The sequence below is a fragment of the Falco cherrug genome, chromosome 4 (genome assembly GCF_023634085.1).
Source record: "Falco cherrug isolate bFalChe1 chromosome 4, bFalChe1.pri, whole genome shotgun sequence".
NCBI lineage: Eukaryota > Metazoa > Chordata > Aves > Falconiformes > Falconidae > Falco > Falco cherrug.
In genome coordinates, this window is record NC_073700.1 from 98,636,727 (window position 1) to 98,694,319 (window position 57,593).

General features: G+C 46.7%; 2 protein-coding genes and 2 non-coding genes across 4 annotated transcripts; 1 reads left to right on the forward strand and 3 right to left on the reverse strand.

Moving 5' to 3' along the window:
* Nucleotides 1-638: 638 nt before the first annotated feature.
* On the forward strand, nucleotides 639-35,427 carry TMC2 (transmembrane channel like 2). Its single transcript, XM_005435641.3, has 20 exons — nucleotides 639-878; nucleotides 1,191-1,238; nucleotides 3,223-3,556; nucleotides 4,314-4,466; nucleotides 6,641-6,731; nucleotides 7,647-7,728; nucleotides 8,021-8,127; nucleotides 9,852-9,950; nucleotides 13,730-13,872; nucleotides 15,380-15,527; nucleotides 15,973-16,161; nucleotides 17,671-17,850; nucleotides 18,674-18,826; nucleotides 20,189-20,317; nucleotides 23,306-23,373; nucleotides 24,267-24,506; nucleotides 26,261-26,386; nucleotides 31,397-31,475; nucleotides 33,634-33,754; nucleotides 34,864-35,427. The coding sequence occupies exons 1-20, from the start codon at nucleotides 833-835 to the stop codon at nucleotides 35,115-35,117; spliced, it is 2,790 nt and encodes a 929-aa protein (XP_005435698.1). The 5' UTR covers nucleotides 639-832; the 3' UTR covers nucleotides 35,118-35,427.
* Nucleotides 35,428-50,171: 14,744 nt separating this feature from the next.
* RPSA (ribosomal protein SA) lies at nucleotides 50,172-55,972 on the reverse strand. The gene is made up of 7 exons (XM_055707350.1): nucleotides 55,838-55,972; nucleotides 55,392-55,559; nucleotides 53,419-53,537; nucleotides 51,900-52,145; nucleotides 50,802-50,930; nucleotides 50,398-50,566; nucleotides 50,172-50,313 (listed from the first exon to the last, which is right to left on the reverse strand). Exons 2-7 carry the CDS (start codon nucleotides 55,522-55,524, stop codon nucleotides 50,219-50,221), a joined length of 891 nt encoding a protein of 296 aa, XP_055563325.1. The 5' UTR covers nucleotides 55,525-55,559; nucleotides 55,838-55,972; the 3' UTR covers nucleotides 50,172-50,218.
* On the reverse strand, nucleotides 51,571-51,729 carry LOC114014923 (small nucleolar RNA SNORA62/SNORA6 family). Its single transcript, XR_003558623.2, has one exon. It is a non-coding gene; the product is annotated as a small nucleolar RNA SNORA62/SNORA6 family (small nucleolar RNA).
* Nucleotides 52,640-52,799, reverse strand: LOC114014924 (small nucleolar RNA SNORA62/SNORA6 family). The gene has a single exon (XR_003558624.1). It is a non-coding gene; the product is annotated as a small nucleolar RNA SNORA62/SNORA6 family (small nucleolar RNA).
* Nucleotides 55,973-57,593: the final 1,621 nt, after the last annotated feature.

Consider the following 57,593-nt stretch of genomic DNA (forward strand, 5'->3'; position numbering starts at 1 on the left):
CACCGGAGATTGCTCAGACAAACCTATTCTTGGCCTACTGAAAGACTGCAAGTTGCAGTGTGCAATCCAATACTTTGTGGTACTAAAGGACCTTCCGAATGAGGGTCTCACATTAATTAATTAAGCCTCAGAGCACCTAGAAGGAAAATCTATCCTATTTTACCAGTAAGTGCAATGAGTATGCAAAGGTCACACAGAACAGAGGAGCAAAGGAAAGAGAGATCCCAGTGTCTTGACTCCTTGCTGCATCTATTAGCTTAGGAGTCCCCTACAAAGGACAGTTATGGAGGACAAAAAGCGACCCACAGCTGTGTCCCAAGGGGCACCAACTGAGAGGTTTAATAAGGCGCAGGAGAATGAGTAACAGGGTTACACAGATTGACGCAGGTCAGTAAAGAATATGGCATTAAGAAAATTGATCCTTTCAAAACCTCCAGCCACATGCTTATGTCAGAACCAGACGTGACTTGTGTCTGTGTTTCATACGATACCACCAAGTATCCACCAAAGGGCTTTCCTTCATGTTTAAATAATGAAATGCAATGTAATGCCGACAGGTGCTTTTTTCACGGGGAGAAGGGAGCAAAAGGGAAAGTGTTTGGGTGGGCTGAGGCAGAGCCCGAGCCTTCCCTGCCTCTCCCACCCCTCTCTGCCCTCCCCTGTCCACATGGCTCACAAGCAAGAGGTCACCGGCAGCTGGATGTACCCATCTGTCTGCAATGCCAAGGAGACAAGCACATGGGCACTGGAAGAGAGAGTAACCTGTGTATGACTGGGGCGTGCATGTGCAGCATAGCAGCTACAGTGTCTGTGCAAAAGACGGGAGGCTGTCATGGGGAAGAAAAAGAAATGTGCTTTACAGGTCATCATGGAAGATGGTTGGTATCACTATGAGATCCTTCCAGTTTGGATGCTGCCAAATACTTGACAAAATGTCTTGGACTTCCCAAGCACACCATTTTGCATCTCTCAAGGATCATGCAATTTCAGTTTGCTCGTGCAGGGAAATTTTGTCCGTCTGCCAAACTAAAGTAAATAGTAAGAGCATCGCTGTAGGAAAAGAATATAATGTATGATCAATAAGTGATGTTCTGCCAAGCTCAGCTGGCACTTAAGGGCTAGCTGTGTAAAGCATCACATGTGTAAATCCCAGCAACAAATGCAATTACTCTTTGTTCTTTGTCTTGCAGCTGGAATAGAGATTGATGGACAAGTCGAAAGTGACGCAGAGAGTGAAGGTAATGTAGAGATTAAAAAATGTGGTCTTGTTTGAAATACAAGAGGTGATGCCTTTTCTTTTTTCTCTCTGGCTTGTGACTTGCTCTGCAACAGGAACCGTTTCCTGAGATACTCTTAAGCAAACGGATTTTTCCCTTGAGGTTTGACTTACAATAGTGATATATAAACAACCATTCTTAAGCAGTCTGTCCCCTTTCATCCACGCTTCAAGAGTAGGAGGCTGTCAGAGCCCACGTCCCTTGGCACTCATCTCTAGTAAACCGGGCACTGCAGTAAAACACCACCCTATGTGGGGCTGAGACCGCTTTGGACCATGCCGAGGTCCTGCTTGCCCTCGCTGTAATGCTTAGACCATAACACACTGATGCCTTGACTAATCATGGCCATGAGAAGATAAAAATGAAAATTGATTGGAGGCAGACTGATGGCTTTGAGGAAAATCAGGAAGAACCAGTGACGGGATTAAAAACAGCTTTAACCCTGTATGCATAATAAACAAGAGAATTAACTGGGAGTAGAATTGTAACACTAAATAAATAAAGATAAGATCATATGATATGAATGTAGATGCTACTGCAAAAATTATGCACAACTGTGTCTGTATGATCCATCAAATGTGAAAAAGTAATTAGAAAATGACAGGGATTTTTTTTGTAAATCATATCCACCTTTTCCATGCAGGCAAACAAGGCAATAAGATAAAAGTAACAAATGAATGCTCCACATTTAACCTAACATTTGATAGCTTGCAAACGAAAACCATGATAGCTAGCTGCCCAAAATGAACATTTTCCCAAAGAGGGTAGGCGGTACTTTGACCTAGATCACTAACTGAAATTCAGCTGAGTAGGACCATTAAATAGTAACTGAAACCTACCTAATGCCTCCTGAGAAATGAGTTGAAAGCTCCTTCTCATTCCCAGTGACAAGTGTGACAACCACCACCCACTATTTTTTTACCACTAGCAAGCAAAAACTATTTGCTTGTTACTGATTTCTAACTTTTCACCAAAAGAAAAATACAGATACTCAAATTCTTTTTCTTCTATTTTCCTCACCTTTTAGGCTGCTCATTTTTCACTCTGGATCCCATTCTAGTAAAATGTCCTTCTTCCATTGCAATTTTTCCAACCCTGGGGGAAAAAAATCAATGCCAAAGTTATACATTTTTTGTTTGAACACTTTATTTTCATCAGCCACAAATTTTGGATAATTGGAAGCCGAAAGACTCTGGAAAACTTACTTTCGATTTTAATGTACTTAGTCATAAATGGGATGGAGACGCTTGGGGTTTTTTGAATGTTTTTTTCCCCTTTCCATAATATTCTGCAACTAAATCACGCTTCATTTCAATCCTTCAAACTGGAAGCAGTTCTGACTTCTGAACAAAAGATTTTTTTGGATTGCAATGCCAGTAAGAATGAAACATGAATCAGAGACTATCTGGGTTTTGTCTCCTCTGCATACAGACTTTACCATATAAAAGAAAAATCGGAGAAACAAAACCGGGTGCTGCCTAAGCTGTACCTTTTCTCTATATACATAAAGGACCTCCATTCCCAGCCTTGAAAATGAAACATCTTTCAAGGACATTGCACCAACAAGTAAACTACATGCTGTATAACTAACTGCAATTTCTGTTTCCATTGCTCTGGTGTGGTTACAGGTTGGCAAGGTATCTGTCTGTGCTCTGTGATGGATAGACTTCTGCATTTGTAACTAATTTCCAGTTTTCTTATGGTCACATAGAGGTCACTGATGTGCTAAAACGAGGCATACTATATTAAATTGGAGTTGCAGAACTGAAGAGTTGGATGTGATTCTTGGACAGGGCATAACACAAAGCCCCTCCAGGTTAACAAACATCTGCTCAGTGACATCGCTAGGGTTTGTATCAGGCATCCTGGCTGCCTGCACTTCTCTGATGAATCCTTATTTTGCTGCCATGGATTTCCCAAAGTACTTGTTTTTTATCCCTTACAGAAGATGAAGTAAAGGACAAGACACCTAAGAAACGGCCCCTCAGGAAAACTGGCAGAGCAAGCAGACTTGAAAGGAAAAAGCAAGAGAATGACAAAGAAGAAGATGAGAGCAAAGAGGAAGACAGTTGTAGTGAACAAAACAGAGCCTCTAGGAGAAAAAACTACGAAAGAAATAATAGTGACGGAAAAAAGGTGGGAGAGAAAGGAATTCAGCCAAGAGAGACAGGCAAAAAGGCTCCTACCAAAGATCAAAAGGAGTCAGCAAACAAAGTAAAGAAAACAAACAAGAAAGGAAAGGGGGGGGAGAACAAACAGAAGACAGACAGGAAAAACAGGTAATTAAACAATCCCTGAGTGTGGTGCCTTATGTCAGACTGGCAGGGGTAGCAGATGTGCCAGTGGTGTATGAGTCAGAACTACAAAACCAATAGACTGTGAATAAACTATTGCTCTCCCAAAAGAGATACAACAGTGGGAAACAGTAGTGTAAAATGCCACACAACCAAACTGCTTCCAAAGTCTTCTGTCATTACCTTTTCTCAACCAGGATCAGATCCGTGCACGCAGTGGAGTCCTAAAACCTACAGCCAGGGGCAGAGAAGCACTCTTAAACAAGACGGCTTGAGCGACTTAGATCTGGGCACATTTGTTTAGTTGGTCTATGGAAACATTTAGGTTAATATGGATCTCTTATGTTTTCAAGTCTCTTCCTCTTCCAAATCTTGCTTGTCCCAGCCCCCTGCTTCTCTCCATATCTTCCATTTCCTTCTGAAGGTGTGAAAAACATTTCTCCAGAGCCAGCTGTACCCCTAAGCGATGCTACTGTAGCTGAAGCATGGTCCAAAGCACAGTGCTGGGCAAGTTATGGTGGAGTGCAATTGCCTCTTCATTATCCTGGCTGGAAGCAGCCTTGCCCTGAGTGCAAAGGGGCCGTGCTGGCATCACACCAAGCCGGGGGGTAGTGAGGCACTATGCTCACATCAGTGTGGGATCCCTGGGGCCCACCAGCACTGTGCCCACCCCAAGCAAGACCTTCCCTCTAACTCTTGCCAGTTTTTCTATTTTGTGCCCTTCATTTTGTGTCTCTCCCAGTACTTCTTCTGCTTCTTCCAACTCATCTGACGAGGAGTCGCTGTCAGAGGAAGAGCTTGCAATGCTGATGGAGCAGGTGGAGCAAAAGAAAAAACTGATTTCCACCATGAGAAACAAGCCCTGGAGAATGGTGAAGAAGCTCTCGGTGCTCAGGTAACCCATGACACCAGGAACCCACACCCCTGGGTCATCTCCGATGGCCGGATGCGCACTACCTTTCCTAGAAATTGCATGTCTGCTGCTGCTACTGTAACACCCCAGTCCCATCATAAGTGACCGGCAGAGCCTGGTCAGCCTGTCTGGGTTTAAATTATCAGAGTTAAAATGAGGAATTTGATTTTCAGCCTCTGTAACCAAAGAACGGACAAAGTGCAAATCTGTTCAACTGATATCCATGGCCAGGTCATCCTACCCTTGTATTTAAAACCAAATGACTCGCTACTGTCAGGCTACTTGTTAAAGCAAACTCTGTGCCTGGTTTGCTTATTAATGCCCATTGTCAAACAGAAATCAGAGCAGCAAAGTGCCATGTTACTTCGCACTCCTGACATGGGGCTGCTTGGAAAAAATGCTGTATTATTTGCAGAGGTTTATGGAGCAAAGATAATACTGCCACCCAGCCCATGCTGAATGTGGGAAGAACTCAGGCGGCTGCAGAGACCCCTTAGTGCAGAGCAACGGGGGCAGCAGGGCAGGGCAGACCAAGGAAATCAAAATCCACAGGTCAGCAGGGAATGGCTCATAACAAACTATTCCCATGTTGAAGCAATGATTCAGATCCTGGCTCTATTGGTTAAAAATCCCCTGAAACTCCCTTCTACCAGGAAAGCTTTCAAAATAGCATTGCAAGGCATGTACAGCCCCTGGGGGAGGTGTGACGCCCCTCTCCATGTTTGCCAAGGAGCTGCTCAGAGTTGCAGTGACCAGGCTGTGAAGGCCTGTGTGTTTCATCTTCTCTCTTTTACACCTTGAAGGCCAAGACCTGCTCCATTGTCCATTAAAATCAGGAGCCTTGAACACTGCCAATTATTTCTAAAAAAGTCTGGGTAAAGATCTACACAGGGAAACTGTATTAGAGCAGCTTTTCTATCTCACAGGCATGCTACGAACCTGAGCTCATTACAAATAAAATCTTATGACCCTAAAAGTCCAAAGTTCTGCAAGAAAAGAAAAGGGAGGAAACAACAAAAAAAAAAGCAAAGCAGTATTATTTCTGACATATTTTCCCTTTGGTGTAGGATCCTGGCTAAAATTCTGCCTAGGATCATGTTTTATAACATACCTCCACCCTTTAATCTTATTCCTGAACCATGGCAAACATTACCACCTGCTAATGAACCTAAACAAAATTGTTGCATTCTTGTTCAGGGGTCTCCGGAAAGGCTCCAAGTGCTGTACATTCATTAGTTAATCTGGCTGCACAAGCTCAGCCCTGAGAGAAGAAATGATTAGCCCCACCGAGCAGATGAGAAATGTGAAACACAAAGAGAGTGAATAGTATGTTCAGGACTTAGAAATCTCACTTCAGGTTTGCAAATAAACTCACAGGTGATTTTCCCACAGTTACAGGCTGAACTAGCCAACTATTTCTACCAAGTCAAGTCCATCTTTCCCACAGGTTTAGGATTGCAAAAGACTTCCCAACTCCTGAAATTTCATCTTTTCTCACAATGTATTAGCAACACCAATATACAATGAAATTTTATTCACAAACTCAACATACTCTAACAGCATCTACCTAGGTTCTTTTCTCTGTATTCCATTAGAAATTCTATTCTAAAACTAATTTGAATTTGCGGCTTGATTGTACTCCTGCCTAGCGTACACTCCTTTCTCTGGCACTGAGATTATCCTGTTGGGCCAATTGCACATCTCTGATATTTATCCTAGGAGGTGTTCATGGAGGGAAATTCTGCATCCTTTTGGAGTTTGCTTCACTAGACAATGTCATTTCTCCTTGGCCGATGCACTAGGAGAGAGAAATTATAGCAGGCATGCTGGGGTGGGAGGGCTCTGGAGTGAGAGGAACAGGCGGGGTCTTGGTCACATCCAGGAAGAAGTGTGGAACAAGTTGTGGGGCACATCTCTGCATGAACATGAGTGCTTGGGGACCTGTTACTAGCCCCAGGTGGGCACATAAGCTCTACATGGCACAGCAACACCACCAGCAGACAGTACCCAGAACCCCAGGTGCAGCACAGGGTGTGGAGAGAGACCAAGCCCCCACTTCCACACGAGCACAGCTGCTTTCCCACTGGTGCAGGCAGAGGTGAAAAAGCTAGACCTCTTTGCTGTTTCAATAACCTGCTTGTTTATTTTCCAATTAGGGAGGCACAAGCTTTTGTAGAGAAGTTTGAAGGAGCTCTGGGAAAAGGGAAGGGCAAGAAGTTGTACGCATATAAGATGATGATGGCAAAGGTAAGTGCTACAAAGATGCCAGGGGAAAGCTCGGGTGCCTGGTTATGTATTCAGCACATCTTTGGTAGAGTTTATTAACCTGTATTTGGCAAAAGAGACACCAGGAAATCAGAATAAAACTTCCTGTCCACATTCCAAAAAATACTAGCCAGCTTCAAACCTATGAATATTACAGAAAGAACAGGAGAAAATTCCCCCCTCCTGCCTTGAATCTTACTGTGACCATCCCTGAAGCAAGGGAGGGTTTGCAGGAGCAGGGAAAACCACGTCTTTCTGGTTGCAACCTCCAAAACCTTGATCAGCGAGACAAGGTACCCCTCAAGGGGAGAGGGGCCATGCTGAACCTTTGCACTGCCCCATGGACTCCTGTGAAATGTCATCTTTCCCAGTAATGAGGAGATAACAGGGAGAATGATGACTGCGTTTAAGACTGAAGTTGGTAGCCAAGTTGCATGTTGTCATGGAGATTATATTGAGAAGTGAAAAAGGGAGCCAGGCCTGAGAGGATGAAATCAATGGGAAATTAGGCACCGATTTGATGAGGAAGGATTCAAGCTCAGTATTTTATCAAAGCCTTTTTTTGTTTTAAATAGAGTTGGTTACACATCAATTCTTTCAATCCAGAGTTAGGTCTGAATTTTCCACCCTTATATAATACGGTAAACCCCTAGCACAACTGCACCTTTCCAAAAGCCTGGGAAGGTTAAAACTCAGATAATAAAGGTGAACAATTTGGGGAGGAGGGATTTTGGATTGGAGGCAGTTTCTGAAACAGTCCAAAAGATCAGACCAGAGTTTCTGCTTGGGACTTTACACCCCCGCGTAGCAATGCCACGAAGCCCTGGTGTTAGAAACTGTGCAGGTGAAACAATCTTTTTGCACCTCTCTGCTCACTGCCATGTTGTCTTGTTTCAGAAATGGGTGAAGTTTAAGAGGGACTTTGACAATTTTAAAACCCAGTGCATACCCTGGGAGATGAAGATAAAAGAAGTGGAGAGTAAGTGGAAGTTGCTGTACAGTGGCAGCTGTTTTATAAGACAGCTTTGCCTTCATCCAAAAAACGCTCCAGCCCCCTGGTCCCCAGTCCCCACTCACCCCTGGCACCGGAGCCAAACGAGGAGCACGCACGGTGGGCAGCTCTGGGCTTTGCTGTCTACATCAGCGGTGGGGACTCTTGGGAAGCTCTGGGGCAACACGCTGGGAAGTCCTGAGGGTAAAGGGGTGCAGATCTTGCTGGGAACAGTTTAACCTTTCTAAACTCCTAACGATGAAGTGTCTTCTGGTTTAAGGTCACTTTGGCTCCTCAGTCGCTTCCTACTTCATATTTCTGCGGTGGATGTATGGAGTGAATCTTGTCCTTTTTGGGTTAATATTTGGACTAGTTATAATTCCAGAGGTAAATGCTTAATTCTCCTTTCTGTAATATCTCACCCGTTGCTTTACATGGACATGGAATTCATAGCACAAACAGTGCTTTAGAAAAATGAAATGTATAAGGACAATAATTTACAAAGAACAACTTACAAGACTGTTACTGACACAGGAGCAAAAGTCAGATTGAAATCAGGATACCTAAAATGCTATCAAAGCTCCTGCCAACCCAGCAGCTAAAACAGGAGTTCAAAAAGCTAATTTAAGGCTAGTTTTACATTTTGACTGAAGTGAAAAACATGGCCTATGAATCCTAGGTACAAGCTCAGGTCCGTAAAAGCCATAAGAGAAAGGGTGTGCTCAGCAGGTGATTAAGGACTCCCTGCTCCTGAGCCCTCTGAGGGGCACAGCCCCCCAGGAGAAGCTGTGGAGGGAAAGAACGATTTCCGAGCACTTTGCCAACTAACATTTGTTTGGGAAATATCTCTTTTCTGTACCGCTAATTCCGATGATTCACAAGGAACAGTTTTATTTTTAGTTTTTCTATTTCTCGCTGTTCTTGGAGAATGGAAAGGATCTCATAGCCAACTTTATATGAATGTTTATTGAAGAATTTTTTAATGTAGCCATTACAGCCCCAGCTAAATTACTCAGTGCAGTCTTTAAAGGCTGTGCAATCTGCAGACAGTGGCATCTGTTCTGTTCAATGCAGATTTTTATGGAGCAAAAATGCAGCACAGAGTCTCTCCTGAGGACTATGCTTTTGTTCTCCTTAATGTGGTTGCTCATACTATGGAAAGTGAAAGCTCTGTTTCCTCCCAGGGTGAAGAGACATAACCATTAGCACTGAACAATACAAATGTATTTTGTATGGAACTATGCATATGGTAGAAGACTAAACAGCTTTCGTCTTTAAAGTATGCATACTGTTACTCATTGCCTACTGAGCTGTTACAATATGGAGAATAGCGAGGCAATAAACATTTAGTTCATAAATGATTTTGAAATTAATTAGATAGCCCTAAAAAATAAGTGATAGATTATATGCTAGGACCTTTGTAGGCTATGAATACTAATGAGATATTTTGGTATAGGCACCAGTCAGACTCTGCTTGTAAATATATTATTAACTCTCCATAGCCCTGGACATTCTTTGGACTTCAATAGCCATTGGACTTGCTGCAAGACCTGCTTTGGGTGGTGCTATCAGGAGAGGCTGTGCCATGAAAACTGGTCTTTGCATCATCTTGCCATATGTTTTTTGCTCAAACCTAACTGCTCTTCACCTCACCTTGGATCATTTTTCAATTCAAGACTATATAATACAAAATATACTGCAAGATCAACCCAGTGCTCTTGACTTCTCTCGAAGGAGGAGTCCTGCATAAATAGATAAAACTAATCCCTTTATTGCATTAGACCCGTGAAGTTCAAGCAAAGAACTTCTTGCTAAACTAAGGACATTTAAACTGGAGCTGTTCATTGAGGGATACAGTTCCTTGGCAAAGTATTTCCTGTGCAATGGATGTTACCAGGGAAAGAGAAATCCTCTGGTTATTTGGGTGAAGTTAATTCTAAATATTTTAAACTGCTGGTCTGGTATTGAGGAATAAAATATATATTAAAATCAAGAAAAAGGAAAACCAACCAAAAGCAAACCAAAAGGGACTCATTAAGAAAAAAACAAACTGCAAAACACTGTAAAATGTGTTATACTATATATGCATCACTATTATTAATGTTCACCAGGTCCTGATGGGAATGCCATATGGGAGCATGCCAAGGAAAACTGTACCCCGGGCTGAACAAGCAACAGCTATGGATTTTTCAGTTCTTTGGGATTTTGAGGTAAGCACAGGAGCATTTATCATAAGAGATCAGTTGAATACCTCCTAAAACCCTTCAGAATTTAGTGGCACTACAGGGATGAATTTATTCCAAGATAAACCAGCAATGCACCTATTTCTTCCAGAAGATGATGACACCTGCTGCCACAAAATCTTTGTGGATCTCCAGAGATTTATGGCCAAAATAGCATGTGCTCATGCAGGCACCTGCATATGGATTTGAACCACTTACATATATAAATGTGCTGGATGGTCTGTCACATGTGCGTACACACAAACACATACAGACATATATTTCTCAGGTGTGCAGGATCAAAGGAGATGCACTTTTATTCCAAAGGGGACAGATCACATCCCAACACAGCTGGCTAACACCACCTGAAACAGGTCTGTATACAGTCACTGAGGTGGAACAGGGCAAAGTAAAATCCACTAAGGCCAGTGGAATTATACAGTTCCACACTGCAGAAAGTTAAAGCCAATTTAGGAGCCCCATGTCCTTTCACCTACACAGTATTTTTATTCATGAAGCGCAAGAAGCCAACGCTATTTTTTTCTACGAGCATTAGTAGAAGCAGGTGACTATGTAAACTGCCCCCCAATGTCACTTAAATGACATTCACATAGTTGCCTCATGAAGTCAGGCAAAAAAAGCTCCTTTTTCAGAGGAAAAAACACCCAATAAATACATTTCTGCTGTATTTTAAATGTATCTAGAACAATCTATAGAAATTTAGATCATCATCGCGCATTCATAATATAGAATTTTATTCTGAAAAAAACCCAAAGTATTGTTTATGCACAAGAGCCATTTTACTCCCAACCAGAACAGCAGCCAGCACACAGGTCAGGCGTGGGAGCTGCTCCTGACCAGGCAGCCAGAAGGTGACTTCGAGCTGTAGGTCCTCTCATGGGCAGGGAGCACCTGCCGTACCACTGAAGCTGCTCATAACCTTGGGAAGGGGACTGCTCCCCGCATCCCCGGTGCCCTGAAATACCAGTATGAGCCTGAAGCTGGAACCAAAGTTTAGGACTTGCACCCAAAGGGAAAGCCCAGGTTTCCAGCAGCCTGCCAGTGCCTGGCTGCAGCCCAGCTCACACCCCACCCCAGTTACTCTTTGCCTTTGAAGATTTAGGCCAAAGCAATTAAGCGTTCTTAGGGGATGACACAAAAAAGAAAAATATATGTGCAGGGGGTGGTGACATTCTGCTGTGGCTAATACCTTGGGATCTGAAAATGTTTTTTAAATGTTTGTTGATGCTGGGCCACATATTACAAGCATGGGACCCCATCCTTCTGTAATAAATACCATCATCGTTTCCTTAGCTAACCCCCTCCTCCCAGTAACTAATGTAAGCCAGACTATTTAAATTAATTTATTAAGTTTCAAATACTGGTGTGTCCAGGAACTTGACAGGGCCAGACATTCATCCACTACCCATTTTCTGCCAAGGATCCTTTCAGCTGTTGCTCTCCCAGCACTTTCACCCACTTGCCAGAGCCCAAAATTCAGAGGTGAATTAGTAACATTTTGAATAACGTTGCACTGAATGAAAAGCTCATTTGAGCAGCATGCTGTAAAATACGAGCAGCAGCATTTAAACTCATTCATCCAGAAAAACAAACAAACAAACAAACAAACAAAAACAACCAAAAATAACCCCCACAACCAAATAAGACCCAAAACAAACAAAAAATAACCCTGCAGGACTGTTGCTGAACTGCAGCTGCTGGTTTTATCTGGGAGACCATAAACTATATACATATTAGTAAGGACATACGCTCTGGAATAAGGCTGTACCATTGCATGAAAGGCTGGCTACCATGGCCTGCCAGTGTCCTGCCTGTGGCTTGGTACATGCGTCTGCATTCCCCTGGTGTCACCAAGGCCTTGATCCTCTGAACCCCTCTGCCACACAGGTCCCCATCCCACACCCACTCCCTGGCTGCTTGACACCAGGGAGCAATCACACAAGCTTGAGGAGCAATCTGTAGCTATAGGGCATTAATGTACACCTATATGACCTGCAGCCAGAAGATGTCAAATGAAGCCCTTCCCAGAGGCTTGCCCTTTGGAAATGAATAGACACTTATTTCAGCGCGCTCCACAGGAGAGGTGCAGCAGGGAAACATATTTCAGAGTGGGCATAAAACGCAGTCAGTACTGTGATCCTGAAAAATACATCGCAAGAAAGAGAAGCTGGGGAAATGTATGCTTTGACAGCAAGGAGGTCACATCATAGATTTCTAGAGGAGTAGAAAGGAATAAATCTCACCTGGACACCAGACGCCACGTCTCACAAAAGGAGTTTAAAGAACATACTGGATGATGTGAGCAGAGGAACTCATTTTTCAGCCCCCACCATTTGATGAATCAAGACAAAGGTTTGGGATTACAACCTAAGGAAAAAAAAAAAACTTCACTGGTGCCTTCCGGGAACACTATATTTTACGTGGCTCTTTTCATCACACCTGCCCAGCACACGTTAGATATAACTCTCTATGAGCCCCCGCAGCCGTGCTGCGGTGTGCCAGTCCCGGGCTTGCTGCCTCTCCGCGAGCGGCTCAGCAGCGCTGCCAGAAACACCCCCAGAGCTGTCCTGTGCCTGCAGCACTGCGCTCCGTGCAGGTAAACGTGCAGCTCATGTGGCACCAAGGGATGCCGAAGCTTTACGTTAGGTTAGGAATGAAAGACCTAGTGCTTTGGGGGAGCTTAGTCTAATTGATTAAATGAAGGTGGTCAAACACTGGAAGAGAGGCCTAGAAAGGTTGTGGGATCTTCATCCTTAGAGATCTTCAAAAGTCAGATGGATGTGGCCCTGAGCCACAGCACTTAATTTTGAAATTGGCTCTACTTTGAGCAGCGAGTTTGACTAGGTGACCTCCAGAGGTCCTTCCCATGTAAATTATTCAATGACTGTACACAAGATCCATTACACAGCCTCTGATATGAGCTCCAAGTTATGTCTCAGTATGGGTCTTCCCAAAGGCTTGATCAGAGGGGAGCTTGCTCAACTATCATGGCCAGACTGTTTAACTGCTCTTTAACTTATGGGCTGAAAGATGACAGGCAAAAAAATAGAGAAGAACCATACGCACTGACACACATCAACTTGAACGAGATAAAACAGTAAAACAGGGAGAAATTGCTAATGCAGATTAGGAGATCTGCACACTCATTGGATGTCCAACAGTTTGTACAGCAAAAAAATAAATCTCCTTGAGACAACATGGTTGATGCTGCATCGAAGCTCTGCTTTCCACAGGAAAGTAAAATGCTTTGATTTTAGTCTTTAGTTACATTTGCTCTGCTGGTGGTAGCCAGTAAAAGGAAATAATCTGCAGGGTACCGAGCATCAGCTGCCTCCTAGCTGAAAGGAAAAGTTTTGTATCATGGTGGGAAACTCCTTTGCTACAGCATTTGTACAAGATCTGAGTGTTTGATACTGGCTTAGAGAAGCAGGTGGGCTACAGTCACAAAGAGCAATGAGGGTTTTTTTCTGGGAGGAATGAAACAGTGATGGATAAAAACTACATTTCAGTTTTGAGCCAGTATCCTCTGACGTGCTGTCCCTCTTCTCCCCTCTCCTCAGAGTATAACATCTTAGGAGGATGGATCTCAAAGGTGACAGGGCATCAAGCAGATGAAAATAAGACACTAAAAATTCCTCTAACTTTTTTTTCCTTGTTTTAAATCTCCAGTTTTGACCAGAAACTTCTTTCCTGCAGAAGAAAAGCTGCACAGCTTATGCAAAGGTTTGCTTTTGCTTTTCCTCCAGGGCTATATCAAATACTCAGCACTCTTTTATGGCTACTACAACAACCAGCGAACGATTGGCTGGTTAAAATACAGGCTACCGATGGCGTATTTCATGGTTGGGATCAGCGTATTTGGCTACAGCCTGATGGTTGTTATAAGATCGTAAGTACAGCTGGCATTGCTCTGTCTGCAAAATCCACCCAGCTGTGCCTTGCAGCTGGGTTCCCCTCCAAGCGCATGGCTCAGGGCTCTGTCCAGCTTTGGCTAGATGACGGGGGGAGCATGAGGTGAGAGGGGCTGCGTGCCTGCTGTGTTCATGCATGGGGCTTCAGCACCCACCACCCCTGGCTCTGGCCGGCTGGGGGACCTGGGCAGCCCCCTGCCTTAGCCATCTGCTCACAAGCATTATTTTGAACCCTCCCATCTCCTTCTCCATCCCTCTTCTTCCTCCTCCTCTTCTCCGGATTGCTTTAACCTTTCCACCAACATTACTAAAGCACCATGAAACAGGTGGATTTTGTACACGACAGAGGAGTTTACTTACAGTAAACTTCAAAGGATCCTTTCATTGCAAAAAAAAACCAGTCCTGAAAACCAATGTGAGTCACACAGATTGTGCGAGGGGTATGGAAAAGAGCCAGACGCCACCAGACTGGTTTTGATGTGTCCCTAAACCAATCAGTGGAGTTTTAAAGTGGGGGCCCAGCCTCTGTGCTCCTGGTGCACTGTCCCCAAGCACTGGTGAGGCCCCCGCAGCAGCCCCAGGGCACCGAGGATGCAGCAGAGGCACTTCTTGCTGCTGAGACAGTCTCTGCAAAGCCAAAAATAAAAGAAAAATAAAACCACCTGTCTCTGCCTGGAGGACATACCATGCAAAGGTTCTCCTTCCTTTACAAGAAAGGATAAGCCCATGGATTTGTATCACTGCTGAAACAGGCCCTATTGGTGTGCAGCAGAAAGAGCCTTTTGAGCCTTTGGCTGGGGTGGGATATGGGGATTTGCTGTACATTTGCCATGAAATTGCAGCATCTGTTGTCTTGCTTTCCTTGAGGGACTGGTACTAGGTACTCTAGTGGGAGTTACAGAAGGATTTCAGGGATCAAATAGTAGAGAGGCAACAGCAGAAGCCATATCTGCTCCCATGCTGATTAACAAGAATAATCCTCTTTCTCTCCCTGCATGACTTGCTGCAAGCTCTTTGGCTCCAGCATTGTGCATCTACCAAAGTCTCACTAAAACTTTGTGTTGCAGCAGGTGTATTGGACAGCACCAGTGGTTTCTGAATAAATTTAACTAACTAAAGGTAGCCATAACCATATACTGTAGCCTAGGATACAGAAGTACTGTAAATAGACTTTCTTCATGGATTGGCTGGTGGAACCAATCCTTAACCTCTTTAATCACATATGCTAGTTTTTTTCTACATTACAGTTTTTAATACAAGACCTGTATATCCCTGAAGACCCCATTTAACAGTTCAGTTCTCCTTAAACTTGAAGCCCGATGGCACGTGTTAGACAGTTACACCCAAACCCTAAGAATGGTCACCCCGCTCCTTCCTTACCTGCCAGCAATCCCAAGCCACTGGTGCTGCTTTGCAAAGCTGGAGGAAACGTGGTGGCTCAGTGAAACACTGTCTGACCCTGTCACCGCACACATCCTTACGCAGGATGGCACGCAACGCCAATGAAAGTACAGCAGATGGGGACGATGAGAACTTCATTTTCAGCTGGAAGATGTTCACCAGCTGGGACTACCTCATAGGCAACCCAGAGACAGCGGACAACAAGTTCGCATCCATCACCACCAGCTTCAAGGTAACCCTAACAGGCATGTCTCTCTCTGCTTCTGGGGATGCTCCCAGGGCCTGCCACGGCAGAGGTTTAAGGGGAAACCTGGGTACCTGTACAGCATCTCTCCATACAAACAGGGCATGGCACTGATCCATGGCAGCTCCATCTCCCGTGCCCTGGGTCACCCTAACCTCCTTTTTAGGATTTGAAAAACGTTTGTTTCATTTCAGAGTGTGATTCCCCACCACATTCCCTGGGGACGTGGCAAGCTGTTTGCCACTTGATGTCTTTCAGTCAAACTGGGATGCCTGTATGAAGCTTAGTTTGAACTTAACACAAATTACTGAGCTCAATATAGCCAGAACAGCATGGGATTGCATTTCATAGGATGGAAAACCATCAGATGTTGCCTTAGGCTCCATGCTGTGAGATACTCACTCCAGTTCTGGGAGCACCCCTGTTTTTTCAGGAGTCTATCGTGGATGAGCAAGAAAGCAACAAGGATGAGAACATCCACCTGAGGAGGTTCCTGCGGGTTTTGGCCAACGTCCTCATCATATGTTGCTTGTGTGGGAGTGGCTACCTCATTTATTTCGTGGTGAAACGCTCCCAGACGTTTTCCAAAATGCAAAATGTTGGGTGGTATGAAAGAAATGAGGTAAGGGAACTTTGCTTCCAATTTTCTGTTGTGATAATTTGCTTTGGAGATCAGCTAATTGTTGCCACAGCTTGAGTACAGCACCCAAGGCAGCAGGATCCCCTACCAGAGCCCAAAAGTCCCCCTTAAGTACCTTTGTACTTGTTTTAGCTGGGAAGCACATTGGTCTTATTGAGAGCTTTCAGGGCAAATTAACCGTTCCTGCAGAAGGGGGAAAATAGTCTTATAATAAATCACCATATAAGTCAATGGGTCTTCAGCACATACAACACTGACCATTTTCTAAAGAATCTACCTCGAGTAGCATATTAACACTTACAAGCTCTGTTGTGTGAGGACGCTCTCTGGGTGTTAAAAATGTCCATGAACAGACATAACGCTAAACTCAGAATTTTATCATCTATCTTGAGTTAGAGGAAAAAGACTTTAGAATCCGCAGAAAAATTTCAGTTGTCAAAATTTTTCTGTGTCTGATTTTGGAATGAGAAGTTCAAATCTTGAAAGATCTTCACCAAAAAAAAAAAAAATAAATTGCTGCAACCTGTGGAAAGGTTTAATTATAATATATAATACATTATCATTTATTTATATATCAAAGCCAAATTAAATTCAAAACCATGCATTTTCATAATTCCCTCAGAAAACATTAGCAAGATGGCACTGTCTCACAATCCTTTGATTTATTTCAGTGAACTTTTCCCAAAGAAAAAAAATTCTATTTACAAAAAAAAGTTTAATGGCTGAGACTTCTCTGGTGGTATCTTGAGATCTGAATATACACATTTCTGGGTACCGTTTCCTCTCCTGGAAAGAAAAGCACACCAAAAAGAGACCTGTGAGTCAGACCCTGCCAGCAGCTGTACAGACACAGCTGCCTTCAGGCCAACAGGCACTGCAGAGCTGTAAAAAGCCGTAGAGCCTGCAAGTCACGCCTGAGCAAACACTGACTTGCCAACAACCTCATTGACCACAGTACAACTTAGCATCTCGCACCATCGAGAGGAACAAAAATATTACTAAGACTTATTTTCTTGAGCTGCAAAACTAAGTCGTTGATGTACTTCCATTCAAATCCTTCACTGCCTATTGCAAAAGCAAAGTGCTGAATGTGGAAAATAAACATTAGCATCGACTAATTATCTTTATGCGCACAAGCTTCCAAAACTAAAATAAGAACCTCAGAGCTGATGTAAGCAGTATTAGGAGGGTCTTGAAGAACCTAAATATTCATGAGTCTGTACTGACAGGGAACAAATTCTTCAGAGCTCATCCCTTTGAGATAACAGCAAAAGTGCTCCTGCAAGAGCAAGCTGTGCAGCCTGGCCCTGAAGTCTGATGCGGTGCTGCCTGCACACTAAGCAAAACCAGAAGCTGAGCTCGCTTTGGCTCCCTCCCCTTTATAAATGCTTCAGAAATCTCCAACCAGTTGCTGGCAGCCCCTGCTCTGCTCAAAGTAAGATAGTGGCTGTTGTTACTGTTAGCAGTAATCTCGTTTTCCTTACGTGGCAGGTTGAAATTGTGATGTCCTTGCTGGGGATGTTTTGCCCTCCGTTGTTTGAAACCATTGCTGCACTAGAAAATTACCATCCCCGCATTGGGCTGAAATGGCAGCTGGGGCGGATCTTCGCACTTTTCCTTGGGAACCTCTATACATTTTTGTTGGCCTTGATGGATGACGTCAAGGAAAAAGTAAGAGCTGAGCCCAAAAGCCCCATTTACTAGCATTTTGCAGAGCCAAGGGTGAGCACAGCCTGTCCCCACAGCCAGAAGGGACAATAACCCCCTTTGCAGCAGGCGCTCCCCGGTCCCCAGTCCTCTAGAGCATCAGCTGCAGCGCCCCTGGGAGACTCACTGACCAGAGGGGTTTCCAAGGAGTGTCCGGCTTCTCTTTACAGTCCTGAAAAAAGAGTGGTTATTGTCTCCTATAATCATGGCACATTAGGGTAATTCGATTTTTTTCTCCGTCTGACACCATTTTCAATTTCTATTAACACAGCCCTTGAGGATATAGTTTATAATCCTCTTCTCCTGCCCTCCCCTCTTTAACATTATCCTGGTAGCGTGTTGCAGGCAGATAACTGCAGGAAAGGATAAATGTCTAACTGATCCTCAGAAAAAATGACTCCGTTTTAAGCTGAGGAGAATTGGAGGAATTGGGGTGGTTTGCTCTGCCCTGAAAAATTACGAAGTGAGGAAGGAGGAGCGGGTGGAGGCTCCCTCTGCACACAGCAGTCTTGGAGGATCTTGGGCTGCTCCACGTGCAGGGAGCCGGCTGCTAGCTCCCCAAAACACATAGTGCCCCCATCTGCTTTTGTTCTGGAAGGGTTGCTGCTCTCCTGCTTCTGGCGAAATGGAAGGAGCTTCTGTGCTGTTGCCAGCAGATGTTTATATGATGGGTGGCAACTGGTAGGGAAGAGAGGGGAATCCACCACCTTGGGTTTCTCCAAACACGTCCTCTGAAACCCCTGTTTCCTGATGTTTTCAGCTGGGGGTGTGGGTCTCTTTGTTTCAGCTGGCTGAAGAGGATGTGGTGAGGAACATCACGCACTGGACGCTGCTTGGCCACCACAACTCGTCCATGGGGAACGGCAGCACTGCCGCCCCACCTCTCCTTGATCCCGCAGATGTGCCCAGGGGACCCTGCTGGGAGACAACCGTTGGCATCGTAAGGAACTCATTATGTAGTCAATCTCTCAGCTGGTTTGGGGTGGGTGTTTCTGTTGATGTTTTTAGCATTTCCAGGATTAATTTTTTTCCTCACAAGTGACATCTCCTTTCCCAACTCTCACATAGCAGCACCAAGGCAGTGTAAGTTTTTGAGCACAGTTCTCAAGACATGGTGGTGAGAACTCCAGCTGGAAATGCCCAGGGCATGCACAGCTCCGTGCCACTTGCCATGAAGAGCACAAAGGGCCAGGCAGGCTGCAGCCATGCCTGCATCATGGTTTCATTCAGATCACAGTTGTACCTTTGAAGCAAACCTGTCTTCTCCACTTATTGCTGCACTTCAACTTGCATTGCAGAGCAGCTTTGGAGCATGAGAAAAACCCAGCCAGAGAACATACTTCAAGGGAACTCCTGACACATCCCAACCTCTAAAGCATCATGAGGCCAGGGGACCAAGAGCAAAATTAGGCAAAGATAACCCCTCTGAAATGCATGCAGGGTGACCTTCAAGTCCTCAGAGTTTCACCTCACAAATCCACCCTACAACCTTCACATTGCACCAAGAAGTTCTGCAGCCAGATTATGCACAACTTAAAAAGTAAAAGCAATTATTTATTGGCTGATATAAATAGCCAGGTTTTACCACACTACGAGGCTATGCATCGCTGTGTACACCCAATGGGTCTTCACTAGACAAGTAGTCTTCTGCCAAGTGAGGAAAGACCAGCCACCATCGCTCCTTGGAAGGGGTTGATCCTCAGTGCAGCTGAGCTGTCATCCTCCAGATCCTTGGGTTTTCCCCTCAGACTTTTAAACATTTTCTTGTGGCTTTTCCTTTGAACCCTTAGGGCACCAGCTATCCCTGTCCTACAAATCTCACTGCTGCTTGCCATTTTACCCTTCTTGTCTTACACATCTGCCCTCTCTACACTTCCTCACAGCTCTGGTTTAAAACTGAGCAATTTCCTCAGAAGTCCAGGTGAAGTTTACGTAACTGAGCCCTATAGCAGGCCTATGTACAGTCAAAATAACCCTCGGTGTACATATGTTTCACAACCAGCACTATGGCAGCATTGACATTCTGCTCCTGTTTTATGCGCTGCCACAATGTACAGTGCAGTCAATAACACTAGCAGCAACTATCAAGGCTAATGGCTGCAACAGAGCTCGTGGCTCCCAAGCACAGAGTAAGGCTTAGGCACCGCCGAACGTTTGAAAACAGGCAGGGAGTTTGCTCATGGCATGCTTTTCTGAAGTAGATTACTGTCATATAAAGATGAATGGCTTTACAAAAAATACCGTCCTGAATGCGCTAATGAAATTGTAGGAACTAATTTTTTTTCCTTGTTTTAAATTGCAGGAGTTCGTAAGGCTTACTGTGTCTGATATCCTGGTGACCTACATAACCATCCTGGTGGGCGATTTCATCCGAGCTTGCTTCGTCAGATTTGTGAATTACTGTTGGTGCTGGGACCTAGAGGCTGGATTTGTAAGTCAGCATCTTATAGCTGAGCAGATAGAAGTAATTTATGGCCATTTGTTCAATGTTATAAATTGGTTTTGAATGCTTCCAGTGGTCCTCCAATCTTATCTGATTATTTAATTGGTGTAGGTAGTCTCTGCATCACTTCTCTGGATCAATCTGTTCCATCTCAGAACGAAACCCACAAAAAAAGTAGTTCTCTCTCCCACCTTAGGATTTTAAAATATGAAGTTGAGTTAAAAAAATTAATCTGATGTTCATTCAGTTGTTATAACCCCAAAACTTTGGGCCGCTCTGTACCTCTTCTCAAAGCCCCAGACCTTCCTGTTCCTTGCCCACTGCACAGGCAGCAGCCTGTGTTACTCACAGCACTGTCCTCTGATCGATGCTAGAAGCTGGTGTTACTCCTGCTGCAGTGGAGCAAGGAGCAGCTCCTTCCCCTCTCGTGTACGCCTAACACACAACAGCGCCGGGCTCTCTGCTGTTCATGAAGGCTATATTACCAAAACAGCCAGTACTGGAGCTGCACGAATCCAGAAGAAAATAATGAAAAAAGTCTATTGTTCCATGTAAGGAGTGACAAAAACAGGTGGATTCAGACAGAGCCATATGGAGATATCTTGCAAGATTACAATCAATAGCAGTGCACGAGCTGCCTAGCTGTCATACTGGGGTTTCCAGGAGCGGTCTGGAGAAGAGCAAAGAGGAAGCTTTGCAGGTATCTACAGGGGCCTGGCCAAGCACAGGGAGTTGGAGCACAACAGGCATTTTGCTGCTTGTGGAACTCTCTATTTCTTCTGGGGGAGGCAGAGGATGTTTCCCAGTGTGGCTGAGGGATTTCGGAGCTCGGAGGACCCACCTGGCAGCCAAGCGGCGTGAATTTGCTCCCATTGCATGTGCTCACAATCACGGTCTTGTTGAAGCTTCTGGTTTCCTTCTCCTGGCCATGTCCTCCTCTCACTTTGTTAGTCATCTTTGATTTATTTATTTTTTTAAGATGCTTTCCTCAAATCAACCTTTAGAAATATCATATGGGGTTTTCTTCATTCTTAATATCTCCATTGTACAAATAACTGGAAGACTCTTCTGTCCTGCAGACACTCCTCAGTGTATTAAAAAAAAAAAACACAACCAAAAAAACCCCACTCAACAAAAACCCCCAAAATATTTCCTGTACATCCATCCAGCCATCCTCCACCTCTCAGTGACATTCTTAAAAAGCTGCTTTAGGGCTTATTCTGCACTTCTCTCTCTCCTTTTCCCTGGCATATGCCATCAGCCCAGGCAGGCTGTGAGGCAATTTTGCACTGAGAAACAAACCCCATTCAGCATCTGTCAAGGGATGACCAGACTAACATGCTCCAGCAGGTAGGCCTTTGAGCTCCCTGCGTTGGACTGTTAGCAGAGGGAGCAAAGCGAGGTGCTTATTTATTAGGGCTAAGTAGTAGTGTTGATTTGCAGCCCATAATATGGGCAGCACTAGAAGATTGGCACTCTGTCATCTGGCAGAGGCAAAACTCTCCATTCATGCCAAGTGACTCCCATGGTACACACAGAAAGAAGCAGCACCATGGGCTTCCCTCCTCTTTTTCTCCTACATCTTTGGGAGACTTCTGTATTATTCCTGGTGCTATGTGTATTGCTCTACTGGTGCTCAAGTAGGGTTTGGGGTTTTTTCCCCCTGGCCCAGGAATGGAAAATAAGTGAAATATGGTTTGATAATGGCCATCTAACCCAGCCTAGCCACAGGCACCAGCACAATCGTGCATGTGTTTTTCTAATGTACATAGTGAATAAGTCTCTTGTTTAATCCAGCATTCTCACACAGAAGTACTCAAGGCAGAGGATAGCAAACATTGAAAGTTGTTTTTATTTTCATGGGGAAAAGGAGCCGATGTTAACCCCTAGTTAAAGGTTTGAAGTAGAAATGGACCGGAATCAAAAGAACAAAGAAAACAATACTTGCACTCATCCTTTCCCAAAACTGTGAGCAGCCAGCTAAGCAAGACTGACTGAGGTCCTTTTGAGTTTTCATCATGCAAGACAAACATCTTAAACCTCAACTTTATGAACTGATGACAGTATTAAGTACACACAAATTGTGTGGAAACCAGACATACTGCACAGGACATTTCAATCATTCAAGATCATCACCCATCATTTCTTAGAACCACGTTTTCTGCATTGCAGTAAAAAAAAATAAATTTCAGAACATGTAGAAGAAAAAATTTACACACAGTTTAATCTGCCAAACGTCACCTGAGTTTTGGGCCCACAAAAGCAGATATATGTAGAAGAAACAGTAGCTTCAAATCTGACAGAATAGTAATTTATAAAACAGCAAATACTGTCAATAGATTAGACCAGCCTGTTCTGGATTTACCACCATTAGCACCCACACCAGAGAGGTTGCTCCACATAAAGCAGTATTTTCACTACTGGCTAGCACTGAGCCAAATGCCATGAGATACCTACGAGGCCATACATCCGGTCATACTTCTCTCCCTTTGCCCTCTGTTTCCATTCTTCAGCAGCCTGCTGCTGCAAGACCTGGGGACACCTGACATACACCTGACATAGCATTCACTCTCCAGCTCATCATTATCACTGTTTAAAAATTTAATATTTCACCAGGCTGTAACTGTAAGTCCACAGCCAGATACACCAGCTGGAGTGTAAAATCTAGTCCCGTGCCACAGCTCCTTTGCTCACAGCTGGCTTTATATTAGCAGGGAGAGAGAAACACAGAGCAACTCTAAGCACCTCCATATATCTTTCCAATTTTCAGCAAGCCAAGAGAGAAGCAGCAGTCCAAAGCACAGTAGCTCCGATTTTGCATTCACCACACTGCTGCTGGTCATTCAAGCAGTATGCATGCAGCGGGAGCCCTCCCAGGAACCCCTTCCCACCAGCTGTAAATAAGTATCCCTACACCCAGCAGCAAACAGCAGGTACCTCTAGCAACAACACACTCTCCTTTCTTTCCCCATGCAGCCATCCTATGCAGAGTTTGACATTAGCGGCAATGTTTTGGGTTTGGTCTTCAACCAGGGAATGATTTGGTAAGATATTTCCTTTTTTCTTTGTTTGCTTTTTGCATTATTTAGAAAACCTGCCAGTGGAGTTAGAAAGCTTCCAAGCCAGCTAGAATAACCTTTGGATTTTGGTTTCTCATTGTTTGGCTTTCTGTGCTTGACTGTAAAAGTGGAAAGGTAAAAGTGCCAGCTTACGTGTCCGAGAGGAGTAGCAGTGGCATGACTGAAACAGAAACCAGTCATGTAAACCCTGCAGCACCCTCACTTCTATAAGGTTATTTTTTTTCCAGTGATAAAAATGTATTAAAATGATCCATGTACTGGGGAAAAAAAATCAGAAAGGGTTCTGGGGGCACCATGAGCTTACACATCAATGCAAGGGTGGGCACGAAGCCAGCTGGAGGCAGCTGGGCAGGAGAGACACCTCCCAAAACCACCCCAAGGGAGGGCGAACAGGAGCTGCTCTGCCCTGCTGTGCAGCACCAGGGGCAATGGGCAACAGCACAAAGCACCCTCACCTCCCCTCTGGGAGCAAGGCTTCTCTTGCCGTGGTTTGAAAATTTCTGCCTGTTCCCCTACTACTACTCCACAGATTTAAGGGGATCTCTCCCTGCTGGTTACATTCACCTGAAATTTTCCAAGCTATCTCCAAGCAATTATTGTAACAAACTGAAAATCTTTCTTTGCAACCGCTGAGGGGCCTGAGACCTCACTGGTCCTCAGCACATGGTTATTGTGCCTTAACACGGATGCAGGCAGCTTCTCCTCTGGGAGCACGTGGGCAGCACAAGCCAGCCCACTAAGACTTCATTTGAGAGCAAACTTGACACCACGTGAACACTTGTTTTCCTTGTTCTGAAAATAAAAAAAACTTCCAGCCTGTCAAAAAATAGCACCTGTCCTTCTCTTTTCCTTTTCAGGATGGGATCCTTCTATGCACCAGGGCTCGTGGGTATAAACGTTCTGCGCTTATTAACCTCCATGTATTTTCAGTGCTGGGCTGTAATGAGTAGCAATGTCCCTCATGAGCGCGTCTTCAAAGCATCCAAGTCTAATAATTTTTACATGGGACTTTTGCTGTTGATCCTGTTCCTCAGCCTCCTGCCTGTGGCTTACACCATCATGTCCCTGCCGCCCTCCTTTGACTGCGGACCATTCAGGTACTAGCAAAACACCGAAAAGGCCATTTTTCTGCTCTGGTACATGAGATTATTTTCATGAAGTTAGGAGGCCTGGACTCCAGCAGAGATGGTGAAATGCTTTCATTGCCAGTCTGGTTAAATCCTCAGCAATGTGAGGCAATGGGCCATGCCCGGCTGTGGGGTGCAGCCAGCTGGGAGCACTGAACCTGCTCTGAGCTCCTGCTTACTGTTCCCCCCGGGCTCTCACTGCTTTGTGTCCTCTGGTACATGATACCTGGTGTCTCCCCAACACACACCAATGAAAGCACCAGAGGACAGCAGGGGTGGGACAGCAGAGTGCAGCCCACAGTAGGAAAAGCAACAGGAGCACCCCTGAGGCTCTCTGGAACATTGCAGGAGCAAAACGGGTCCAAAGGCTCCTTCTAAGACCTTCCACAGAGCCAAGAACTTCCACAGCATAAGATGTATGTTATGTGTTGAATTTTTTTGGAAAATAGCAGGAAATTGATAGGTCTGAGCCTGAAGAGCTGCAACTTTCTTTTTTTAAAAAAGCCATTTTTGGTTTTTAATTAGGACAGAATCAGCCTTGCATAGAGTATTCACTGGACTGGATTAACATGCTAATAAAGTCTAATTTGATTGAATAACGCCATTTCCTGGGCCTGCTGAGTCTGACTCAGCAAGAAGCCAGCTTGGAACAGATTGTTCCTGTAGATGTGCTGTTTTAGGTTATCCTAATGGAGAACAACAGAAAGCTAAAAGACTCAGGGGAGAAGACGAGAGATCAACATTCCCTCAGTTCTGTAACAAGGACAGGTGTCAACGAGCGATGTCAGAACATCTGACAAGAGACTTGTTGCGTGCATGCTGTCATTTGGAGATGACTAATCCGCAATGTGAAAGAGCTATTTCAATTCCCAATCAACCCTTCAAAAGCCACTCAGCCTGATTCAGACCCTTGGCACACCTCTCAGCTCGACTGAAAGCTCAGCTCTCCTGAGCTTACAGCAGCTGGTGAAGTTGGGGTACCGTTTAGCCAAGTTTGATTTTTTTGATTCTCATCATCAGGACAGAGTCCAACACCTTCCTGAACAGAACTCTGCAAGATCTCTAGAGGCAGCAAGCCTAAATACGAAGAATAGCTTTGTAGGGTTGGATTCCCCAACCCAGAGATGTTGGGGAGAGAAGAAGATCAATGATGTAATCCAGCCTTTTACAGATCTGTTCTCCTTTCATACTGAATACTCTCATCTGCTTTATCAATTCGGTTTGAAATTACTCTTTCACTGACTTTCCTATTAAGCAATAATCACAGCTTGCTATTTTTGTCATTACTTAGCAGCTCTTCAAGTTGGCTCATTATTTCAGAAAGCTGGAATTTGCATATGGAAAGTCATCACTACCATGAAAAGGCCATATTTAACAAGATAATAATCAGAAATATATGGTTACTGCAATCTGTAGGCTTTTATATATTTCAAAGGGGTAAATAGCCAGAACTCATAAAAAGCCACATGTCGAAATAAATGTATTAATTCCAGAAGCAAGCTGGCCTAGCAAAGATTGTTCTTATAATCAGTGGGGGATGGGGGGGAATGGATGGGCCAACAGATAATTTAAAATGAAGGCATTTTAAAATCCTTGGTGGCCAACAGTAAGCTGGTGCTTACTGAAAGGAGGAGGAAACATGCGACTTAACATCCTTAAATTAGGAGCCACTTTGTCCCTGCAGGAAACATCTACACCCCTTAACTGGCTGTTTGTCTTTCCAGTGGAAAGAAAAGGATGTATGAAGTCATTCAAGAGACCATCGAGCTCGATTTCCCACTCTTTGTTGCCAAGATCTTCAGCTATGTGGCAAATCCAGGACTGATCATACCTGCAATTCTGCTCATGGTGTAAGTTTTCCTTGCAATATTACATGCCCAGCTGGGGGGAGGAGGTTGGAAAAAAAATATGCTGGGATGCTATTGAGGTCTAAATACAGCTTCTGCTGAGATAACAGCCCAGATTAGGGCAGACACGTGGTCCCTACCCCCCTCACCTTCACCCAACCAATTTCCCAAAATTTAATTACCTGACCCAATTAGACACAACTTTGTAGACGAAACACATTGCTGACAGAGGCCTCATGGATATCAAAGCTGTCATAGCTTTCATACAAAAAAAATTCAGTAGCCAGCAGGATATGAATGGACAGTGTCAGCTTGGTGTCTTTTGGAGAAGCAATTTCTGTCACAGCTGGTGGTATTTACAACACTGCCAAGCCAGTGCATTCAAAAATTACACATTCCAAAAATACGAAGAGGTGTGTTTTTTGTTTGGGTTATTGGGGGTTTGGGAGTTGTATTTTTTTTCTTTTTCCAAATAATACATCTGGAAATTTTTTCATTGCTGCCTGATCATTTCAGCTTTTAATCCACACTTAAATCCCTAGCACCTTCAGCAGCACCAAGACCAGGGCAGCTCTCTTTTTTCTTTTTTTAAAAAAAAATTTTGGCATTGTTCTCGAGGTTTCTGTAGCTATCAAAATGAGTGGGAGAGCTGTGGCCTAATTTTGTGGGCAGTTCTGAACACTCCAGACTAAACAGCAGGAGACAGGGAGAGGGTTAGGGGGTGTATTACATATATTTGCCTGCTCTGATTCTTCCTTGGGCATCTCCACACACTGGAGATGGGCCTCTGGGCTGATCCAGTACAGCCACTCTCGCACACTGTGATCCTTCATTCTGAATAGGTTACACTAAAGATAATGCCATTAAATTAAATAAAATACAAGTGCCCATGTTACAAAAGTTTCTTATAAAAATAGCATGAGAAAAATCCCAATTAAACTGAAAATGACCGGTCATCCCTCTACCTGTCTCAAACTACTTACCCATTTTAACCTACAGAGGATCACTGTAACTCATGCAGAGCGACCCTAACTTGAAGAATCAAATCAGATACACGCAGGAGACAAGTCTCATGCTACATTCATAGCACGACCAAGCATATTATTGAGTTATTAGCTCTATTCCTGCAGGCTTGGCACTAGCACTAGCAGATGCTACCGCAAACACGACATGAAGACTGCAGAACTAATCCATTCCAAACGGATGACCTTTACAAAAGGGCTGCAGGTCAGGTTTCTGAGGCTCTGATGCAACCCACCCCCCCGCCAAAAAAAAAAAAAAAAGTGGTGGGAGAGCAGTAGACCTTTGAAAATAATGTTTTGTTCAGTGACAATGTCCTTCCCTTTCCTCCACTGACAGCCAGGACAGGGAACAGCACAAACCCAGTTTATCTGCTGAAGAGACACCTCTTATCACCCCTTCCCAGTCTGAGCTATTCCTACATCACAGCCTTCCCATCAGTCCATCTCTCCTCGAAACACCATTTGGTCTCTGCCCCGATCCCCTCTGCAAACTGAGAGATACCCTCTGTCCACATCACCTAAAATATCCTCATTTCCCACCCAGATACACCGCCTGTGAGGCCTTTGAGTATACTAGATACTTGTGATTTCCAGTCATTCAGCTTCCGAGAAAGTCACAGACCTTAAAAAGTGGCTGCTCCCACAGTGCCTGGACAAGTCAGACCTACAGCGCCTGGGCCAGTAGCTCTCACATACCCCACGAGCATCAGGGGTCTTGCAGAAGCGCTGCTTCCTATGTGCATACAAACTTTTCCTGGCATAATCCCAGACAAAATCATAGCTACCATACAAGGATGTTTCCTAAGGCTTGAATCCTTTCCTCAGAAACTTTTCAGTCGAGGGAATCACATTCAGCAAGTCCCCAGTTTCCTGCCTTCTCCCTGAAAATCTTCAGCTTCTGCTGCTACCTCTGCTGTAGTGCAGACAGGTAGACAGGGTCAAGCTGGAGCTAGTCCTGACACTGATCCCCATCCAGCTTGCCAAAAGATTAAAACCATGAAGTGCAAAAGCTTCATTTGGTCCTGATGAGCAAAGAGACAGCAGTTCTCAAAGTAGCAAGCAAGGCAACCTACAGCGCAGCCTAAATAAAAAAGCCTCTACAAAAAGTGACAGCTGGATTACAAATGGACAGTCAATTGACTTTGATGGCAGACACTCAGAAAAATGTGTTTTCTGCTTCTATGAACAGAATTAAGTCATTTTCTCTAGCCATGATAAGCCCTTCTCCTTTCCCCCCATGCAATCCGAAATGCCTCTTCTGCTTATTTCTGTTCTTGGCTTCTGGTCCCAAACAATGACAGGGTTCAGTAGGTGACGTGGGTGTCAAACTTCCTGTCCTGTTTCCAGCTGCCTGAGGACAAGGGGGAAAGGAAACAAAGAGCAAGAAGAAGCAGAGATATTGTGCACACAAGCACATAACCTAATCCCACCTGGGTTGGGAGCAGGACTTCAACCCATGGCTTGCAGAGCCTCCTGGCAGAAACTAGAAGCACCTTACTTCATCAAGGAGAAAAAGGTTGAAAACTACTGTGTAGGCTAGAGAAGGACAGTGACCCACACTTTCTCCCCAGCTCTGGGGGAGCAGTAAATCAGAAGAGGGGTGTCAGTGCCATGCAGCATCTATGCTAAACAGTTCAAGCATGAGAGTGCATCACCAGGTTCGCTTTAGAGGCATCCCACTGGAAGTGGATAAACTCCATTTGCTAATGCTTACTCGATTTCCCAGCAAAGTTTACAGCTTCTCAGGCTGCTGCTCAGTCAGACCAGGACCTGACTTTGCTCTGCCTTTTCTGGGAACCAGCACTAGCAGCATGAATCAGGAATTCAACAGCAAACCCAGCACACCTGTAGGACCTGCCCAGGACACCAGCATGCACCTTGGAGGAACACCCAAGATACTTCAGCATTGCTGGGGCTTGGCCTGAACAACCCAGTGCAAATCTGCCTGCTTTGGATTGGAGCAAAAGCACCCCCCCAAACCCCTTCGTGTGGCACTGCCCCTTTCCCCTCTCCCTCCCACGACCCCTTAAGGGGCAGTTCCATCCTGGACAAACTCAACCTCCCTTGAGCAAGAAACCTGCAATAAACCAAGGACAGAGCAAACTCAGGCTTAGCCTGGAGACAGAGTGGGTCTGTATCTCACGATGTTTGGGAGAGGAGCCTGGCGAGTTGACACCCTTCCCATCAATGCCCCGTCAAGCACCGGAGCCATCAGGGGAGGAAGCTGCAGTGGTTGGAGAGGATGCTGGCTGCTAATGCAGAGGGTGAGAAAGGACTGAAAATGGAATGGAAGTGGATTTGCTCAGTTACTCAATGAACTTGAGAAGGGAGCTCAGAAACAGAGTGCATGGCATCCCAGATGTCTCTGGATAGGCAGACCTAGTTATCTTTATGAAAACAGGGCTGCTCTAGGCACTTACATCCTGACTGGTCACAACAAAAATAGCGGAGCAGCCCAAAAGCCCTGGTTACAAAGTAATATTTCCTAGGCAATGAGTTTGATAACATAGAAGAAATACAACTATCACATCCTTGCAGAAGAACAAAAATAACAGTTTCCAAGGGGTGTTTGCAGGGCAGAGAGCCGAGATCACCAAGAATGAGTTTTGGGTTAATTCTAGGCAAAAGAAAGAAAATGCGTTTCCTCTAGACAGACCCCTGCAAAATGCCTCAAGAAAGGCTACCCTGAGACCCCTCCCTGATCTCCGACCTGGAAACCAGCTGCCGGTACACGGTGCCTTGCTGGGTTTAGAGTCAGGCACTCTGCTGACAAAACCTTTGAGCCTGTTTTGAGGATACCAAACCTGGGCCACACTCAAACAGGTGTTTTTGGTTTTGTTTTTTTTTCCTTTTACAAGAGAATTTTCTTTTACTTTTTTTTTAAAAAAAAGAACAGCTACAGTGGTGAACTGAACGGCTCGTGTTTTCCCTGGGAACGGCTTGGAGTCACCAAGCAGATGATGTTTATAATTTAAATTTATATTTAATATATGTTTATATTATATTTATATATTATATATAAAATATACATTTATATTTGTATTTATTATACTTATTTATATTTATTTAATATATATAAATATAAATATATATGTATTATATTTTTTAAAAAAAATAAATAATAAAGAATAAAAGCACTCTAGAAAAGCAGGAGGAGACATTTTTGACAACCAAAACATTACTGGCTGGCAGGTAGCAGTGGCCCTGACTCCTGGGCATGGTTTAAAACACGTCCCTCCCCGCGCACCAAAGGCTGGCTGCCAGCACGCCTTCTCCCATCCCACTCACCTTGCAGTTCCCTCCAGCTTGGCTCCATTTTCCCCTGGTTTTGGCGTGCCCTTTCTGCAGAAGAAGGGATCGAAACAAAAGCCAGTGCTCTGCTCCGACCTGGCATCTGCTTGCCCTCAGCTCCTGTCTCTGCTCGTTCCCAACAGCCCCTTCCCGGGACGCAGGAGGCAGCCGGTCCTGAAGTGGGAACCAAGACTGTGCCTTGAGCAGTGTGCTTTTCAGGAGAGGGTCCAGGGCCCTGCTCGGCCACCATTTTCCTGGTTTCCTAGTTTTTTCTAAGGCCCCTGTGCAAGCTGGTGCCTGTTTTGTCTCCCAGGCATGTTCTTCCTTTGAGCCATGGCAGAAAGCCATATGATTTATCAACTGAGCTTGTGGTTTTCAAGGCTGTCACCTAGTTTCACCAGGGCTAGTGAAAATGAAGCAGAGGGAGCCCATGGCCAGCCAAGGTGGAGGCAGGTGGCCAGGACGGTCATTTTTTTTTCTGTTTGAGCGGAACTGAGCTACTGGATTGGCTCAGCCCACCTTAGCTGACCATGCCATGAGGCAACCTGAATTTTTCCTAAGCCTTGAGCCTGTAAAGGCAGTTTGGAGACAGCTGGTGGGAAAACTAGGTATTAGAAGGTAGGCAAAATTAAATGTTCTCCTCATTTATCTTTCACTCTTCCCTGATACTATCACTACAGCAATACATTTGTTTTTGTAGCCTTGCCATCTATTACCTCAATGCCGTGGCTGAAGCTTACCAGCGCGCCAATGCAGAGCTGAAGAAGAAAATGCAGATGGTAAGTACTGATCTGGCAAAGCCATCTTTGAAATACCACGCACGTCTGACATGCAACATATGCTTTCAAATTGGTCTTCACTTCTGAACACATTAGCGACACAAGGGGAAGATGCATTTTATGCTTTTTCACTCCTCTCTGACGGTACCTAATGGCTAACTGCAAAGAGTGGTCACATCCCGTAATAGGTCACGTCCCATAACGGGCTGCTGTTTCATACAGTAAGCTTTCCCATAAACTGCACTTTCCACCTACAAAAGTAAGTTACCTCAAAGTTCAAGTAACGTTTTGGAGCCTGAGATTTCCCAGGGACAGCAATAAGCCTACCAAAACCACAGCCAGATTTTGTACGAGCTGAAGAGCAAAGAGCCATAAATAACAACATGGCAACAACATTTCTTACTGGTAATCAAAAAGCACTTTACAAAGGAGGCTGGTGTCTGTCTCTGCCATGCAGATGGGAAAAGCAAGATACAGGCAGATGCAAGGATTCAGATTAGCAGGGTAGGATTTGGACCTCACAATATCCAAAACTGGTTGAGGTTGTAACATGTAGAGGACAATAATGCAGAGATCCCTGAACTTATATGGATTAGCCCTGGCAGCAGCATACCTGCAAAAGCACAGCTCTGCTCAGTTAAGGAGTCTCAATGAGAAACAGCAAAGGTGGCCTGCTATCAGGGCCTGTGCTGGTCTGCAAGCACCAGTTTCCCCCAGAGCTTTCCTGGTGGGCGTCTAACCGTGTGCCGTCTTGTACTACATAGATGTGTACAAAGTATCAAGCCTTGCATCAGGAGAGAACATGATGCCATCAGAGGACTGGTATCAGCCATTTTACTAGTACAGGGCAGGATCCAAGCCAAGGAAGCAATGCCACATGAAGCAATGCATTGCATAAATCAGAGACTGGTGCAGCATTAAAAGTGAGGATGTGAGCACTGAAAAATTAGACTCCATAAATTACATCTGAATGCTTAAATTCAGAACTGATCACTCATGCACGTGGCTTAACATAAGGGTCTTCCTGCATAGGGCAACCTCAAGTATTGCAAGAGCTGAACACATGCTACAGCACACTCGGACTTAGGGGCACGTGGTCTATTTCATGCTGCACAAACTGGTTGTGATCAGGGTTTAAGAGAGCACAAACCCCCATGGAGGGGTCACGAGGCAAGGGCTGGCACTACCCAAAGGAACAAACACATCTTCAGACAAGCACATGCCTTTGCACCGACATTATGTATGTTTGTCCCGCAGGCACCTGTAGGATTGCTGAGACAGCCAAGCCTGGCAAAAGGAGGGGCATGCAGCAGGGCAGGGGGAAAGGGAGGGCATCAGCACAGCCCCACTGCTTAGGGAGTGAGGGATGGGAGCTGCCTGGTCATAGCAGGGGTGGTTAGCAGTTGGGGTCCCCCAGAGACCCCCATGTGGTGACCTGCTGAGCTCACAGAGATCTGCCATGGCTGCCTGCTGCTCTGTGGGCTGTGACCTCTCAGCTGTAGCAAGGACATGAGCCGCCTCACATCCCATGGCTCCAGCACACAACTCCCTCCACTGGCAGATCACCCTTTTGGGAGCAGGGATGGAGCTGGAGTGGATGCCATCCAAGCTTTCTCACTGCATGAGAGGGCAGCTTCCCCCTTTCCACATCCAGCATGCTTGTCCTGAGCATAAACAGCCCCGGGTATTTTCTTCCTCCTGCCATCCAGAAGGAAATCTTTTGAAGACCTAAGTGCATGCAAGTAAAACCAAAGACAGCCCTACATCCCATCCCCACGCTGCCATGCCTTCCTCCGGTTCCTCTGGCATTTATCACCGACACCCTCCCTCCCAAGAGGTCCACATTTAAAACAAACCAAAATCCCAGGGAGGGTGGACTAGCAGCTGCAGAAACACACAGACAGCCTGGTAGACCTATAAACCATGTCATCAGCAAGTGCTTTGCCCTAACAGGAGCAGAGCTGTTGCTTCCCAGGCTCTCAGACCTGCGTGGGATGTACTTTCTTTCTGTAAACCCTTGGGTCACTGAACCAAGATGCTGCACCTTGAACATGGAAAGAGATTGCATTCATACCAATGAACACTTAGCTGGGCCAGCATTTCATGGATTACATCTGCATTTTCAAACTAAACCTGATGGGTTTTTTTATTGATGCAGCAACGTGAAGAGGAGAAAAACAAGAGAAACAACAAAGCCAGCACTAACCCCATGCTGCAAGATCTGGAGGATTTACTTACACCAAGTACGAAGAGTGAAAGTCACCCCAAACAACCAGAAGGTAAAAACTAAACAACCTCCCCTCAACCCTCCTGAAAAAGATCCTTTTGCCACTAAACTGAGAGGGAAGGATTGAGAAACCGGAGCGATACACATTTGCAAGGGATCGGATGAGTATAACTAGCACAGATTTTGCCTGCTTACAGAAGTCCACCTGCCAATGGATGACCAGAAAGGGCAAGTTTCTAGACTAGATTATGTCTCACACAAGCTTATCACAGTGTGGGAACTGTAATCCAAAGTTATGATTTGTATCCCAGCTATTAATCATGCCAGCCATGAAACCATCAATTTATTCTGGGAACAATGCTGAAACTCCTGCGTTGTTTCTGGGCTGATGAGTTAGGCCAGGCACAGGCTTTCCTCCAAATTGAGATTTTCATTGGAAAATTTGTTATGAATGAGACAGAAGTTTTTTACGGGACTGCATTGGTCTTAGGGCAAATAAATGCATGCTGTCAGCTCTGCTGAGGGCATCTATAGCTGAGCAGAAAGATGTGGGAGGAGGCTTTGGCACCCGGGTCTGGGCACTCTCAAGGAAGACAGATCCTCCAGGCATGGTCTGAACCAGCCATTTCCTGACTGGCAGAGCATCCTCCTCTCAGTTGTCAGAAGCAGTGCAACACGTGAAAGATTCTCATTCCATCTCGATGCAGACAAGAGCAGCAGACTAGTGCCACCATAACCCTCTCACATTTAAATGGGCTGTTTCTTGGAAAGGCTGAGACAAGCTGGTAAGTTCAGATCAGCTCAACACAGATTTCCCCTCAGAGCAGGCTCAGGGGGCTCATTTAAATGGAAATAGTCCTGCAGCATTATGGGTGCATTGATTATAAATACTGAAATCAGCAACTAGCCATGGCCACCATGTGCCTGGTAGGGCTGCCGTGTCCTACAGACGCATCAGTAAGAACCTGCAAAGAGAGCTCGGGCAGCAGAGGCAGGCACTGGCTGTTGGCCAGCCTTATTTATGATTTCTACACTCAGATGCTCAAACACAAACCCCCAGACAGCCGGGTTATTGCATGTAGAAGAAACAGCAGCCACTGGGGAGAGGAAGACAGACAGCATTTGCTTTCAAAAAAATAACGTTCATAATCTTTGCTCTAGACAAGAAAATAGAGTCTCCTAATAGAACCAGCCCTGCCGGGACACAAAGCAGAGCAGCAGCCCTGGACGGCAGCACCATGAGCGGTGGCAGAGGAGCAGCACTCACCCTGCCGCCACGCACATTTGTGACACAGCCACTGACACCGGGCGTCTGGGCACCTTACCCTGGCCAGCCCAGGCCAAGGGGGTACCCACTGGGACCAGTCCCTGGAAGGGGGAGAGGGCAGCCACGCTACTCACATGCTGCTCGATAAGCTCAGCAACGTTTCTCCCATTTGACATTAAAATAGAGGTGCTGCATGAACTATCGTAGTTTTAGCAGGAAACGATTGCCGTATGTTGGTCATCCACTCCTGATGATCTGTATCGATCCAACACGGAATATCTAAACCAGCTTTGTTTAGAAGCTTAGTAGTACTTTGGCATTGTAACCCCCAGTGGCTGCGCTGATGTTGATCATGAAGGAAAAGGGAGGTGATCAGGGTGAAGATCAGCCGTGGCGTTGCTAAACCACTGCATACAGAATGCAACCCTGTGGCCACTAACAACAGCACAGTGAGCTCGCTTGTCAGTCCTTTCAAAGTCTTCTTCAGTTAATAAAAGTAGTGTGAGTTTACCTGTAATTTCAACAAAGGGATTTCTTTTTTTTTTTTTTCTGTCCCTCTACCTGAAGAATTAAGCGCTCTTTAAAAAAGGCCAGCGTCCCTGTCCAACTGCACAGCAGCTGCTACTAAGAGTAGTCCAGCACAGGAGGAGTTTTTTTCAGCTGCATTTTGTCCTTAGTGATAGCTTTCCTCCAGTCTACCGCCTCCAGACTTACACCTTTTTGCTTCATCCCTGCCGCGTATCCCGCCAGCGCTTTCTCGGGTTTCCCGCTCTGTTCCTCTTTTCATAGTTTGTTGACAGTACCTTGCACCATTATTTCATCCCTAGATTTGACTCCTAATGTAGAACACCACCCAGCACAACTGAGAGACTAAAAGTCCTTTGGCCTCGTTTCTGATTATAACCAGTTAGAAATTTCTGGTGCAGTTTAAGGATCGTATCTTCCAGATCTACTGAACTTCCCAGGACTCCGTGGCAGGCCTTCTCTGGGCTGACCTGCTCTTTTACAGCTACAGTTTCTTCCTGTTGTTGACACAAACCCATCCCAGCCAGCTTAGATCTGGTGTTCGCATATGTGTTGTTCTTCATAAAAAAATCTGTAAAAAATAAACTCATGGTCTTCAGCAAAAACAAATCCATAGATATAGCTAGTAACAATTCCACTACATCTGGGATATTTGAGATTAAAGATTGTCACCTTGAGTTTTTCCACTAAATGTCACAAATTTTGTCATAGAATATGTTCAGGACAGGAAACTCAGTCTCTTAGTTCTCCTCTATGACTTGGCAGACCACAGAGCATTTGACCCTCAGTCTGGGAATGTCCACCTTTGAGGAGCTAGGCAAAGGAATCCAGTTAGGTCAGACATGAGGCAGATTGGAAAAAGGATTCAATTTTTCAGGTCCAAGCCAATTTAGGCATCCGATTCCTCACAGCAATTAAGGACTTAAATATTGCACTGTGCTTACTTGTAGACAGAGACCTAGCTCATTGTTGGATGTCTGTGGTTTATAAAAGAGACCAGAGTCCTAAAGAAGTACTCTTCCAGGAGATACAAGTGAGAGTCAGATAAAAGGAGAATTCAGAATTTCTTCTAAATCCTTGCACTTTGCTTTCAAATACAGAAAAGTCAATGGGTTGTTTGTAGAAGTAGCTGTCCCTGGTGCACGGCTCAAAGTCGGTTTGGCTGTTCCCAGGCACACTGCGATCATTGGGGTTGCTCATTCTCCCAGGGGGCCTTCACATGGGAAGCTGCTCATTAAATTTATTTCCTGGTCTTGGAAAGACATTTCTCTGAGCTGGGTCTCACAGATAAGGTCTTGTCTTGCCTCTTTGCCATGAGAGTTGCTGGTGCAAGACGGCTGTGGTTGCCTTTCCAACCACCTCTGTCTGCAGAGATACCCAGTCATTGAACTGACGAAGAGTCAGACAAGAGAAGCTCTTTTTCAAGAGACAGAAGCTGTTTGTCACCCATCCTTCTCTGCAAGTGTCTGTAGAAAATATTGATCATAAAGTGCTGGGGAAGGTGCTGCCAGCCTGCTAATCCAGCATGGATGGCACAGAAACAACACAGTGCCCTGATTTCAGCCCAGCCAGTCTGCCCTGCAGGCTCTGGTACCTAGGGAATGGTTGCATAATGAGGAATAGGATTTCTCTCCTCTTAGCTCCTCATTTCACATTAAAACATGATTTGGAAATAGGAGACGTGGCTTCAGATCTCACTTCTGCTAGAAAACAGAAAGGGGCTGGAAACCTGTGTGTGCATACATGGGGTGGGCACATGTGGAAGAAAAGTAGAGAATATTTATTTGCACAGGGAATATCAGGGCAATAAGAAACATTATGAAGAAGCCATAGAGAACCCCAGACAGGTTTTGAAAACCTGAGAAGCAGAAGCATACTTAGACCAGATAAGTAACTATTCCAGGATTTGAATGGTCTCTGAATCAGGCCCCCGAGACCTGCAATAATACTGAGCATTACAAAGCACTGTGTCATCTCTGGAGCACACAACTGCCCATTAGCTAATTAATCTTTCAATGTTTGCTCATCTCTAATCATAGTACATTAGGTTAACCCATTGATCAATGTCTTTTGCAAGCTCAGAGGCTTCAGGGTACGTACGAGGGCAACTGTATCAGCTAGACGACAATTTCTGCAGACCGGTGGCAACTCTTCCCTGACTCCAATTCACAATAGGGTCCTCTGTTAGAGCACAACGGTTGTGAAAAGTGTAAAAACGCCAACCCTCGGTCCTCACAGTGACTGAAATGATTTTATGGCTCCCTGAGTTTTGAGCCTGTTTACCAGTTACGTGCAACCGTAGGTTAAACTCCACAGACTCATAGGAGTATTCAGTGGTGTTTGGTTTCATCCCTGTTTTTCTATCATTAGGAACAGCAATAAATACTTGTCTGAGAATTCAGCATTGATTTGCACCCCCTCCCCTGACATTTGTTAAAAGACTACATCCATCCCAAGCTTCCTGTGGGGCTCAGGCTAACATCAAGCAGAAAGGAAAAGTAAAAAGCTCAGTGCTGGTAGTGGGAGCCTCCCAGTACCATCTCACACAGCACACAGTTTGCATTCATATATGACTAGAAAAGCCCCCTGCATTGCAAATTTTTCACATCATCTGTGGCCACTAGCTCAAATGCTGCATCCAAAAGGTTTTGGTAAAAAACCAAGGAAATATCTAAGCTTAATTATTTTATTATTCTTCTCACCAAAGGCTTGTTTTTAAACAGGCAGCTCTCATGGACATCAGTTTTTAGTTTGCGTGGCCAGGCAGAGCATGGAAAGATGCTGATGAACGTTACTGATGAACGGAAATCTCATCAAAATAAAAAATAAATCTTAAAAAGGCAATTTATCAAAACATATGTGGCTAAACATGAGTTGTGAAAGAGATGCCAACGCACACACTTCTCTTAGGGTCAAAACAAGCCATTCAGCCATTTCTTTCACACTGTGTTTGGCCACAGAATGAGACAAACTGCTTTCTGTACTCACAATGAATAGAAAATAGTAGATGCCACTAAACAGGTTTGCTCATAAAGCCAGAAAAGTGGTCCAAATATCTCACATACATCCAAAGAATACATTGATTTTGCATTCAGTACCATAATACTGGGACCTTGGCTTCTCTAATGCAGAAAAATTCGCTTTTCACTCCAGAAGGAGAGTAAGTTCTTTCCAAAAGAGAACATTCAAACATCTGAGCTTTCAGTTTCAGCTAGTTTATATGAAGCTTTCCAGGGAGAGAAAGGGGAACAAGCATTGCATGCCACCACCATTGACAGCATTTTTTCCCTGACAGCCTCACTCCCAAGAAGCAGTCAAGATCATCTTGTTGAGCTCCCTTTTATCCTCTGCTCCTATAACTGACCCTGCACTAAGACAAAGCCATTATCACACATTTTGAACCCTCACAGCTGTAGCACTGTCACCTTGCTTGAAACTCTGAGCTACAGCGATGTCACGTGTAACCCACCTCCTTTCTTCTTTGGGATTGTCACTGTCTTTTGCTGCACAGCACTGCTCAAGGCAGGGGCAGAAAGGTTTCCTCATACCAGCTAACAAACCAGTTTGGGGGAGGGATTTTTGGTTCCTTTCAAGGTGCCAAGGAGGGGTGTCATCCGCAGATCGAAGCTAAAGAAACCTCTCAACTACAAAGAGGCTCCACACACCACAAGAGCCATCACAGGGACAGGGACCACAAGCTGCACTGCCTCCAGCACCTGCTGACACCTACCCTGAGAAACTTTCACCAGTGAAACCAGGTGAGGAAGACAACTGATGGCCATTTCGCCACACCTACAGAAAATTCCTGGTGGTGGAGACTGGTATTTTTACAGCTTATCCCACCCCACATACGCTGCTCAGTATGCCTAGCAGAGCAGGGGCTCTGCCAGTGCCAGAAGCACCACAGTGGCCTCCATGCTGGTGAAGATGCACTAAGACTCGATCTAATGTCCTGTGGGCCCCTGGCTGGGCCCCGGCAGGATGTGGGTGCAGCAGGTTGCCCACATCTCTGCACCCCAGCATGGTCAGACCCCTCTCCATGACCATACATCACGTGCTTTTGCTGTCACTGGAGCAAGTCAGACGGGGACCTCTGAAGCCTGACCCCACTGCATCTCTAAACCACGTCTCTTCAAAGCAGTGATGTCTTGACAAAAAGAAAAAACAGAAAGGTGCTCACCAAAAGGCTTTAAAGAGTGATCCGTCCCATTCTGATCCATGCTGCATGCAACGTTATCAGCTCTCCAGCCTGACAGGCACGGGATGGGAGGGGGGTTCTCCCTGTCACACTTCTCTTACCGCTTGCCTAAGCCCTGAGGCAGCAGCTTGTCCTTTGGCAGGTGGCTGCCTGGTTTCATCTGCAGCCAAGACTTTATCGCTCACAAATGCTCAGACACAGTTTTTCCCTAGGGAAAAAGGCAACTCTGGAAACTGATGATTTCTAGGTCCCAGCCCATTTCTCACACAACACAGCCGTCATTGCTGAACCAGAATCCAGCATCGTGTGTTAAATGGACTATTCCAACACAACACTACGCCGTGACGAGCTCACGCGGGAAGGCTTGGCCCTGCTGCAATCATTCTTTTCCAATCACAGGACCCAGATCCCTGGGTCCCCTTCAATTCAGCTATCTATAGACAGGCAAAACCAGCTGTGAACATTGTCTCTAAATCTTAAACTGGTACCACGTGGTGCTACCCAGGAATACCCCGCCTCTCCTCCACGCACTCAGCAAACAGAGGCCACTAAGCTCCCACATGCTGGGAGACGGTCTGTGTATGTGCGTATCCACACAGGCACTGAGGTGAAGATGAGTGGATTTTAAAATGTTTCAGGATCGATATTATTTTCTGCACCACTCTTTCATGATTGACAGCAAAACGGGAAAGCACTGAGGTGAGGTGATTCATTTGCAGCTGGTGCACCGAGCATCCTCCCAGGGCAGCATGCCGGCGGAGGGAGGAGAGCCCACAGGCACCCAGGGATGGACAGACAGACGCCATTCACCAGCAGGCAAAAGCTTTGTGTGTATCAGCATCAAACCCCCATGAAAAGGCTAGATAGGCAGAAGCTCCCTGGAGGTGTCAGAGCGGCCCAGGGGAGGAGAAGGGCAACCACAGAGGGTCTCCCCCACCTTCCGGGGGCCAGACCCAGGCAGGAGAGCCCCCATCTGTGCTGCCCATAAACTCACGCCCAAGGGAACCGGAGCAGGATTTAGCATCATTTAACATTTAACCCAGCTCACAGAGCTGGGAAATCGGGAGGGTACCAGGTGTAGCAAGTGGGTGGGTTAGCAATTCAGCAGCCCTGCACCCCCCTCAGGGCCAGCACGGGGGTAAGGACACACCATCCCCCCTCTGCTGCTGCATTCAAGCAATGAAAAAGTTTTGCAAGGAAACAGCTGCAGGATATTAAAGCAGGAACAGAGGCAAGGAGAGCTTCTCCGGTGGGAACTGAGCAATGCTTGCAGAAGCTGCCAATGCCATCTTTCTCCAGGCAATGTGGAAGGGAGAAAAAATAACTTCAGCTCAGCTGAAGATAAAATAAAAAAACCAAACATTGCAGCATATTGCATTGCAAACTGGACTGCTTCAGGACAGGCAAACCATCACAGTGATGAAGTGTGCAAATCAGGCTAGTAGTAGGTGGAACATTATTAAAAATGAATTAGTAACCCTGTTTTGCTGGGGAACAGCAGTTGCAGAAACACCCGAAGAGCTGTGTCCTCCCCCTTTCTCCATTCTCCTTCCCTCAAAGCAAAGTTGTTTAGATGAACCAAGGCTTCTTCCGCACAAGACTGCAGATCCAAACCTTCGTCTAATTAAGGAAGATTTCATCACATATGGGACTTTTGGATTTTGTGGATAGAAGCAGCAGTAAATAATTCAGTGCCTAAGCAGATGTTTAGGATCTTAAAAAAACAAAGGTTATTATCATATTTATTTACATCAGTTACTGGGAAAGCTCAGGGCCAAGTAGAGAACAAAACAAAACAAAAAAACCATAATAAAAAAACATGCTTTCTTCATTAGCTGGAGCACTTTGCTACAGTAGCTTGGGCACAGTGGTACAAACACCTCCTGAACACCAAGCAGAGCTTCACTGCCATCACAGCAGCATCCCTGCAGCTTGTGGGTCCCCCAGCTCCATCAGCAGCTGATGCAGTGGGGAAGCAGCCTCAAGGCCAGGGCTGCAGAGCTTTTACAGAGGCCCCAGCAAACTGAGCTTCTCCTCCTCAGGAAGCCCAGCTGGGGCTGCAGAAGGATTTTGACACTGCATACACAAATATAACTAACGTGTCACTGGCATGCTCTCCCTTAGAAGTGGCTGCAGCTCAGCCTGGAAGTTCTCTCTGAAGCTCCTGTTCAGCTTCCCACACATCTGCCATCATCCCTGCATGGGACAATATTGTGCTACAGCAGCAGAGAGGCAGCAGTAGGGAAACGTCTGCCTTTGCACTGCCCTGAGCATTGACTCATGGGCAGAGCTGGTCCCCCTGTGCAGAAGCAGTGGAAATCTGCTGTAACCCATCTCCAGGAAAGCCCAATGTCAGACACGTGCCCTTTGAGCCACTTATGCCCCCCCCAACGCCAGTAACATGGAGGATAAGTAGCTTTAAAGACCTTTTGTTGGCTCTGAAGACCTAATCTACTTGTCCTGGAACAGGACAAGTCAACACCTGGGTACTACCACGGTGCCACCAAAGCTGAAGCCAAGTAGTTTATTTGACCTGGTTATCCACCAAATAGCTAAAACTGTAACCTCATTGGGGATGAACCAGACATACATTGCTCACAGCACTCCGTCAACACAAAGCCCAAGAGAAAAAAACAAATATCCATCTAAAAATAAAGGGGAGTTGCACGTAGCTGGAAAGGGTTGTTTGGGTTGGACTTTGGCCCAGACAGCATGAAAAGTTTGCATCAATTCCTCACCACTCTAATCAGAAACATAGCAAGAGCTCATGGGCATAAGGGAGATGGACAGCCCCGGCTCCCTGCCATCCACCACCAGATCCTGCACCTCCCAGCCAACGACACATCCCAACCCAGCACTGATTCAACCCTGCTTAGTCACGGTTCATTTACTAATAGCATTTCAGGTTGTTACCCTCCCTGGGTGAGGGGGAGCCGGCGCTGATGCGTTGGCAGCCCCAAGCTGCCCACAGACGGCATGGTGCCCCTTCCTTGGCATGTCCCGGCCTCACATTCAGAGGGAAGAATAAGGGATGCAAGGCAGGGCATCTGAAAGCAACATCTGTTAAAAACTATTTGCAAGGCTATTGCTCCACCTGTCCACAGATAAGAAGGGAGCCTCAGGGTGGGTTTGGGGACGGTGCTGTTCCTTGGTCAGTCAAGGCACTGGCCTGAAGCTCAGAGCCCCCGTTCTCAGGGAGCCCCACATAAACAGGCCCACCAGCAGCCGTGCAGGGGGAGAGAGCTCTCCTCACTCCGAAGTAACTGCTTATGTCAAACTGACCCCATGAGAAACGCACCCCACCGGCACCAGAAAGGTGGCACATGGGGGCTCTGCAGGGCAAAGACACATCCTAGGGAGCCTCCATTATACCTTACCTAACCAGGAAGATGCACCAAGCACATACTTGCCACAGGGGTCCCTATGGTACCAGCAACACATTGCTCAAGTGGCTACCACAACCGCTAAGTTCACCCCAGCCTCGGCACGGGAAGAGACGGCTGCTCTGTGCCTGGTCCCTGTGCTGTTGCCCTGTCTTACACTGCCCCACAGGAGGCACTCATTGCCCTCCTCCGTTCTTTGTTTTGCAATTATCTTATTAGCAGAAGAGCCTCAAAAGACATTAATCAAAAAGCCACAGTCCCAGAAGACAGCAGTCTTACAGCAGCCCTCGTGTCCCAGCACGCACACAGGGGCAAACGTGCACACAGGCTGCAGCCAGCTGAGAGGTGCACTGCTCCAACACAGGTGCCTAACAAATGGACACCAGAAGGGAAGGTCAGTCCACTCTTCTTGTAACGGTAGATTTAAAATAAAAATTAAATAAATGCAAAGGCTTGACACTTACCTGAACAGAGCAGCCTCCATCTCCCAGATCCCAAGAGAGCAGAGCCAGCACAGACCAACCTGCCACCGCAAAAGAAGAGCTCCATAAAGCACTTGTCCCATCGAGGCATCACACAGTATTGATAACTTGCAGCATTTTATATCACAGGCCTCATAACTGACATTTTAATGAATTTCTTGCTTCTATATTCAAGGTATGGTTTGAGAAATCCCAGTTCTCATTTTGAAACAAAACCACAAACACGTAGCTTTCACAGAAGGAAAATAAAATTTAAAACAAGGTGCAGCAGCCTAGGAGTCAAGGAGGAATCCAAGCCACACTTAGGTAAACAGAGTTATAACTTAAAATTAATCTCAAAACTTTTCAAAGGGTTGAACCCTTGAAATCAGAAAAGCTAGTTGCTGGTGTTCTCAGCCCTCCTGAAGGAGCTGATGGAGAACTGCTGGCTGCTTACAGCATTCAGAGTGGGTTTGCCTCACAAACCTGTCCTGGTTTCAGCTGGGATAGAGTTAATTTTCCTCTTAGTAGCTGGTGCAGTGCTGTGTTTTGGATTTGGTGCAAGAACCATGTTGGTAGCACACTGATGTTTCCAGTTGTTGTGATATTTTATACTAAGTCAAGGACTTTTCAGCTTCTCAGGCCCTGCCAGCAAGAAAGCTGGAGGGGCACAAGAAGCCGGGAGGGAGCAGAGCCAGGACCGCTGACCTGAACAAGCAGAAGGGATATTCCGTAGCACAGAACATCATGCTTAGTATATAAACAAGGGGGGAGCTGGCTGGGAGTTGCTGACTGCTGTTCAAGGACCAGCTGGGCATCAGTCAGGGGTTGGTGAGCAACTGGGTGCATCAATTGGGGGTTTTTTAGCTTCCCTTTGCATTTTATTCCTCTCCCCTTCTTCCTCCTTTGCATTATAATTGCTGTTGTTATTATTGTTATTTTATTTCAATTATTAAATTGTTCTTACCTCAATCCTTGAGTTTCCTCTTCCTTCTTAATTTTCCTCCCCAGCCCTCAGAGGCAGAGGGAGTTAATGAGCAGCTGTGTGGTACTTAGTTACTGGCTGGGGTTAAACCACAGCAAAAGCCAAGACGAAAAGCCAACAGCATGTTCACTCCTACCCCACACTAGTCCTTGGGAACGGAAGGGCGGAGGTGCTCCGGTCCGTGGCACCTGGGGCCCATAAAACCTTACCCAGCTGGGAGCAGGCATGTGGCCTAAAGGAGCCACCAGAAAAGATGCTGTGGAGATGTGGAGAAGGAAGTGCTGGTGGCTTTTGGTTTTTTTGTTATCTTGCCTCTCAAATTAGAGCCTGTAAGAGCAAAATAACAGGTAGTGGAAAATGGTACACACCGATTCCCTCTCTACATGTGCTGCTTAATTTTCCCTATATAAGCAAAGCAACAGGTGTACGAGTTGCATACCTGTGAGCTTTGGGAGTACTAGGGAGAAGGCAAGTCACTAGAAATGCTGGAAGCAATAACCCAAGCAGGATGGGCGAACTAGAAGGTTTCCAAGGCATCTCCAACTAGCAGCACTGTGTTTCTCTGCACTGGAAGCCAGCAGCATCCCACACTTGCTTCCTTAGGGAAATTAAAAGCAAGATCAAGGTTTGCAGCCGAGCGTGGAGGCAAGTTTAACACTCAGAGGTGCATACAAAAAACAGTAGGGCTTGGGGATTTTTTACAAAAAGCGTGTTATGCTCCCTATGAGAAGGCACCATCCTGGGCCAGCTCGGCTCCGACCGCAGGAGGTGGAGGCTGGCGCTGAAGACCCTTTCCCACCAGTCCTCGTCGCTAGGGGATTTATTCAGTGGCTCCTGCGGCACTGAATAGCAGCTGGGATATTTAGGAGGGGCAGGCGATCTCTTGCACCACAAGGAGTCACCCCGAAAGCCCCAGATTTGTCGACGAAGCCTTTCTGACCATCCTTCCCTCAGCCGGTGCCTGCTCTGTCCAGCTGTCCTGACACGCTGCCGGCAGCAGCAGCAGCACCGTGGACAAACCAGGAATAACAGCCCCATCTACCGGGGTCTGGGGAACGATCCGCACCGCGGCATTTTGCAGCTGTGCAACTCCCCGCACACCATCTCCCTGGCCCCTGCCAGGCAGGAGGGGTGCTCGGGGGGGGTTGCCAGCCTCCAGAAAGCCGCTTTTTTTAACGTGCCTGCGTCCCAGAGCAGCGAAAGGCTGGCGTGGCAGTCCTGACCTAGTTCAGACCCAAAAGGCAAATAGCCAGACCATCTCCTTCACCCTCAGCATCCCCTCAGCTCTCCAGAGCCGAGGTGGCAAACAGCCTCTGGGACCAGAACCAGCTTCTTGGGCAACACTAACAAACCCAGCATTCCAGGTGAGGAACAGAGCTTCACAGCAGCTTTCCAGGCTGTATGGCTGCTCCCTGACATTTTCAGCCACGGTGCAGGAATGAGCAGTGCCGGCGTGCCTGGCTACTGCAAAAGCTTGACCCAGTCTTTCGATGCAACTGTCCTGGTGGCAGACCAGCTCCGAGCTCTGCAACGTGCCACACCATTCCATCCTGGGCTCCCTGCTTTGCAAAACCCTCATTCTAACCCTAACCCACATATATGGCGGGTAGGTGTACGGTCCCTTCCAGCACCTGAAAGGTTAGTTGCTTCGGTCCTCAGCTTCCAGCTCTGACTCGCACAACAACATGCCCTGCTCCCTCCTCCTCAGAGCTGACTGCCGTTAAACCCAAGCCCCCACACTCAGGGTGGTGGGCACACGGCGTCGCTAAAAGGCAGCCTGCACTAGACGCACAGGTGTGCTGCGGTACCCCTTGTTCTGCTCTGCTCAAGAGTCACTGCCAAGACTCTGTACCAAAATGAAGAGACCTAGCTGCGTGACTCAACCCAAGAAACCCTTCCGGGTGTAGTGCAATGGCATTTAAAATGAACACAAAGGTTTTGTACCAGAGCAGGTTTCTCTGGCCTTTAAAGCAGGGTTAGGGAGACATCATTTCAAAGGAACCATCCCATGCCCTTTAGAGGATTTATTTTTTCATGCTGGAACAGTACTAGTAAAAACAATAATCTTGTAGCCAGTGAAACACTGACAGAGATGTTTAGGACTCTGTCACATGAGAAGACACACTAAACTCAGGCTTTATGAACACTTTATAAACTGCAATTTTAAGCAGCAACCCAGAAAAGATATGTTCTTTCAGCTACAGAGATAACAAACAAAAAAGTGTCTTCATTATGTAGTTTTATTCATCAGTGACTACTGAATGTGTAAAGGAATAGGTAAAAATAAAAATGACACGCTTTCAAAATTGGACAGTAGAAAAATGACAGTGAGTGTTCTTAAAAACACAAGTATTACAAGAGCAAATAAAAACAGCTGCAAAAATCAGTGTCCCACAAAGCAAGAAATTCAGAAAGTCACAGCAGTGGACAAGATTGTACATGGCAAGATCGTGCTCATGCCTGGTGTGTTTATCACAGCCTGCCTCTTTGCAGGGTTGGTAAGAAAGGATGTTGTTCATTCCCATTGCTGCATGAGCTGCAACACACTGTTCTACCTTTACCTGTCATACAGACTCGATGCAGATGTGGTTTTCACAAACTCTGGTCTGCAAGGGCCAGGAGCTGACAGCGCCAAGCACTGGCTAGAGGAAAGAAGTTTTGGTGAAATGTGAGCCAATGTCTCTTTGGAAGCTGCAAGGCAGTGGGAAGATTCCTTAGCCATTCCTTGGTCCTACAGCAATAGTGAGGCAAATCTGAACAGTTTTTCTTCCTCTGCTAGGATGCACATATTCAAGAGGACAGGGTTCATCTGTCCTGAGAAGATGCAAGATACACACAGCTTTGGAGAGTGCTGAGGTCACGACAGTTGCAGATTTACCATGTCCTTTACTCCATGTAAAGTCTCTGCACCAGGATGCTATTAACGCAAGAAAGAAAAAATAAATTAAAAAAATTTACAAGATCTACTCCAGCTGCATAATGGCACTCCTGGTGGGAAAGAAGCTTCCTAAGATGAGCAGTGAGGTGAACTCATCAACCACACACAACTCACTTCCTTTGTGTACTTATATGCTGCATGCTGATTTTAATAAACAGGCTTCCAATGAGTACACCATACTCCCAAAGCACAGCATCAACCATCCTACAACCATTTTCACTGCTTCAACAAAGCCTACAGATAGAAAGATGGAATTATGGAAAGAGTGGAACATTTTTGCAGCCTAGATTCTAGATTTAAGTAAACAGAACTGAGTCTCTTCAACTGTGCATAAAGCCCTTTGCTTTCTGTAAAAGAAAAGCCTTGATGTAATCCTACAATACTTGGATACCAAAAATATCATGTGATTATTTAGGCAAAGAAAGACTGGGGAGGAAAAGGAACATCTGTGAATGGGGGCACATAAATTAGGGAAGCAATTAGAAAGCACACGTGTATGAGATTCATGGATCGCATAGCAGCAGATTGGCAAGGACTTTTCAACAGCTCATTTCTCCAGAGGGGTTCGGTGATGCTCAGCAACATCAGCTACCTCCTGGTTAAGACCAAATGTGGAAGACAAAGGTTATCCTAACATGCCTATCTAGCCCAGTTCATGCAACTGAAACTAAATATAAAGTGAAGGTTGTGGAGAAAGGGAACGCTGCCAGAGTCCCAAAGGACAGAAATTGTATTCACTATACGGAGACCTCAGCCTAAGCCATCTTGGCTCAAATCAGACCAGTCCAGAAGAACATTGTTACAAGTTCTCTGCTGTCCTTTTTCAACATCAACACTGCATTTGCCAGAAAAAATCTGCAATAATAAACAAGCCATTGTCTCTAGAATTTGCTTCTAGTTCCTCTTCCTATCCCTCTGCACTGCCTCAATAGATCATATCCACCAGGTATTTGACACAGGGGAAGCTCTTGGCAGATGTTAAGAACCCCTGCTACGTCTCTGTTGCTGCCTCTACCTCCTGTGCTGAGTCCTCTCCTCCCCTGTGCCCCTGTAGCCTTCCTGCAATATGCCCTCTGCTGCTGCAGTCAAAGCTGCCTCCTTTTCTAAAGGGCTGCTATTCATCCTCTCTGCAGGACTCCAGTCAAATGAGCTCTCCCACCCCACCCCAGTTACCCCAGAAAGGTAATTCAGAATCCACACGCAGAGACTTGTCTCCTGACCCTCTTTTCCCAGGCTGCGTGGATCCACCTCTCACTGGCAGTCCTTGGTCCTGGAAAAAGACACCACAAAAGTCAAACTGATATTTAGGAAATCCTTGGATGAAAACAACCACGGTTCAGTAATGTGCCAGAAATATTTCAGTAGCAAGTTCTCAGATGCAGCTATCACCGATTTAAAATAGCACCACCAGCCAGACAGAAGCTGATGATTGCTATATTCTCACCAACTGGAACATATTCCCATGCAGGAGGTTACAAAACAAAGAAAAGGGACATCAGTGAAACAACAATAGCAATGATTCAAAGTACAGAGGAGTAAGCATCTGCTCTTCTGAGTTTGGAAACTTTCAGCGTGGAAGGGTGAAAAGGAAGACCAGGGCAACAAGTTATTTTGGGCAATCTCAGCACTGGGGAGTGAATCAGCAGCTGCGGTATAGGCTGTCCCCGATCCATCTACCAGCAGAGTCCCCACGCAAACCGGCTCTCACCCCCCGCCCCAGCACGCAGTGACAGACCCCAGGCAGCAGGAAGGAGCCGGGTACTGAAAGCAGAGGACCCGCAGATGTGCCCGAAACACACATCCAAAGAGCAGAGTACACAAACGGAATGGGAAGGGCTCTCTCAAAGCCCAACACTGAAGTGCTCACATGCCTCCCTCCTAAAATCTGTTCATTATTAACAAAACCAGTAGTTGCCTTGCATCTAATAGGTAAAGACAGCAAGAAAAAAGTTAAGCTTCCTTTGGACAGATTTGTGCAAGAATATACATAGCTTGCTTTAGGGTTTTTATTGCTAATATGCACTGTTACAGTAAAAGCAAACAAGTGCCTGTGCTAAGGGAAAACATTCTTCACAGGTTGATCGGCTTGGCTGAAGGTAGAAAAAGGAGAATACTGAGACCACAGCAATGTGGGAAAAGAGATCCAATTTAAACACGTCTCCACCTCCAACAAACAAAACCGGTTTCTCTTGGTGAAGGATCTGCCTCCCCATTGTCGCTATTAATCACAGAAATACACCCTCAAGATCGTTAAAGCAGGTGAATTGTATTTTTCCTGAGGATTACCACAGTATTTTTTAGCAAGCAATCTGTATATGGGGGTGCTAGAACTGGTGTTTCACCAGGGCAGCAACTCCCACACCAGGCTGCCACCCGCACCCGGCCACATGAGCCCACCTCGCCCCACAACCACTGAAACCCTGGGTGGGGGCAATTAAACAACCCCTTTTGGGCCAGCCCAGCTCCCCCCGCCGTGCCCACACCCCCTGCAGACAGCCCCCCACCAGCCACCAGGGAAGGTGGGAAACGGGCCCCTGCCCCACACTGTAACCCACCAGCAGGGCAGGGGAGCGTGGCTGGAGCCCACAGCACCACCTCCACCGAGCAGGGTGCAGCAGCAGCGACCCTCCCACCCTCAGCCGAGGGCTGTCCCCATCCCACCCACGTATTTCAACTGCCAGCAAGTTTAAAAACGCAGTACCAAGCACGGCATGTATTAAAACAGTCTTTATTTCTCCCATAGTACAGCAGCGCTGAAGTTAAGACCACTCCGTGGCAGTGCCAACCCACTCAGTAGCCTGGGCCGTGGGAGCTGCTGACCAATCCTCAGTGGCAGGCTGGGCACTCCAGTCCTCTGCAATTACAAAGACAGCAACACTCAGTGCACCCCGGCTCTTCCCACCCGCTACCACACACCCACAGGCACCCCCAGACTGACCTGTGGGGAACTGCTGGATGGGCACAGACGGGACCTGCACTCCCTCGGACCAATCTGCAACCTCGGGCTGAGGTGGAGCAGTGAATTCCGGAGCTGGGGCCGTCCATTCGGTCTGGAACTCCTCCTTTGTAACTGCTTTCTCAGCAGCAGCCTGCTCCTCCTTTTCGATCTGCAATGGAAGAGCATAGCCTAAGTCCCCCAGAGACACCTAACCATCCTCACGTACCTGACAACGGGCACCAACTCATAACAGGCAATACAACTAACCAACCACCACCCGTAAGCGTGAAGTGCAATCAGTATATTGGCAAAACCTGTCCTCAACAGCAGGCACACAGGACCACGGGGCAGGAGCACAAGCAAGGCATCTCACTGAGGCACGCTTCCTGCCACTGGTCTCCTACCTCCTCGGGATCCCTGTAGAAGTACAAGTCAGGCATGACTTCCCACGGGTGCTCACGGGAGATGGTGCCACGCATGCGCAGGACCTCCCGAGCCAGCATCCACCACATCAGACCCACCGAATGGGCTCCCTGGGACAGAGAAAAGCAAGATCTGCTGTAAAGTTAAACCTCTGACAAAACTTTTTTTCTTTGAAAGAGACTTGTCTGCGCCCAATTCAAGGTTCTTGCTTGGCAAGAGAAAGACATTACTTGCTAATGCCCAGATTCATGTACTTGGACTGAGGAAAGGGCGGCTTTTGGGAGTTCCCGGTGACATTTTCAGGTCTCTGCAGGAACTGCAGCACACTTCCATCACCGGCATCTGAATTTGCTGTATACAGCACAGCCTGAAGCAATTCTCCTGCTATGGAGCTTCATACTGCTCACTACCACACACGCATGAACCTTGCCCAGAAGACAGGGATCATGCTCACCGCATATGCTAGAATGAATAGAAAACTTGACCAAATGAGCAAATCTTACATACGCGCTCAGATTTGGCTTACGTTGGCTTTGGTGAATGATATCCATATAAAATCAAAGATCGGTATCCTACCTTCCTAGATTCTACCTTTCAGGTGGTTTCTGGCAAGGCAACGTTTCAGAGCAGTTTCTCCACTGGTTCACTTCATCCTTTGTTTATATTGGTTGTCTCTGCCCACGGCAGAGGGGTCGGAACTAGATGATCTTTACGGTCCCTTCTAACCCAATCCGTTCTATTATTCTATAAAACTGTAGCAAGAATGACTATCAAACTCCACTCATTGGGCCACAAAGACCCTCATGGCATCAGCAAGAAATCCTGCCAGGTTACTATAGCACAAGTCCTACACTTGAGAGTTCCTCGGCCAGAAACTGGCCTCAGCTCCAAGCTCCAACTGTGTGCAGTTCATCCCCTCCTCCCCACCCACCCGCTAGCTCGTGAGGGGCCTTAATTAGCTTATCACCCGGGTAGACATGTGAGATACAAGCTAACCCTCCCCTGCAGAAAGCATTCATCTTGCAATCTAGGGCATGCTCTGGAAGAAGCAGCTTTGAATGCTACAACAAAGCCATTACCTTATTGTTGCAGGGAATAGCAATATCCACATAGCGCAGGGGGGAGTCAGTGTTGCACAGTGCAATGGTGGGGATGTTGACATAAGATGCTTCTGTCAGTGGCTGATGATCAGCTCGGGGGTCCGTAACAACCAGGAGTCGTGGCTCACGGAAAGCTGCTTGGATCTGATTTGTGAAGGTACCAGGGGTGAAACGCCCAGCAATAGGAGTAGCCCCAGTGGCAGCAGCAAACTTCAGAACAGCACGCTGCAAAACAGACCACAGCAAAGGTAAAGCAGGAGAACTGCATTTCAACTAAGTCACCCAGGTATGCTGTCAGTGAACATGCACAAATATTAATTGAACTATTTGTTTCAATTCCTGTGAAATCAGGGCTTACCACCAGCTGTGTTCAGAATGAGACAAACATGTTTCTGAAAATAGCTACAGCGACACCACGAGTTAGACCACATCCACCAGCAAAGCAGGACATAAGGATACAGAAAATAGCCTTTTTTTCCCCCAAAGTTATTTGCAAGCTATACTCCAAATGCTCATCATCAAATCATGAAAAGGGGAACAAAACAGCTTATGAAAAAAGAAAAGCCAATTTTCTTCCAGTATTTCTATATCCCTTCATTATCCAACAGCACAACTTCAGGAACTACAGGAAAAGCTCAGTAGTAAATATACACAAGCTGTAGCCATTAAAAATGCAGTTGGCAGTTCTTACTCACTTGTAACAGCTTTCAACCTCTCAGGCATGTGGCAGGGCCTACTATCAAACCCCAATCACAGAGGGAGCTCCTCTCCTGGCGTTATCGAAAACCCTGCCATCCGGTTTGCTGTAGCACACTTCCGACACTTGAGAGCTCATTGGCCAGAAACTGACCTTAGCGTCAAGCTTTAACAGTGTGCAGGTCAAATCCATAGGAACCCAAGCTCTTCCTCTGGAAGTCCACCCCATGTCATTCACAAACTCCCTGAACATTTGTGGCACCACCTGCATTAATCCAAAGAAACTAAGCTCACAGATAAACTTCAGTGGCTAACTGGTTTTGTTTAAAGGTTGTGTCCCCTTCTATGACAGAGGGTTTTTTGCTAAAAATCTAGAGACAAAATTAAAAATATACCAGTTACTATACTGTACTCAGTAACAGAGCAAATGATTTATTTGAAAACTTTTTTATCAGGTGCTTATTGTCCCCAAAAAAGCAGTCCCAGTGACTCACAGAATTAGGGGGGCACCAGGGGACTGCCAACTAATATGCCAGAAAGCCCTACAGGAAGTACCCAAAGGAGGATATGAAAGAAAAACAAGTTATCAAACACCCTGAAACTAGAGAAATGGGGAGTGGATTTTAACTGATCTGATCTAAGCTACAAGTGCAACACAAGAAACATCCTTCCAAAAAAGTGTTTCCAGAATCAAAATTTATGTTACTCCTTTTTATCATCAAGCTGCCACTGGCAGACAATAATGCATGGCAAGAGTCGTGCTCTCAGGACTGCAGGCCTTAGAACCAGCAAATGTCCATACCTGTCCAGTATTTCTGGAGGAAATGACGCTCACATCAGCTGGGTTCTCAATGGCAACAATGGCACGGGCTGCCAGAAGAAGCTTTTCCCAGGTTCTCTTCAGATTGATGATGTAAATACCTATTAGTGACAAAAAACTTTAGAGCAACCAGCAAAAATCCTACAACAGGATAGAACTCTTGCCATTGAACTTGCCACATGGCTGCAGTTACTACAAAATTATAGTTGGTGGAAAGCTATTCCAAGGAAAATCCTCCCATATGGTTTCAATGTAGCACATTTCCAGCACCTATCAACATGAACCAGAGCCTGGTATGAGCTTGTCTTTTAATAGGGTGCAGCTCAGATTGCAGAACAATGTAAACACGCTGCAGAAATCACTACTAAGACATTAAAACCATTCTGTTACTATAGCCAAGAACTAGAACTGCCCAAATCCAGCTGTGATTGACCTACCCCGTTCTGAAATCTGTGTTTCGTTCTAGTTCTGCAAGTAACACGACCCAGGAAACCACAGGCCAGTCAGCCTCACCTCCATCCCTAGAAAGGTGATTGAACAGCTCATCCTGGAGGTCATCTCAAAGCACGTGGAGGAAAAGGTTATCAGTAGTCAGTATGGATTCATTAAGGGGAAATCATGCCTGACCAACCTGATAGCCTTCCATGATGGAACGACTGGCGGGGTAGATGAGGGAAGAGTGGTGGATGTCGTCCACCTTGATCTCAGCGTGAGGATTCTGACACAGTCTGCCATAATATCCTCATAGGTAAGCTCAGAAGTGCGGGTTAGATGAGCAGACAACGAGGTGGACTGAGAGCTGACTGATGGCAGAGCTCTGAGGGTTGTGATCAATGGCACGGAGTCCAGCTGGGGGCCTGTAGCTAGTGGTGTTCCCCAGGGGTCAGTACTGGGTCCAGTCCTGGTCAACTTGACTCATCAGTGACCTGGATGAAGGGATGGAGTGTGCCCTCAGCAAGTTTGTGGGTGATACAGAACTGGGAGGAGGGGCTGATTCACCAGAGGCTGCACTGCCATTCAGTGAGACCTGGACAGGCTGGAGCTGGGTGGAGAAGAAGCTAATGAAGATCAATAAAGGCAAATGTAGGGTCCTGCACCTGGGGAGGAACAAGCCCACACACCAGTGCAGGCTGGGACAGACTTGCCAGAGGGCAGCCCTGCAGAGAAGGACCTGCGAGTGCTGGTGGATGGCAGGTTGCCCATGGGCCAGCAGCGAGCCCTGTGGCCAACGGGGTCCTGGGCTGCATCAGGAGCACGGCCAGCAGGTCGAGGGAGGGGATCCTCCCCCTCTGCCCTGCCCTGGTGAGGCACATCTGGGGTGCTGTGTCCAGTGCTGGGCTCACCAGTTCCAGAGAGACAGAGAACTACTGGAGAGGGTCCAGTGGAGGGCTACAAAGAGGATGAGGGGACTGGAGCATCTCCCCAGTGAGGAAAGGCTGAGGGAGCTGGGCCTGTTCAGCCTGGAGAAGAGAGGACTGACGGGGGATCCTACTGATGCATACAAATATCTTAGGGGCAGGTGTCAAGAGGACGGGGCCGGGCTCTTTTCAGTGCTGCCCAGCGACAGCAAAGGGGCAACGGGCACAAACTGCAACACAGGCAGCTCCTTCTGAATGTGAGCAAAACCCTCTGCACTCTGAGGGTGACAGAGCCCTGGCACAGGCTGCCCAGAGAAGCTGACATTCAGAACCTGTCTGGGCGTGATTCTGTGCAGCCTGCTCTAGGAGAACCTGCTTCAGCGAGGTGGGGGGGGTGTTGGACTGCATGACCTCCAGAGGTCCCTTTCCAGCCCTGGCCATTCTGTGTGTCTATGATACATTCAGTAAAGATGTCTGCACCTTTCTGGCCATGGAGAAACTGCTAGAGAGCTCAAGCATTATGACTTTTCTGCCTTCCTCTGCTATGCCCACAAAATCCCAGCTGCCCATCCAGGGCCACCCATCCCACGGGTTTACCATCGCTTTTCCTTTTGTAAATATACTGCTCCATCTGGAAGTCAAGGTTGGTGCCTCCCAGGTGGGTCCCGGCAGCAAGGAATTTGAGGACATCCTCCTCTTTCATCTGCAGGACATCGAGGCCTCCGGACATTGTGGGATTTCCCTTTGGAAGCAACGACAGGGAACCTGCGGGCACAGGCACCCGGCTCAGCCACGCGGGGCCTCCCACGCCCGCCCGCCCGCCCCACGAGGGCCCGGCCAACGCACCCGCCGGGAGCCCCAGCCGCCATCTTGGCCGCGCCGGCCGCCTACCCCCCCGCCCAGCCGGCAGGCCTCGGGCCTGTCCCGCGGCTCGGCCAGCTCCGGCCGCCGGCACCCCGCAGGGCCGCGCACAGGCCCGCGCACAGGCGCGCCGTCAGCGCCGCGGGGCACCCGCACCCCGCCGCCCCCGCGGCCGCACTCACGCTGACAACGCCGTGTGAAGGCCGCGGCAGGCGCGGAGCGGAAAGGGAGGCCACTTCCGCCTGACGTCTATATATAGCCTCGCCGGCCAATGGGGAGCCGCGGGGAAGGCGGGGCTTCGGCTTCGGCTTCGGCTTCGGCTTCGGCTTCGGCTTCGGCTTCGGCTTCGGCTTCGGCTTCGGCTTCGGCTTCGGCTTCGGCTTCGGCTTCGGCTTCAGGCGGTGTCTCCCCAGGCTCCTCGCGCAGGGTTTGTCTGGAGGAGGTTATTCAAGTAGCAGGTTACCACGTCACCGCACGTATGTTTCTCACTTCTTGTAAAACGAGACCTGACTTTGGCGAGCAGCCGCTTCCCGTCACTCCCACAAAACTTCAACCCGCAAGCGAGGAGCTGGCTCTGGCGCGGATCCGTGCCGGCTGGCTGAGCACGGTCAGCGGGTGGCCAGGGCCGGCGTAGGGTATTCCGCGAGAGTGTAATTCACGCATTTGCCACGTGGCGGCGACAAAGGCAGGTAAAAGGAAACCCAGCCAGCAGGGAGGTGAGCTAGCCCTCAGCCGGGACACGGCCGGGACACGGACAGCGGTGGGGGCCGTGGGACCGGGACACGGACAGCGGTGCGGGGCCGTGGGGCCGGCCGCCCCCTGGCAGGGCCTGACCCACTGCAGCGCCATCTCCCCACGGCAGCGCCGCGTGCCTGTCACCTGGAGGGGCAGGTCAGGGTTGGTGTTACCGTAGTGTGGGCGGTGGATTTAGTGTGAGGAGCTCTTCTGCATAACCAAAACCCAACTGCATTGGAAGTGTATTTGAACGTAACATTTTAAGCTCGGTAACGAGTACTGCAGTAAATATAATGCCGAAGAAGCGCCGCCGGTAAGCGTTCCAGGCCCTTCCGGAATCTCCAATACTTATTTCTTGTTGTTACAGTTTGGGCCTTTTCTGGTAAACCGTGAGCTCCACAGCCGGTGAGAGGGCTTGCAAGAGGTGTGCTAAAGCTTGACAGTACAGTTTTTCTAATTATTTTCTTAAGCAACCTGAAAGTTGGGTTTATATTTTAACTGGGTGCTGAGACACTTCAAAATAAATCTGTCAACTAATGGACAAGTCCCTCAGGTAGCAGCGTATCTATCTTACAATGTGTTTTGGACGGTGTCCCTCCTGTCACTGTTCAAACTGAACTTTGTTACACAATTACATGCAGAGCAGCCATTGCTTTTTACAAGTTGTGCTACATTCAAAATATTCCTTGTCTCAAGAGAAACTTCTTGCAGTTTAGTCACCTCATCCAATGACAAAGATATTGAAGCTGGTACTAAACAGAAACAGCTTGAACGTGAAGGGCAGAGATGTTGCTACTTCTTTCGTGCACACTATTACCAGTCACTGATGATAACCAGCGAAACACAGATTTAGCGTGGGAGAGCCCCTGCCATTCCCATCACAGGCTGGCCTGCAGTTGTGGAGAGCAGCAGACATGGGGAACAAAGGTGTTCAGTAACTCGGGCAGACAAGGCAATAGCTGCGCCGTTCTTCTTTGGGCTGGTTTTGACTCTTCAGTCAGTGCCAGCCAGGCAGTGCCATCCTGGAGCAAACCCTGCGTAGGGTCTCCAGGACGGAGCCCAGAATGCATTAGGGGAGGGCAGCCCCTGGCCGCAAAGAGCAGCCTTTCTCCGTGGGAAGCAGAATGACACGTGGGAGCAAACCCACAGAAAGGGGCTGTCAGCCGCTGGTCCTCCCGCAGCACCAAGGAGACTTGGGGCAGG

Bases quoted from the DNA above. Each gene is read 5' to 3' on its own strand.
- RPSA (XM_055707350.1), bottom strand. From the start codon at position 55,524: ATGTCCGGAGGCCTCGATGTCCTGCAGATGAAAGAGGAGGATGTCCTC. The intron at 52,146-53,418 runs GTATGGACATTT...TCTGTTTTGCAG, and splicing joins CCTCCAGAAATACTGGACAG to CGTGCTGTTCTGAAGTTTGC. The intron at 50,567-50,801 runs GTAGGAGACCAG...CTTCCATTGCAG, and splicing joins TCTACAGGGATCCCGAGGAG to ATCGAAAAGGAGGAGCAGGC.
- TMC2 (XM_005435641.3), top strand. From the start codon at position 833: ATGGGGAAGAAAAAGAAATGTGCTTTACAGGTCATCATGGAAGATG. The intron at 7,729-8,020 runs GTAAGTGGAAGT...TTCTGGTTTAAG, and splicing joins GAAGATAAAAGAAGTGGAGA to GTCACTTTGGCTCCTCAGTC. The intron at 15,528-15,972 runs GTAACCCTAACA...CTGTTTTTTCAG, and splicing joins CCATCACCACCAGCTTCAAG to GAGTCTATCGTGGATGAGCA.